The 70,118-nt window shown below is 42.9% G+C and overlaps 6 protein-coding genes across 7 annotated transcripts; all 6 read left to right on the forward strand.

The window, feature by feature from the left end:
* The first annotated feature begins 838 nt into the window (after positions 1-838).
* LOC118588275 (C-C motif chemokine 4-like) lies at positions 839-2,138 on the forward strand. Of its 2 annotated transcripts, none has more exons than XM_036194510.1 (3): positions 839-914; positions 1,414-1,528; positions 2,051-2,138. In XM_036194510.1, exons 1-3 carry the CDS (start codon positions 839-841, stop codon positions 2,136-2,138), a joined length of 279 nt encoding a protein of 92 aa, XP_036050403.1. The 2 variants fall into 2 exon arrangements, with proteins under 2 accessions (XP_036050403.1, XP_036050404.1); XM_036194511.1 differs by having other exon boundaries at positions 2,063-2,138.
* Positions 2,139-15,361: 13,223 nt separating this feature from the next.
* LOC118588724 (WAP four-disulfide core domain protein 18-like) lies at positions 15,362-17,715 on the forward strand. Its single transcript, XM_036195278.1, has 3 exons — positions 15,362-15,443; positions 16,041-16,189; positions 17,653-17,715. The coding sequence occupies exons 1-3, from the start codon at positions 15,362-15,364 to the stop codon at positions 17,713-17,715; spliced, it is 294 nt and encodes a 97-aa protein (XP_036051171.1).
* Positions 17,716-20,309: 2,594 nt separating this feature from the next.
* On the forward strand, positions 20,310-22,658 carry LOC118588725 (WAP four-disulfide core domain protein 18-like). The gene is made up of 3 exons (XM_036195279.1): positions 20,310-20,391; positions 21,037-21,185; positions 22,608-22,658. Exons 1-3 carry the CDS (start codon positions 20,310-20,312, stop codon positions 22,656-22,658), a joined length of 282 nt encoding a protein of 93 aa, XP_036051172.1.
* Positions 22,659-40,870: 18,212 nt separating this feature from the next.
* On the forward strand, positions 40,871-41,769 carry LOC118588726 (WAP four-disulfide core domain protein 18-like). Its single transcript, XM_036195280.1, has 3 exons — positions 40,871-40,956; positions 41,568-41,706; positions 41,749-41,769. The coding sequence occupies exons 1-3, from the start codon at positions 40,871-40,873 to the stop codon at positions 41,767-41,769; spliced, it is 246 nt and encodes an 81-aa protein (XP_036051173.1).
* A 12,001-nt stretch (positions 41,770-53,770) lies between these two features.
* On the forward strand, positions 53,771-54,461 carry LOC118588317 (C-C motif chemokine 4-like). The gene is made up of 2 exons (XM_036194572.1): positions 53,771-53,846; positions 54,343-54,461. The coding sequence occupies exons 1-2, from the start codon at positions 53,771-53,773 to the stop codon at positions 54,459-54,461; spliced, it is 195 nt and encodes a 64-aa protein (XP_036050465.1).
* Positions 54,462-62,168: 7,707 nt separating this feature from the next.
* On the forward strand, positions 62,169-63,106 carry LOC118588727 (WAP four-disulfide core domain protein 18-like). The gene is made up of 3 exons (XM_036195281.1): positions 62,169-62,254; positions 62,863-63,001; positions 63,044-63,106. The coding sequence occupies exons 1-3, from the start codon at positions 62,169-62,171 to the stop codon at positions 63,104-63,106; spliced, it is 288 nt and encodes a 95-aa protein (XP_036051174.1).
* The last annotated feature ends 7,012 nt before the right edge of the window (positions 63,107-70,118 follow it).

The raw sequence follows: 70,118 nt of genomic DNA on the forward strand, positions 1-70,118 counted from the left end.
GAAAAGATGCATCTCCTTACGAGGGCTACACATTCAGTCTGCAGCACATACTCATCACTAGGTATCAAGATTTATTTGTTTACTAGAACATCCTTTGTCTTGGTCTCCCAAACTTGATTTCATTTTCTGTCTCTCTTATTATTCCAATAAAATCTCTCTCTCTCTCTCTCTCTCTCTCTCTCTCTCTCTCTCTCTCTCCCCACCCTGTCCCTCCCTCCATCCCTCCCTATCTCTTCCTTGTTCTACATAGGCTAAACCAACCCTTCTCAATGCTGCTGATCAGATGGTATTTTGTGTGTGGAAGAATCTGGAGTGGTCAGGGTCTTCTGTCTATGCTCACACCCCCATGATTGTTCCAGAGATTCCGGACAATCTGGAAAGACTGACGTGAAGGCTCCACTGTCTGACATGCCCACCACCAAGTGCAGCGAGTTCCTATCCACAGACCCTGCTAGCAGGTGTGAACACTGCATCCTTCCTCTGGGGTTCACAATCACACACACCCCATCTCAGTCACTGTGTTTGATGTACCACTTCCCCCTCTAGCATGCACCCCACTTCTCCCCTCCAACTCCCTACTTTCTCTCCTGTGATGTCACGGACTGTGAGGACTCCTCACTTTCAGCCAACTTCAGTTTCCTTCTTGATGCCATGACATCATCTTTACTCAGGATATTCCGTTTTCTTCCCAGTACCCCCACATCTCCCAGACCCCAGAGTCCCTATAAAGAGGGGTTCCCAGCTCAGAGCAGCACAACACTCAGCCAGCTTCTGCAGCTTCTGAAGCTTCTGAGCTCTGCAGTCTCAGCTCTGTACCAACCTCTCCCCCAGCAACACCATGAAGCTGTGTGTGTCTACTCTCTCTCTCCTGCTGGTCATGGCTGCCTTCTGGGCTCCAGCGCTCTCAGCACCAAGTAAGTGTACTCTGACATTGCTGCTTCCTTGGAGACCCAGTGGGTTCAGTTTTCCAGCTGGGGTCAGCCCAACAGTGGGGTTTGGTTAGAGGAGAAAGGGAGACGGGAAGATTGCCCACTCTGCTGTTAACAGTAGAGACTACCAGACAGACACTAATACTTAAGCTCCTGTTTCCTTAAGAATTAACAACCAATAGAGGGAAATGGTGGACTGGAAGACAGATATTGAATTGGCTTTCTTTCTGACTTAAGCTTGTGTGCCTCTATGACTTGATCTCTACCACCTGAAACATGAAGGAAGTGAGAGGTGTTCTGACTCAGTCCAGTTTTAGTCTTCTAGAATTTTTTTTCCTTCTTTGAATACTATCTTTCTAGAATAAAAGTCTCATTCTGGGTGGAGGACCATGCATTCAAGGGACCATGTTTTGGATCCTAGTAGTCCATAGGGAAGATCTAGAATGAATAGCAGGTTTGACCTTACCCTGCCTTTTTCTTCCAGTGGGCTCTGACCCTCCCACATCCTGCTGCTTTTCTTACACTGCTTGGAAGCTTCCTCGAAACTTTGTGACAGATTACTATGAGACCAGCAGCCTTTGCTCCAAGCCAGCTGTGGTGTAAGTAAACACTGGGGTGAGGGCAAGACTCAGAAAGGGCCAGGTTCGGGTGAAAAGACTAACAGAAGGGATTCAGTTATAAGAGTTGAAGCTGTGTCTAAGAACAGTGAGGTCATGAGATCACTTTCTGAGTTCTGATAGTGACTGAATGTCATTAAAATGGGTGGAAGTTCTTGGAGAGGAAGATATCCAGAGACCATGAAATCAGAAACAGTCAAAACAATGCATACTTACACAGAAAGACCATTTCACAGAGCCATGAAAAGTGGGGAGACATCATCATATTGATCATAAAACCCACCATTTCCTAATATGGAAAACCCCTGGGGCCACAACTATCCACCCAGAGTACAGAGTTCCAGGAAGTCTAGTGTCAGGGTTATCCAGGAAGGATCCCATCTGTCATGGTTGCCCAGAGAAGCAATGCTCAACAGAGTGAGATGCCTACCACAGGCAAAGGACAGTGCTAGATGTCCCCTAAGGTCCCATGGGATTCTCATCTGTCCTCTCCTTCTTCTATAGATTCCTCACCAGAAAAGGCAAGCAAGTCTGTGCTGACCCCAGCCTGCCCTGGGTCAATGAGTATGTGAATGACTTGGAGTTGAACTGAGCTGCAGGAGGAACCACTTCAGGAAGGCCTCGTGAGCCCTGACAATCCTCATTGAGAAGTGCCTTGCTCCTTACATTCAGAATTCCTCTCCACCTTCTTAATCGAGTCTTTATATATACTTTGTGATTTTATTCAGTGTTATTTCTACTATTTATATTTAGTTAAAGGACATGTGTCTCCCATGGGGATGGTCCACCATTACCGTTCCTCAGCTATTGTAGATATGCCCATGTATTTTATTTTAAGCAATTTCATAATAAAAATCTTACTTTAAAATATAGTTTGTGATTGTCGATTGATTTTCATTTGGGTTGAAACTGTTTGGTGCTATTATGGATAAACCACAATTTGTAAAAGCGGTAAGAATGAATAAATACTGAGATCTTAACCTGTCCTCCTGTATACATGGATTCAAGACATTTCCTCAATGCTTCTAATGAGAATGCTAACACCTGTATGAGGGTGGGGATCGATGCCCACAGTGTTATAGATTAAGAAACAGGGGGCTGGAGAGATGGCTCAGAGGTTAAGAACACTGACTGTTCTTCCAGAGGTCCTGAGTTCAATTCCCAGCACCCACATGGTGGCTCCCAACCATTTGCAATGAGATCTGGCACCCTCTTCTGACCTGCAGACATACATGCAGGCAGAACACTGTATACATAATGAATAAATAAATCTATTTTAGATAAAGAAAGAAACAGACACAGGGACAAGGGGTTCTCTAAGGCTTGTAGATTTGCTTGGGAAGCATCAGGAAAGAAGGATCCAACAGAACAATGACCCTTGATCCTAAGGGTCATTAGACTGACATTCCAGAGGGAAACTGGGACTGGGATAACAAGACCGAGAGAAGGGCTGTGGATCAGTCAAGAGGCGACTTCACTGTCTTACTATTACTGTGACATTAGAAGAGTCACTTTACCTTACTATAGCTCAAGGTTCTGACCTGTAAATGGGGTAATAGTGCTCACTGTATTGGAATGTATACAGCACCCCAGATGGTTTATCTCCCTCTCTGAACCCCAGCTTGTGTTTTGAAGTTCCTATTAGCTCATGGGTCAGCAACCTAAACCACACAGCAAATGGGATGACAGAGCCTAAGTGTCTGGTTTGGCTGTAAAACATCGTGGACCCAAGCCATGACTACTTAATAATTCTCAGCCACACTTACTCCACCTAGGACAGAGAGAAACATAGAACTGAATGAACAGTAGTTCTGGTTAATGGTTCATAGACTGGCAGCATGTTGGAACTGGGAAGGGACCCTTTAGACCATCCAGTCTAACTCTCTTTTGTGGGAACTGAGGTTAAAGACTGAGAAATAACTTAAGGAAGGCCACTCAGTGTGTGACAGTGGTACTGCAGCTGGTGTCAACCCCCAGGTCAGGACCCTGTACTGCTATCTTTCTTAGTGACACTTCTGTAGTCCCCATACAGATAATCCCCTGAGAAACATAGCCAAGGTGAAGATGGCCTTGAAAGACATATCATCATTGCCTACTGCATAAAAGTGTAACCGGACCCTCTTTTCTGAGCCAACAAGCACAATTCATTCCTTGTCCCACCCCCAGCCACTCCTAGCATCGAGGCTATTCCATAGAATGGGACCTAGAGCAGGTCTGAGAGGATGGGGATTTAGAACGGTTGGCTTCTGGTTTCCTTTGTCTAGATTTGAGCTGTCCAAATTGTTAGCCCTGGCCAGAGCGCCTACTTACATTTCAATGAAATGCAACTAGAATAAAATTGAATTCAGCTTCTCAGTCACACCATTCTATGTTAGAAAGGACTAGTGTAGAACCTGCCCAGAACCGCCAGTGAGTACAGAAAGCTTTGTTCAATTGCACTTTCCCAGCAACGCTGGCTTAAGGCAGAGTGGTTGTCAGGAAAGTCACAGCATCCTAGAAGGTTATAGTAGAGACTCAGAGATGCACAACTTCCATTCTGAGTGGATGGGACAGCAGAGAGAATGGATGGTCCTCAGAACTGAGGTACAGGTCACTGTAGAAGACTGAACAATGGCTTCCCAATATTACCACATTCTAAGCCCTAGAACCTGTCATCATTATCACACACAAGACGGGATTTTGCGGATAGGATTAAGTAAGAATCCTGGGGCACAGACACAGTCAGACCCCCTGGGTAGCCGTGCACCCTGCTAAGGGAGGCAGAAGGAAAGTGGAAGAAGAGGACTACAGAGCCATGTGACAACTGAAGGAGACGCCATGCTGCTGCCTCTGCAGAGGGCAATGGAGGCCTAGGGACAATGAATGGTACAATGGCTAGGGAGATGGCCCCGAGGTTAAGAGAGCTTGCTGCTCTTGCAGAAGACCTGACTTTATTCCCAGCACCCACATGACAGCTCACCATCATCTCTGACATCTTTTTTGGGGGTGGAGGGTATTCCAATGCCTTCTTCTCTTCAGGCCTCCACAGGTAGCATATACATTATATATGGTGCATATACATACATTCAGGCAAACACAGAATTTTTTTTAATCTTAAAAAATGTAGATTTAGAAGCTGGAAAGGGTAACGAAATAGATTCTTCCCCCAGGCTGGTGAAACTAACTTTGGACTTCTGATCTCTGCCCACTGAAGTTTAAGAGACTAAATGTGTTTTGTTTTAAGACATCAAGATTTCATGACTTGTGATAGCAGTAATAGGAAACTGGTACAATTGACAGCTGAAGAGTCACTCACTGACAGTGGCGACCCCACAGGTGCAGAAGAGAATGGAACATTCTAGAAAATAAGGCACCAACCCTAAACAGTACTGCAAGGTGAGGTAGACATACTCCAAAGAGTGGGACTGCAGTGAGACAAGGCTCTGTTTCAACAGTTGACAATGAGGGCTGATGCTTCCCCAAAGGTTCCTGACCCTCAGAGGGAACATCTCTTAAGGTTCCCATGGCATGTTGGGAATCTTGAATTCTGAGCTGGAGATGAATCCATCCTCTCACTTCTCAGATAAGGCCTAGAGTAGAGTCATGGCCTATTTGTGTTGGCATTATTGCTGAGAGAGCAGGGTTAGGCCAGAATCAGGATCTCCTCCTTCATAATTAGTTCTTGTTCCCATATGGCCCCACCCTGGACAAACAGGAATAGAGGAAATCAGTACCACAGGGGCGGGAACCCAAAAATTCTGGAACAGTTCCATGAAGAAAGGCTTTGCCCAGGAACAACAAAGGATGGGGCAATGTGGGACTCCACCTGTTGTATCATGTAAAACTCTGCTCTCTCCCTTCTCCTCTTGGCCTGTGACCTCCATTGTTAGTCTACTATGAAATACCTTATGTGCTTGCTTGGTATTACCTATTATACTTTCTCCAGGTTTCTGGGTATACAGTAGAGCCTGAAGAGAGGAGGCAGAGCAAGGGAAGGGACCTGTGGCTTCTACAGCAATGTCTACATGTTAGTCAGTACTGCTCTCCTCCCATAAGACCTTCCTCCCACACTCTCTTTCTACTTAGCATGGGGGAGTGCATATGTCCCTATGATATGGTGTGGAATTCTCTGGGTATATGCTTGTGGCAAAATAGCTTAGTCACTTATTAGATTTAGTTTGCTTTTTTTTTGAGAAATTTCAACTTGATTCTACAAATCTCTATTAATTTACAATCCTACTAACAATGTATAAGGATTCCTTTCCATATCCTTTCTATACACACACACACACACACACACACACACACACACACACACACACACACCTCTCTCTCTCTCTCTCTCTCTCTCTCTCATGTGTGTGTATACATACATATATACATACATACATATATACATATACATTGATATATTCCAACTGTACTGTGTTTTCAGCTCCAGGAGTTTCCTAGACTCAGGACATATTCAATAGGGACAGTGGACTTCTTCTGCTCCTATTGTTGTCTCTTTAAAATATTTTTGAAATTTATTTTTCCCATTAAGCCTTTTTTTAAATGTTATAATTAATTTAATTTCACATATCAGCCATGGATTCCTCTGTCCTCCCACCACACCTCTCCCTCTCCCCCCAATCTACCCCCTATTTCCAACTCCTCCAAGGCAAGGACTCCCCTGGGGATTCAGCTTGGCCTGGTAGATTCAGTTGAGGCAGGTCCAGTCCCCTCCTGCCTTCACCCAGGCTGAGCAATGTGTCCCAGCATAGGCCCCAGGTTCCAAAATGCCAGCTCATGCACTAAGGACAGGTCCAGTCCTACTGCCTGGGGGCCTCCTAAAGAGTTCAAGCTAATCGACTGTCTCACTTATCCAGAGGGCCTGATCCAGTTCCATGGGGGTGCCTCAGCCATTGGTTCACAGTTCATGTGTTTCCACTAGTTTGGCTATTTGTCCCTTTGCTTTTTCCAATCATGGTCTCAATATCTCTTGCTCATACAATCCCTCATCTCTCTTGATGATTGGACTCCTGGATCTTTCCTGGGTCTTGACTGTGGATCTCTGCATCTGCTTCCATCAGTCACTGGATAAGAGTTCTATCACAACAGTTAGGGTGTTCGGCCATCCGATCACCAGAGTAGGTCAGTTCAGGATTTCTCTCGACCATTGCCAGTAGTCTATTGTAGAGGTATCGTTGTGGATTTCTGGGCATTTAGCTACAGGAGCAAACTGTACATGAGGATGGGTAATGAAGGGCAAGGGTCAGGGGAAAGAGAGCTTAGGGGAGCTGGAGCTCCCAGCTGGATCAAGAACAGAGAGGGAGAACAAGGAAAGAGATACCATGATAAATGAAGACCCCACTGGAATACAAATTTATATTTTTTATTACTAAGAAATTTTCTGTTCATTTTGCATACCAACCACAGAGCATCCTCCCCTTCTTCCTCTCATCCCCCAGCTTTCTGTCCCCAACTCCCTACCCATTCCCACTTCCTCCAAGGCAAGGTGTCTCATATGGAGTCAGCAGAGCCTGCTACACTCAGCTGAGGCAGGCCCAAGCCCTTCCCCCTACACCAAGGATGTGTAAGGTGTCCCACCATAGGCACTGTGCTCCAAAAAGCCCTCTCATGCACCAGGGATGGATCCTGATCACACTGTCAGTGGGCCTCTTAAGCAGATCAAGCTACACAATTCTCTCACCTGTGCAGAGGGCCTACCCAGTCCCGAGGAAGCTCCACAGCTAATGGTTCATAGTTCATGAGTTTCCACTAGTTTGGTTTGGTTGTCTCTGTAGGTTTCTCCATCATGATCTTGATATCCCTCACTCAGAATCTGTCTTCACTCTCTTCAACTGGACTTGTGAAGTTCAGCTTGGTGCTAGGCTGCAGATCTCTGCATCTGCTTCCATCAGTTACTGGATGGAGGCTGTGTGATAACAGTTAGGGTATTCACCAATCTGATTACCAGGGTAGGCTAATTCAAACACCCTCTCCCACTATTGCTAGTAGTCTAAGGTGGGGTCATCCTTGTGGATTCCTGGGAACTTCCCTAGGTCCCAATTTCTCACTGTCACCATTGATGTCTCCCTCTATCATGGTTTCTTTTTCATTGCTCTCCTACTCAGTCCCTGTTCCAGCTTGACCATCCCATTCCCTTACATATTCATCTCCCATCCCCTACCCTCCATTGCCCTCCTCACCCAAAATTTACTCAAGGAGATTTCATCTATTTCCTTCCCATTGCAATCCATGTGTCCCTCTTAGGGTTCTTCTTGTTAGCCAGCTTCTCTGGAGCTGTGGGTTGCAGTCTAGTATCCACTTATGAGTGAGTACATACCATGTTTGTCCTCAAGAGTCTTGGTTACCTCACTCAGGATGATATTTTCTAGTTCCCATATGTTTGCTTGCAAATTTCATGATGTCATTTTGTTTTTTACTACTGAGTAGTGTTCCATTGTGTTTATGTGCCACATTTTCTTTATTCATTCTTTGGTTGAGGGGCATCTAAGTTGTTTCCACTTTCTGGCTACTACAAATAATGCTGTTATGAAAATAGTTGAGCATGTATCCTTGTGGTATAACCGAGCATTCCTTGGGTATATGCCCAACAGTGGTATTGCTGGGTCTTGAGGTCAATTGATTCTCAATTTTCTGAGAAACCGCCATATGGATTTCAAAAGTGGCTGTACAAGTTTGCACTCCCACCAACAGTGGAGGAGTGTTCCCATTGCTCCACATCCTCTCCAAAAACAGTTGTTATCAGTGTTTTTGATCATAGCCATTCTGACAGGTGTAAGATGGTATCTCAGTGGCATTTTGATTTGCATTTCCCTGATGACTAAGGATGTTGAACAATTCGTTAAATGTCTTTCAGTCATATGAGATTCTTCTTTTGAGAATTCTCTGTGTAGCTCTGTAGCCCATTTTTAATTGGATTGTTCAGCATTTTGATGTCTAGTTTCTTGAATTCTTTATATATTTTTGGAGATCAGCCCTCTGTCAGATGTGGGGTTGATGAAGATCTTTTCCCATTCTGTAGGCTGTTGCTTTGTCTTATTGACCATATCCTTTGCCTTACAAAAGCTTCTCAGTTTTAGGAGGTCCCATTTATTAATTTTTGCTCTTACTGTCTATGCTACTGGTGTTATGTTTAGGAAGTGGTCTCCTGTGCCAATGCTTTCAAGACTACTCCCTAGTTTCTATTCTATAGGTTCAGTGTAACTGGATTTATGTTGAGGTCTTTGATCCACTAAGACTTCAGTTTTTTGCATGATGATAGATATGCATCTATTTGTAATCTTCTACATGTTAACATCCAGTTATGCCAACACCATTTATTAAAGTTACTTTCTTTTTCCTATTGTACAGTTTGGCTACTTTGTCAAAAATCAGGTGTTCATAGGTGTGTAGAATAATGTTCATAGGTGTTTTGATTCCATTGGTCCACTTGTTGGTTTTTATGCCAATACCAATCTGTTTTTTATTATTATAGCTCTATAGTAGAGCTTGAGGTCAGAGGTGGTGATGCCTACAGAGATGGCTTTATTGTACAGGATTGTTTTAGCTATCCTGAGTTTTTTGCTTTTTCCATATGAAGTTGAGTACTGTTTTTTCCAGATCTGTGAATAATTGTGTTTGGATATTGATGGGGATTACATTGCATCAGAAGATTGCTTTTGGTATGTTTGCCATTTTTACTATGTTAAATCCTACCTATCCATGAGCATGGGATATCTTTCCATTTAGTGATATCTTCTTCAATTTCTTTCTCAGAGACTTAAAGTTCTTGTCATATAGGACTTTTACTTGCTTAGTTAGAGTTACCCCAAGGTATTTTATATTATTTGTGGCTCTGTTTTCTTTCTCATCCCATTTATTGTTTGTATATATGAGGGCTGTTGATTTTGGGGGGGTTAATTTTTTATTAACCCAAACACATTAGTGAAGGTGTTTATGGGCAGTACGAGTTCCCTGGTAGAATTTTGGGGTCACTTACATATACTATCATATCATCTGCAAATAGGGAAAGTTTGACTTCTTCCTTTCTGATTTGTTTCTACTTGATCTCCTTTTGTTGTCTTATTGCTCTTGCTAGAACTTCAAGTATTATATTGAATAGATACGGGGAGAGGGGACAGCCTTGTCTTGTTCCTGATTTTAGTGAAATTTCTTTGAATTTCTCTCCATTTAATTTGATGTTGGCTGTCAGCTTGCTGTAAATTGCCTTTATTTTGTTTAGGTATGTTCTTGTATTCCTGATCTCTTCAAAATCTTTATCATGAAGGGGTGTTGGATTTTTGCCAAAGGCTTTTTCAGCATCAAATGAGATAATCTTTTTTCTTTCAGTTTGTTTATGTGGTGTATTACAGAGACAGATTTTCAAATGTTGAACCATCCTTGCATCATTTGGATGAAGCCTACTTGGTCATGGGGGGGTTATGTTTTTTAATTGTTCTTAGATTCAATATGCCAGTATTTTATAGAGTAATTTTGCATTGATGTTCATAAGGGAGACTGGTCTGTAATTCTCTTTCCTTGTTGCATCTTTGTGTGGTTTGGGTATCACGGTGACTGTAGCCTCATAAAAAGAATTTAGTTATTTTCCTTCTATTTCTATTGTGTGGAACAACTTAAAGAGTATTAGTATTAGCTCTTCTTTCAAATTCTGGGAGAATTCTGTGCTGAAGCCATTTGGTCCTGGAATTTTTTCCTTCAGGTCTATTGATCTATTTAAATTGTTTATCTGGTCTTGATTTAACTTTGCTATGTGATACCTATCCAGAGAATTGTCCATTTCTTTTAGATTTTCCAATTTTGTGGAGTACTGGTGATTCTCTGTATTCCCTCACTGTCTGTTGTTACATTCCCTTGTTAATTTGGATTCTCTCTCTCTCTCTCTCTCTCTCTCTCTCTCTCTCTCTCTCTCTGCCTTTTGGTTAGTTTGGATAAGGGCTTGTCTATTTTGTAAGTTTTCTCAAAGCACCAACTCTTTTTTTCATTGACTCTTTGTATTGTTCTCTTTGCTTCTATTTTATTGATTTTAGCCCTCAATTTGATTATTTCCTGGCATCTATTTCTCCTGGGAGAGTTTGCTTCTTTTTGTTCTAGAGCTTTCAGGTGTGCTGTTAAGTCACTAGTGTGAGATTTCTCCAATTTCTTCATGTGGGCATTTAGTACATAATTTTCCTCTTAGCACTGTTTTCATAGTGTCCCAAAAGTTTGGGTATGTTTCTTCCTTGACCCAGTGGTGATTCAGTTGATTATTATTCAGTTCCCATGAGATTGTAGGCTTCCTGAATTTTTGTTGCTGCTGTTGTTGTTGTTGTTGAAATCTAACTTTAAGCCATGGTAGTCCTATAAAATACAGGAGGTTATTCCAATTTTTTTGTATCTGTTGAGGTTTACTTTGTGACAGAGTATGTGGTTGATTTTGGAGAAGGTTCCATGCAGTACTGAGAAAAAGGTATATTCTTTTGTGTTAGGGTGGAATGTTCTATAGATATCTATTAATTCCATTTGAATCATAACATCTGTTATTTCCCTTCTTTCTCTGTTAAGTTTGTCTGGCAGACCTGTCTGTTGGTGAGAGTGGGTTATTGCAATCTCCCACTACTACTATGTATAATGATTCCTTTTAGGATGACCTTGGTTCCATCCCAGAGGTACTTATAGAGTATATTTTCATCTCCAGTTGTCTCTGGGAAGTTTTTTTAAAATTTCTTCTTTGATGTCTTAGATCACCTACTATTTGTTCAAAATGTGTTATTTAGTCTCTAAGTATTTTTATGGATTTTGTAGTTACTCTTATTGTTGATTTCTAGTTGTATTGCATTACAATCTGACCAGAAACAAAGATTTATCTCAATTTTTTGTATTTGTGAGACTTTATTTCTGTCTTGTGATATAGTCGATGTTAGAAAAGATTTCATGTGCTGCTAAGAAAAATCTTATTCCCTCTCTGCTGGGGGCAAATATATAAGATAAAAGATAAATCCAGTTCACTCATAGTATATTTTAGCTCTGAAGTTTCTTTGTTTTTAGTTTAGAAAACCTATGTAAGTATAAAACTGAAATACTGAAACCCCCCACCATTACTCTGTCAGGACTTATGTGCTTCTTTGTGTCTTTTACTGTGTGTTTTATGAAATCCAAGACCCCAATATTGGGTGCATAGACATTACAAATATTATACCTTCTTGATGAATTTCCTTTTTATTAATATTTATTGCCCATTTTTATCTTTTCTAATCATAGTTTGGTTTGAAGTTTACTTTGATATAAGGATAGTTATGCCTGCTAATTATGTTTTCCATTGGCCTGGAAGTTTGTTTTTCAGCCTTTAATAATAAGTTTCTGGTATCATCTTTATTTTTATGCACGTGCTTCTTGGAGACCACACATAGCTGGTTCTTGGCTTTTCAGGCAACCCATTGTTCTGTACCTTTAGTGGTAAGTTGGAGTCATTTACTGTTATTTACAGAAAGGGGTTTCCTGTTTACTGGAAATGTGTTAGGTGATATTGCTTTGTTTTGTGGCTTATTGCTGTTTCTATTCCTTCTCCTGTGTTACTTTTGAAGGTTTGCTGAGTCCTTGTGTTGGACATCATTGTTTCTTTACAAGGTCCAGTCTGTTTGTCTGCAGTTCTGAGGGAGTAGACATTTTGATGTGTTTCCATGAAGAAGGGCAAGCTTTCTTCCTCCCTGGAAAGTATCACACTAGGAACATTCTACACTGCTGGGGTAGTTGTTTCAGATTGCCTTAATTTGTATTTGTCTCAATGTTTTTACTTCTTAAAAAAACTTGAAAGATAGATTGAGAAAGAACCAATAATAATGGACCTTATATAAAATGTAAAAGGAATTAAAACATATCCAACCAAAAGTAAGTGTTCTGTCAGCTCTACCACCCACGCATCCAATACACTTCTGTAGAATGACAGCTGTCACTCTTAGTGCATTCAGACATTTGCAAACCTTCACAAATGTCAGGAACCAGGACGATGTAAGCAACAAGAAGTGACCCTTTTCTTTCCTTTATTCAGTTAACTAAATAAGAGTTACTAGAGGCATCCTTGGTAAATTTCACAAGACTGTCTTACTTCATGAGAAGCTCATGCATTTTGTACTCACCAACTTTGATACATAAAAATCTCACTTTATTCTTTCCATAATTGAATCCAACTCCCCTAGCTCCATTTCGTCAGGTGGCAGACAATTTCATCTGGCTAATAAGATAAACATGGCTGCTTCCTGGTGCTTTTCCCTATTGAGAACAAACTCTTTTCTGTCTTTCTTTCCTTCTACTTCTCCCACACAAGCCTAGATCCTGCTGGCATTTGATGAGATGCCTCTCAGCACTTTGGGACACTGGATCTTAGCCCTGCTGTTCTGTCAGTTATTTTACATGTCCTCATAGGTCATGTCTGTTCTGTCCCTCTTGTCCCACTCAAGCCCCTCTGAACAAGCATGGTCCCAGCTATGACAACAAGGGACAAAGAAAGGGCTCAAGAAGCCACCACCAGTGATGTGAAGTAATAAGCAAGGGCTATAATAATAATAATAAGATTGAGAACTCTGGAGGGCTACCTGGAAACTCACTTTTTAGAAGGTGTTGAGATCAGGCTGTAATCTATCCTAAATTCTCCATATTGTGTAAAACAATTTTTTTTAAAAAAAAAAAATACTTTGCACTGCTCTGAGAGACTCTGTTATTAGGGAAAGTGGCTTGTGACTCTGTTTTGAGATGAAGAATGAATGTGCACCTGGGTGGGCACATGAACACTGCCACCTGTCTGGCACCACCCGTGCCACACAGGAAGAAAAATAATTAAATTTAAGAGTAGAAATGGTGACACTCTACCATTTATAGATTTCACTGAGACTCTATGGGACACATGGAAGGACACGATATCAGAATGCCCAGCCCAAGAACTTACTGGACACATTAGACCAATGAAAGAGTGTAATTCCTCATTGGAGACCTTAAAAGGAGGACACATTGCCCTGTGAAAGCCCCACCTACCTCTTGGTTTGGGTGTCAAGGGTCAAGAGGCAGAGAATTCAACTGTCCCAGAGTTTCAGGATGGCTCCTTCTCTGCTATTGATACAGTTGACACTACTGTCATTGGTCTATCTTCTTGTTCCCCCACCTGGACCTGCCATCCATCATCTGTCCTCCATCTTTCATTCTGGCCTGGTCCTGCTCTGTGCTTCTGCAGCTAAACTCAACTCTGCAGCCTTGCTTTCAAGCAGGTGAACTGAAGTGGCCAGACTTACAGTCACCTCAGCTTCTCCAGCTTCTCCCCACACCCTGGTTCATTATCTTATCAATACAGAATCTACTTACATTCTTCAGTTTCTCTGCTCCTCAGGACTTAAGAAACCTCTCAAATTCTTCTGTGGGCTATTTACTGTTCCATTTCTGTAACACATGTACATATGTATGTATGAGTGTATAGATAGAGAGATGGATTTACTGTGTGTTTTAAATTGTCTGATTTGGGAGTTAATATTTGTAATTAAGGTTGGAATAAAAGAACCTGTGTCTGCCTTGGCTGGGGTAACAAAAAAAAAAGAAAAAAAGAGAGAGAGAGAACTGCCCGAGCAGATGCTTCCATTAACACTGGTGTGTCCTCAATCAAGTGCTGGTGGCACGTGCTTTCAATCCCAGTGTTTGGGATTCAGAGACTGAGTATCTCTGAGTTTGTTACTAGCTTGGACTATAGAGCAAGTTGTAGCACAGCCAGGGATACAAGGGTAAATTATATCTAGACAAAAAAAAAAAAAAACCCAAAAGCAATGTTCTATCTTGTGAATATGAATATTCCTAAATCTATGATATTATAAACAAACACAAATGAGTTTGCCTATGTTTCTGACACAGCATGTATACCTCAGAATGGGGAGAGTTACAGGCTCTCAGGCATGTCTCCTCAATCTGAAGGAAGGACTGGAAACAAATGGAGCAAAGCATGTGACCAAAGAAACCACTTTCAATCCCTGAGAAGTAACCGTACAAAATGAGATAACTCCAAAGTCAGCCACAGGATGACTGGGGCTTTCCTGCAGCTGCTGGTGTTTTACCATATAGCTCCTTCTCTGAGAGTCTATAATTGGGGCACCAAATAGGGTAGGTCCTCTAATCAGGAACTAGAGACACTGCTTGTTCTCCTATGGTTCCAAACCCTTCTCTGCTCACCTGTGCAGCTTTTCTTCAAGACTAGACTTACAAAAAAGCATTGGTCAAAGAAACTCAACCTTCATAGTGCAGCTTGTCTCTTTACTTTAAAGTGGCTCTAGCCGTTTGGAAATCTTTGAGTATCCACCTCTCTTTCAGGAGAGATTTCATTGACTACTTCTGTAGATAAGAGGGGCCATATTCCACACCTGTGTAGGGAATCTCATCCTTAGAGGTACAAAGGACACAGCCACTATTTGTCCCAGAATCATGCCACATCCTTACACAACTGGATGTCCAGGAAGCTCCAGATGGCCCTGACACTCCACAGTGGCTGTCTCAACATCAGATCTCACTCTGAGCTCCTGAACTACACAGAAATAATTACATACTTAGCTCACCATTCATAAAGGATTAAGCTGTGCTGTAAGGAGGAACAGGGTGCCATAATGTATTCTTGACTTTTCCTGGTAATCATTTGCATCAACCAGGAAAAAATGGAGAGAAACCAGTTATGAAATAGAAAAAGGAGGCAAGCTATTGGCAGGCAGTTTCTGGAAAGCTCTTGTTATTATAGACTTCTCCATACACTGAAACCTGTCACACCCATGATTCCTGCATTACAGAGGCTATAAATTGATTTGTGCATTCAGCCTGGCGAAAGCCAACATGAAGGCAGCCATAGTCTTGATTCTGGTGGCTTTGATTGCCATAGAAATGGACAAAGCCTGTGCTCTGTCTTCTCATGGAAGTAAGTGTGTTATGGGGATCCAAGCTGAAAGCAAAGAGAGCTCATAGGGGCTCAGTTGCAACAAGGGAATGTCAAGTGCCTACTGCTTCAATCGATTTCACTTCCTTTGGTCTGTAAGAGTGATCACTCTTCATTTCTTAACTTTCTTAACATAGAGAGAGAGATGCATCTGACAGAAGCTATGGTATAGATCAGAGCAGGTTATGTGGTTTGCAGATGGGCCTTGGATGTGGCCATCATTGGAACTATTGCTGAGAGATGAACCTTGGCTACTGGGGTATGAGATAGGTCTGGCTGTCATTAGAGGGTTTATAGTATCTTCTTGGATGTAAAGAAGAGGCTTTGATGGTGGAAGCTTCTTTCTACTGAGTCTATATAAGCTTGAGAAGGGAGCACACTCCCCCAATAGCCAAGTAACACTCAGGCTTAAGAGAGAAACTGGAGCTGGTGAAGCTGAGGGAAGAGCCCTGGGTTCCAAGTTGGATATAGAATAAGCTAGTTTCCTGCAGGTGACCAGGCTTTCAGACCTCTAACATCAATTCTCAGCCTTGTCTTTCTGACTGCTTCAGGCTCCATAAACACAATTGTGTATTTCAGGATTACAAAAACCTGGAGCTTGTCCCAAGATGCCCCCAAATACTGGTGGAACTTGTGGTGAGAGATGCTCCGGAGATGAATCATGTCCTGGTAAAATGAAGTGCTGCAGCAATGGATGTGGTCATGCCTGCATGAGGCCTGTCTTCAAAGTGAGTATAGTCCTGTATCTTACTTTCCTATTGTTGTGGCAACTTCATAAAGGCAACTTAATAGATAAATAGTTTCTTAGGGTCTTACAGGTTCAGACATGGAGTCTATGACCATCATGGTAGTGGTCATGGCTGCAGGCTAACAGGCATGGTGCTGGAACAGTAGCCTAAGGCTTACATCATGACACACAATCTTGAAGCAGAGAAGAGACTAAGAGGGAATAGTGTGGACCATTGAAATCTTTAACCTGTCCCAATGATACATCTCAACCAACAATCCATACCTCCTAATCCTTCCCCAAAACTCCAAAACTAGGGACCAAATATTCAAATATATAAGCTGGAGGATGCCATTATCATTCAAACCACCACATCCTTTCAAGGTATTCCAAGAGAGTAAGTGAATTTACAGGAGAAATTCCTGGGACAGTCTCATGTTGCTATGTCCACTGACTGCACACAAGAGTCTGGATGTGTCCAAGAGAAAGGAGCCAAAGTACATGGCAGCAGGACACTGGATTACAGGATCTGTGGCCCTCTCCTCTGCAAAGCAGTCCCTCAGAGACTAAAGTGACACAAGTCACCAGGACTTAGGTCCACAAGGTCATAAAATGGGATGTCTCACTCTTCTTCCCCTCCCCAGCCTCAGAGGTCTGTCTCTCCCAGGAGAGCAGGGGTTCCTGGGAGGGAGAGAGATAATGAAGTGAGTGGGATCATTCATTTATTTTGATACCTTATGTATCAGACAGGCAAGTGTTAGAACAGAGATTAAAATGTAAATGTAGCTAGACCAGAGATACAGGCCTGTGTGTCAGCATGAGCTCTGCACCAGCTTCTACTGAGTTCTAGTAATTGTGACTAGTTTTGCCTGGGAGAAGGCAGAGAGATGTCAGAATGGAGATCAATGAAGAGAAATCTTTAGTTGGGAAACACAAAGCCTACCAGACAAGGAACGCAAATTCAGATGGTGGGAGGTAAGCATGCCACCCCTTAAAAGGTGGAAAAATGATGGCCCTGGGTAGCTGTGGTATCTGGGATGCAAGGCGGGACATACTACAAGGCCAAAGGTCCAAAGAGCCATGAGCTGCTAGACATACAGTGGGGGTGAACAGCTAGACCTTTCTAAAGAGATAAAAATCATGATCAAATTTGTATTGTAGAAGGTTGACAGCCGAGTGGAAGATGGATTCGATACTCATAAGTATGGCAGATGACCAGCCCCAGAAGAATTCTTCTGAATCCAAGGAACCCATGCTTTCCTAGAATTGCATCCATAGAAGATGAAACTCTATAATATGGTCATTGCTTCCTAGTGTCTCTCTGTCTAAAATAAATGATCCTTAGCATTCTCTTTTTGAAGAATTCTTCCCATTTGTACATCCTCTTAACTATTCTGACTACCAGATCCATCCTTGTAACCTCCAGAAAGTCCCATGGACAGCGAACCCTCTGGATCCCCGCAGATCAAGGACAAGTTGCTTCAGAGCAGCTCCTCTTCACATGCCATCACTGTGCCTTCAAACTAAGGCAGAAATAAGAATTTTACTGGGGGTGCACTCTGTGACCATAAATTTGGTCAAGCAAACAAAGTGACCTGAGCATGTCCCACAGAGCAGGCCTACTACAGCTGCATTTACTGGGTCCAATTTCAGAAGGAGCAGGAAGGGCTCATACTCCCCATTTAACACAACATCCTTCAGGACTGGATCTATACCTCCAGGAGCACAATTATGACCTCTGGGGTGGGGGTTCTGTTTAGCATGTGTTAAGAGGCTGGGAAGGTGGTTCAGTGGTTAATAGCACATGCTCCTCTTCCAGAGGACCTGAAGTCAGTTCTCAGCATCTGTAACAGGTGGCTCACAACTTCCTAAAACTCCTGCTCAAGGGGTATCTGACACTTCTGACCCCCTCAGATATCAGACCTCAGGTCACCTACATCCCACCCTCACACCAGTATCATACACATAATTGAAAATAATTTTTAAATCATTAAGAAGCATGGATTAGAAGCACCAGTTCCTGTGTGCCTTAGGAGTAAGAACTCAATTGAAATACCTCTAGGGATCTAGAGCTATCCACATCCTTCAAGCTCAGCACTGGTGTCTGGGAAGTGCTTCTGCTCATCCTCTGGCCTGAGCTGGATGGCCTACAAGCCATGTCCAGATTAGATTGTCAGGTTCCCTCAGCATTGTTGGGGTTTATAAAGGATCAGTGTTGAAAAGGAAAACCCTTTCTTTTGGGAGTAAAAGCTATTTGGTAAACGTTTAGTTTCAGTTATCTTTCCTAGACCCTCCAACTTTGTCTCCCAAGTTTGGTGTCTCCTGTATGTCTCCATCACATCACTGTTCCTGCCTCTCACACAGTTTGCCTTAGAACTCGATGGCCTATGTCTCCTTCTATGTAGTTCCTCCTCTGTCTATCTTCATGTTCACCTACTTCAACTTGCCGTCCTTCTGTCCTTCAGTTCCTGCATCTAAGCCTAGTCTTGCTATGTCTTCTGCAGCCAAACTAAACTCCACAGGTTAGCTTTCAAGCAGGTGACTGGAAGTGGCCTGACTTACAGTCACCAGAGTTTCTGCAGCTTCTCCCATCTACCCTGGTTCATTATCCTATCAATGTAGGTTCTATTTACATTCGTCTGTTTCTCTGCTCCTCGGGACTTCTGAAACCTCTTCAATTCTGCTGTGGCCTATTAAATCTTACAGCCATTTCTTTCACACATGTATATAAGTATATAAGTGTATATAGATAGAGAGATGGGTTTACTGTGTGGTGTGATAAGTGATATTAGAATTAATATCATTGTATAAGATAGGGGGAAAAAACTTCTTTTTGCTTTGGCCAGGGATACCATGAAAAGCTGAACTGCCTGACCACTTGCTTCCATGAAAACTGGTGTGTCTTAAGCCAAGTGCTGGTGGTTCATGTTTTTAATCCCAGAACTGAGAATGCAAAGGCAGGTGTATCACTGACTATGTGACCAGTCTGATCTGCAGAGCAAGTTCCAGTACAGCCAGGGTTACAGAGACAAATCCTGTCACATAAGGAAAAACAAAAAACACGAAACCAAACTAAACAAATAAGCAAAACACAATAAAAAAAAAACCATTGCTGTATCATGTTCATTTGTGGTTATTCCATAAATGATGGCATTATACACAAACACAAATGAATTAGCCTGTGTTTCTGACACAGCATGCATACAACAGAGGGGGAAGAGTTACAGGCTCAAAGGCATGTCTCCTCAATCTGAAGGAGGGACTGGAAACACATGGAGCAAAGTATGTGATTAAACAAACCTCCTGAATCCCCCAGATGTAAGCCTGCAAAGATAACTCCAACACGAGCCACAGGATGACTGGACATTCCCACAGCTGTTGCTGTTTTACCCCTGCAGCTCCTTCTCTGAAAGTCTATAATTTGGACAGCAAAAGAGTCAGGGAATCTACTCAGAGACTAGGGACACTGCTCTTTCTCCTATGGCTCTTATCCCTTCTCTGCTCATCTATACAGTCTTCTTCAGAAAGTTTTGGTCAAAGATGACCATCATAATGGAGCTTGTCTCTTTACCTTCATCTTGACCTAGCCACTTTGAAATCTGAGTATCCATCTCTTGCGGGAGAGATTTCATTGCCTACTTCTGCAGTGAAGAGGGGTCCAGATGCCACACCTGTCTAGGGAATCTCATCCTTAGAGCTACAAAGGACACAGTCACTATTTGTCCCAGAATCATGCCACATCCTTACACAACTGGATGTCCAGGAAGCTCCAGATGGCCCTGACACTCCACAGTGACTGTCTCAGCACTCTGAGCTGCTGAGCTACACAGAAATAATTACATCCTTTGCTCACCATTCATAAAGGGTTAAGCTGTGCTGTAAGGAGGAACAAGGTAGTAAAATGTGTTTTTGACTCTTTCTGGTTATCATTTGCATCTACCAAGAAAAAGTTGGAGAGAAACCAGTTATGAAATAGTAAACATAGCCAGGCTATTGGCAGGCAGCTTCTGGAAAGCTCTTGTTATTATAGACTTCCCACGGACTGTCTCCACTCACACCCAAGCAACTAGCATTACAGAGGCTATAAATTGATTTGTGCATTCAGCCCAGCCAGAGCCAACATGAAGGTAGGCACATTCTTGGTTCTGGTGGCTTTGATCACCATGGAGATGGACAAGGCCTGTGCTCTGTCTTCTCATGGAGGTACGTTTACTAAGGGGATCCAAACTAAAAGAAGAAAGGAATCATAGCACACTAGGTCCTAAGGCTCATTTGCAACAGGGGAAAGCCTTATATCCACTTCTTGGATTGAATTCACTTCTTTGGCCTATAACAGTGATCCCTGCATTTCTTATCTTTCTTAAGGGAGAGAGAGAGAGAGAGAGAGAGAGAGAGAGAGAGAGAGAGAGAGAGAGTTGCTTTTCACAGAGGCCTGGATAGATCAGGGCAGCTCATCTGGTTTGGAGATGTGCCCTGAATGTGGGGCTCACTGGAGTTGCTGCTCAGAGGTGAACCTGGGTATGTTGGGATGAGAGAGGTCTGGCTGTCATTAGAGGGTTATAGCATCTTCTCAGATGTAAAGAAGAGGCTGTGACAGCACAAAGTTCTTTCTACAGAGACTGTACAGGCTTGAGAAGGGAGCACACTCCCCCAATGGCCAGGGAACACTCAGGCCTATGGGAGAAACTGGACCTGGTGAGGCTGAGGGAAGAGCTCCAGGTGCAAAGCTGGATACAGAATAAGCTAGTTTCCTGCAGGTGACCAGGCTTTCAGACCTCTAGCATCAGTTCTCAGCCTTGTCCTTCTGACTGCTTCAGGCTGTATAAACACCTTTTTTTTTTTTTTCAGAATTACAAAAACCAGGAGCTTGTCCCAAGATGCCTCCAGATACTGTTGGAACTTGCAATGAGAGATGCTCAGGAGATGAATCATGTCCTGGTAAAATGAAGTGCTGCAGCAATGGGTGTGGTCATGTCTGCAAATCTCCTGTCTTCAAAGTGAGTATAGTCCTGTGTCTTACTTTCCTATTGTTGTGACACCTTGACCAAGGCAACCTATAGAAGAAAGAGTTTATTGTGGGCTTACATTTTCAGACAGTCAGTCCATGACCATCATGGTAGGCAACATAGCAACAGGCTGACTGGCATGGTGTTGGAGCAGTAGCTGAAGGCCTCCATCTTGAAACATGATCATGAAGCACAGAACAGTCTAATTGGGAATAGTGTGTATAAGGATTATGTCCTTAATTATGTCACCAGGCTGCAATGGAGTCCCAGCCTAAAAAGTGGGTGTGCCCTCTCTTTCCTCACTCTCCTTCCATATTCTCTCTCCTCTGCACAGTTTCTCTCTCTCTCTCTCTCTCTCTCTCTCTCTCTCTCTCTCTCTCTCTCTCCCTCCCCCCTCTCTCCCTCTCTCTCTGTTTCTTCCAATAAAGCTCTAGAAAGTTAACCATGTCTCGTGATTCTTCCGCCACCGCAACATCCAGTGCTCTCTTCTGTAGGCATGGCACCACGGGCAGCAGCCAGCAATGAGTGCCACAGTGTAAACAACAGTGTGGGCCTTTGAAACTAGTTTGCCTGTCCCCAGTGATACATATCCTCTTACAATGCCACACTTTCTGAGCCTTCCCCAAATGCTCCAACAACTAGAGACCAAGTATTCAAGTATAAAGGGGGTGGGGGGGCATTATCATTCAAACAACCACATTCTTTCAAGGTATGTCCAAGAGAGTAAGTGAGTTTCCAGGGGATTTTGCTGGGACTGTCTCATGTGGCTTTGTCCACTGACTGCACACAAGAGTCTGGATGTGTCCAAGAGAAAGGAGCCAAAGTACATGGTTGCAGGACACTGGGTTCCAGGATCTGTGGCCCTCTCTTCTGCAAAGCAGTCCCTCAGAGACTAAAGTGACACAAGTCACCAAGACTTAGGTCCACAAGGTCATAAAATGGGGTATCTCACTCTTCTTCCCCTCCCCAGCCTCAGAGGTCTGTCTCTCCCAGGAGAGCAGGGGTTCCTGGGAGGGAGAGAGATAATGAAGTGAGTGGGATCATTCATTCATTTTGATACCTTATGTATCAGACAGGCAAGTGTTAGAATAGAGATTAAAATGTAAATGTAACTAGACTAGAGAAGCAGACCTGTGTGTCAGCATTAGCTCTGCACCAGTGTCCACTGAGTTCTAACAATGGTGACTAGCATTGCCTAGGGGAGGGCAGAGAGATGACAGAGTGGAAATGAATGAGGAGAAAGCTTTAGTTAGGATACACAAAGCCCACTAGACCAGGAAGGCAAGTTCAGATGGTGGGAGATATGCTGGCCCTCCTTGGGAGATGGGGAAATGATTGCCCTGGATAGCTGTGGTGTCAGTTGGGGTGCGGGTTTCTAAACAGATGAAAGTCATGATCAAATTTGTATTGTAGACAGCTGACAGCCCTGTGAAAGATGGATTCAATACTTTCAAGCATGACTGAAGACCAGTCCCAGAAGATTTCTTCTGCATCCACAGAGCCCATGCTTGCCTACTCCCTAGCCCTAGAATTACAACCTTAGAAAATAAATCTATAATGTGGTAATTACTTCCTAGTGTCTCTGTGTCCAAAATAAATGAAGAGTTCTTCCCATCTGTGCATCCTGTTGACTATTCTGACTAGCAGAGCCATCCCTGTAGCCTCTAGAGAGTCCCATGGTCATGAAACCACCAGGATCCTGGCATATTGGGAAATTTTCCTTCTCAATTCTCCCTCTTCCCATGCTATCACTGTACTTCCATACAAGTCAGAGGACATAAGAATATTTTCTGGGTGCATTCTGTGACCATCAGTCTGGCCAAGCAAACAAAATGACCTGAGCATGTCCCACAGAGCAGGCCTGCTGGAGCTGTATTTACTGGAACAGATTTCAGGAGGAGCAGGAAAGGCTCAGGAATTCCCCATTTAAGGTAATACAACATCCCGCAGGTCTGAATCTCTACCGCCAGGAGCACCAACATGACCTCTGGGGTCCTGTGGGATAATGCTTTTGTACACTGGTTTAATAAAACACTGATTGACCAGTAGCCAGGCAGAACATATAGGTGGGCGAAGCAGATAAGGAGAATTCTGGGAAGAAGAAGGGTGAGTCAGGAGATGCCAGCCCACTGTCCAGAGAGCAGCATGTAATGGCACACAGGTAAAGCCATGGAAAACATGGTGTTTTATAGATGAACAGAAATGGGCTGAGTTTAAGTACAGGAGTTAGTCAGTGGTAGGCCTGAGCTCATGGCCACGTAGTTTTAATTAATATAAGCCTCTGTGTGTTTACTTGGGTCTGAGCAGTTACAGGACCAGGAGGACACAGGAATTTTATAAGTGGCAGTGGGATCTTGGTGCCTGGCAAGCACAGGAAAACTTCAACTACACTGGGGTGTGGCTTCTGCTCAGCATGAGTTAAGAGGCTGGGGAGCAGGTTCAGTGGTTAATAGCTCATTCTCCTCTTCCAGAGGACCTCAGGTTGGTTCTCAGCATCTGTTAACAGGTGCCTCACAATATCCTAAAGCTCTAGCCAAAGGGGTATAAGACACCTCTGACCCCATCAGACACCTGACCACAGGTCACCTATATCCCATTCCCACAACAATTACAATATACATAATTGAAAATAATTTTTAAGTCATTAAGAAGCACGGATGATGAAGCACATGAATTATGAACCAAAGGCTGTGGAGCCCCCAGCTGGATCAGGCCCTCTGGATAAGTGAGACAGTTGAATAGCTTGAACTGTTTGGGAGGCACCCAGGCTGTGGGACCTGGACCTGTCCTTAGTGCATGAGCTGGCTGTTTGGAACCTGGGGCTTACAGAGGGACACTTTGCTCAGCCTGGAAGGAGGGGACTGGACCTGCCTGTACTGAATCCACCAGGTTTAAATGAATCCCCAGGGGAGTCTTGGCCCTGGAGGAGATGGGAATAGAGGGGAGGGAATGGGGGGAAGGTGGGAGTGGGGGCGGGAGGGGGGAGGACAGGGGAACCCATGGCTGATGTGTAAAATTAAAACAAATATAATAATAAAAAAATGCCAAAAAAAAAAAAAAAAAGAAGCATGGATGAGAAGCGCCAGTTCCTGTCTACATGAGGAGTTAGAACTCAATTGAAATACCTCTAGGGATCTGGACCTATCCACATCCTTCAAGCTCATCACTGGTGTCTGGGAAGTGCTTCTGCTCCTCCCCTGGCCTGAGCTGGATGGCCTACAAGCCATGTCCTGGTGGGATTGGCTGGTTCCCTCAGCATTGTTGGGGTTTATAAAGGATCAGTGATGAAAAGGAAAACCCTTCCTTTTGGGAGTAGAATCTAATCTGGAAACCTTTAATCTCTGTTATCTTTCCTAGAACACCCTATTTAGAACTGCTGGTAGCAAAAGACCATGGGAGTATACAGCAAGTGACAACTAGAGTTTAGAAGGCCAACCTATCAGAACTAAGAGTTCTGTTAGAGGAAACTATCACACAAGGTGTTGTGGAATTACTGCCTTTTGAATTAATTGGCTGTTTCCTGTTGTAAACTTCTTGTGCAATAACAGTTATGATTCTTCCCATTTACCATGCATTTCCATGTTATGTGTACATGTAATCTCATGATTGCATCTCAATATTGAACATAACTCTCCTTATACATTTGGGGTAATTGGGTAACTGTCCCCAGCTGTGTTTATTTTTTCATTAGCATAAATTTTGCCAGAGTCGGATTGGGGATTTAGTTCAGTGGGAGGGCATTTGCCTGGCAAGCACAAGGCCCTGGGTTCGATCCTCAGCTCCAAAAACAAAAACAAAAACAAAAAAATTGCCAGAGTCATTCTCAGGACAAAAGTATTTCAGCTAAGATACATTTTTGTTTTTTATTTTGTTTTATTTTGCAAGAAAAAATGCAGAAGAATAAACAATAGCTCATCTCACTCACAGATAGAGAAAATCACCACTAACAATTAAATCCCCAACTTCTTACCTTCACCCTGAGTTATTTACACAAGACCCTAGCTTAAGAGATGATTCCTGGGATGATGTTTAAACCTCTTGCTAGTCACTGAGATAAGGTAGTTATTTCCCACAGGCCTAAGATTTCCTACAAGGCCAGGCAGGTGATAGGTGACAAGCTTAGATTCTTTTGCAAATTAACATTTTTATCTCCCCCCACCTTTTTATGTCAGCCAGGTACTATGCCAAGATTTCCTTGACAATTACTCATATCTAAAGTGCTTTCACTAACCAAATGCTACATGCTAATATGCAGGTTGGCTAGCAACTGAGCATAGGTCCCCCTGCCTACCAGAAAGCAGCTACAGACTGGACCAATGGGGGATTAGTGGCATGAAAGACAGTTTTGCTTTTCTAGTGACTTATTGACACCTCACATTCTCCCTAGCCATTTCTAGAGTGTAGTTTGAGAACATAAATTACTTTTTAGAACTCCCTAATTGATCTGTAGTTGATCCTACCAGAGAACTCTTTAGTCACTCTCCTTTTGGGTTGTAATTGGAAACTAACAATTATTGCTTTATGTGTGGATCCTTATCACCTCTCTCTGTGACTCTGGAAACTCCAAACCTTGCATTGCTTTGCCTAAGAATTATTGCCTGTGTATATATATATATATTGGTTCCCCCACAGCACTCGGAGAATTCATTTTGAAGAACAAGGATAAGGACAAAGATGGAAAGAACAAGATAGAGATGAGAGAACAGCAGGAGGGACTAAGAGGAGCTAAGTGTGAGAACAGAAACAGAACTGTGTAGATAGAATTGACTTAGAAGAATAAAATGAATGGACTAAAGAACTCAGTGGGCTTAGATTTGCTTGATTTCCCTCAGATTAGAATCCTTAGCCCCTTGGAGCTTCCATTCTGGACCCTGGTAGAAATCTCCTCCTGGGGAGAATTCAGTACCTGGCACCCTTGGGTAACCATGGAATCTGAATATAAACCATCCAAGTACAGCGAGGGAAGCAGGTGTCACTTGATGGAAGTGGTCCACAGAGAGATTTGCTTCCTGGGAGGACAGGAAGGTGACTTCTGAAGGCTGCAAGTTGGACCTCACTGGAGCATATGCAGACCCCGGGAATTCTGTACCTTCCCATGGAGCAGGGAGTAGTGAATAGCCCTTTCCCTTGGCACCCCTTCCCATAAGAATATATCAAGCACCATGAGTCAGAAGGAGTCTAAAGAGAAACAGGTTTTGGTAAAAATTACAAGACACAGGCTTGAGATGAGAGGCATTTCAGTCAGCTCCAATCAGTTTACAGACTTAAATAAGGAAGCAATAGATTATCTTTACCCCAAATGGCCCCCAGAGAAACGTAAAGAAAAATTAAGGGACCCCTGAGAGACACCAACCTTATGGAACAGTTTCACAGGCAGATCAAGATAGGTGGCAGAGACTCCACTTTCTTCCTCCTAGGGAGAACTTGCTGCTATTTCATTTGGGGCCTGATACAGAGGTAAAACAATATTATCATGCTACAAGACCTCCTGATAACATGAACTAGGGCTGATGAAGTTTGCTATGCTCTCTCCCAGTTTTTCAGCTACTGCTGCAGGTACCTTTGCAAACAACCTACTTTGCTGTAATCCACGGAAACTAAAGAGTTAACTTTCACCTTAAAACTTCAGAGCTCCAATTTTGCTCCAGCAGCCCTCCTTGAAGTAACAATGTAAGCTTCACAGCCCAACCAAAGCCAGTTTATAAACTTATGGCAATTCCCCAACATTCATAAACCATTCCTTCAGCTCTTCTCCTATAGCTGCATTTAAAAAACTGTCTTTTTCTCTCCATAGCTGTATTTTAAAACTGTCTTTTTCTTTCCCCGTCTCTTTGTGGGTTGACTGTTACTAAGAAGTTCTTGGTTATTTACAGAATCTTGGCCAAGTCCAAGAACTTCCAGTTAACTCATTCAGAGCCTCCTCATAGGGGGAGGCTGTTCTTCCCATGACCTGTAATTCTATATGGGTTTTTAGGGAACCCAGAGACATTTGGGGATGAAAAACCCAGCCAAAATAAATGCCTACCTTTTTTTCTGAACATTTTCTTTTGTTCTCTCTGAGCCTGTAATCCAACTCATTACTGCTTTGCTGTCTGTCTCGGCTTTTACTTCGGCCTGAGTCTTTACCCCTCCTCACCTTGCAATTCCTCACAGCTGGCTGGCCTTCCACAGACAGGCTGATATAGCTTAAATATAAACCCTTCTCACTTTTAACTTATGAAACGATTAATTTAGGCCTTTTACTGTGCTTATCGTATTTCATGATACACCACTAAGGATTTATTAAACTGTCACTCTCCTTATATAGGATATTTCTGATTAAGAGCTTTTGTTTCTATATTAAAATAACTTCAATACAAACATTATTTTTGAGGTTAAACATAACAAGGATAAAACTTAAAGTTCTAAGTTTATAAAGACAACTAACTTATAAATTGTTAATAACAAGTTTACTTTAATTAAAGATAACTTAAAAATACAACATATTAGGCAACTTGCACTATAAACTATTAAGGATAAGTTTTACTTAAATTATGAGATAATAAAAAGAATTATTAGAAAACAAGTTAAAGCTTGATCATCTTATAAATGATCAAATTCCCTAATATATACAAAACTATATTTACATATATGCTAAATATACTAAATATTATCAATTCCTTACTTAGCCCCATGGTTTTAAAATGTTTAAGCCTATCACCATAGACAAAACTATACCATGCTTCCTACTTATTGCCAGGATTTTGTCCAAAGTACACTTTGGGATCATTTGGATCATATTTCCATTTACAGGTCTAAAGATAATTTGCCTAGCTATCCAATTTCAAATGGAAGATAGCTCACCAAACAGATTTCAAAATAACCTTTTACTGTTCCTTTTTCAGAAGGAATTTATTCTATGTTGGCTGCTCTCAATAATCAATCACCTATGTCTCCTGATGATTTAAGTACATAGATGTTTTATGTCTTAAGTCTTAAATCTTAAGAATATTAAGATTCATGTCTTCCTTTCCCCTTTCCTTTCTAAAATTTTTTGAGCAACCAGGCATACTTTGGTAAAATACAAACAACCTAATGTAATTTTCTATTAAATATTCACACTTAGGGCTGGAAAAATGGCTCAGAGGTTAAGAGCACTGCCTGCTTGTCCAGAAGTCCTGAGCTCAATTCCTAGCAACATGGTGGCTCACAAATATGTATAACGAGATCTGGTGCCCTCTTCTGGCCGGCAAGCATACATGCAAGCAGAACATTATATACATAATAAATTTTTTAAAAAAATTTTTTAAAGATTTTACACTTCTCATTCTTATCTTTTATTTATTGACAACTTGGCACATGTCAAATTGGACACATGGCTCCTATCCACACATAATCCCCCACCCCTGTGACAATGCCTCAGAATGCCCCTCCCCAAATTCTCATATCTATCCCCTCCCCTGTCCTCACCTCTCCTCTTCCCTACCCAATCCTTTCACCCCTCTCCCCAGACATCCTCCCCCTCCCTCTGGTAACCCCCTAAGTCCATGAGTGCCTACCTGACAACATTTTGTTGGCTGGAACCTAAGCAGATCCTGTGGAGTCAGGCATATTTGCAGTGAGTTCATGAGTACAAGAGCCAAGACATCATCCACCACATTCCTCCCCACGCTCTGGCTGTTATACTCTGGCTGTCCCTCTTCTCAGGCCTCACTTTTTTTTTTTTTTTTGAGACAGGGTTTCTCTATGTAGCTTTGCACCTTTCCTGGGTCTCGCTCTGTAGACCAGACTGGCCTCAAGCTTACAGAGATCCACCTGGCTCTGCCTCCCAAGTGGTGGGATTAAAGGCATGTGCCACCACCGCCCAGTGGCCTCATATTTTTGAAAGCCTCTCTCAACACATTTAGAATAGGAAACTCCAACACTGACACAGTGCTTGTCACATAGTAGGCACTAAGTAAAGCTTTACTGGACCTCCAACCCTAATACAGCACCTGTCACATAGTATGCGCTCAGTAAAGCTTTACAGGACCTCCAACACTGACAGTCACTGTCAAATAGTAGAAGGTCAGTAAAGCTTTATTGGATTGTAGTCTTGTCTCAGGGGAACAGGAAGAGGCAGAAACACATGTACAAGCATTAAAGGAAGAGACTTCTAAGAAATGCAGAAAGTTTCCTGAATCCACCAAATCCTGGTGAGACAGGTGCTTCTCTCAGGAATGTAACACATTCTGAAGTCACTGTCCTCTACCCCAGACAGCCTGACAGCAGAGGAGCAGCCTGTGGTGGTGACTCAGGCCTGGTGGCCAGGGTCTGGAAGCTGCTGATGAGCCCTCTGCTACAGACACCATTCTGTAGCCATCCACTTGTCTTTTACGTCCACAATCCATTGTCTGCTCCCATTTCCCTAGAATGACTTAGATCCCACACTGGCAATATCACTTCTTTGCTTATTGTCTTTGCAAAATGACTCTGTGTCTCAATCACATTGGTTCTCACATCTTAGCATTTGCTCATTTGTAACACTCTAGTTCCAAGCATGCTCCTACTCTTGGGCCCCAATGCTCAGTGGTCTCACTAACAGTCCTAACCCTCACACTGTCCAGAGGAGAGGCTAGGCTACCCACATGGACATATCTTCTGTTTCCTCCAGGAATCTTTAATCTCTCCCAAGAGTCTACTGTCCTCTAGTACCCTGTAGACAGTCATAATACTCAAGTTCCCACTTTCCAAGAGTTGACAACCACTGGAAGGAAGGACCAGCATGAAGTCAGACCACTGACAGGCTCTGCCCCACACTACTGGTTTAAGAGAGTCCTCTGCTACCACCTTACACCTGTCAGAATGGCTAAGATCAAAAACACAGAAGACAGCTTATGCTGGAGAGGATGTGGAGCAAGGGGAACTCTCCTCCACTGCTGGTGGGAATGCAAGCTTGTACAGCCACTTTGGAAATCAATATGGCACTTCCTTAGAAAATTGGGAATCCATCTCCCCCAAGACCCAGCTGTAGCACTCTTGGGCATATTCCCAAGGAATGCTCACTCATACCACAAGGGCATTTGCTCAGCTATGTTCATATCAGCATTGTTTATAATAGCCAGAACCTGGAAACAACCTAGATGCCCTTCAACTGAAGAATGGATAAAGAAAATATGGTACATATACACAATGGAGTATTACTCAGCAGAGAAAAACAATGACATCATGAGGTTTGCAGGCAAATGGATAGTTCTAGAAAAAAATCATCCTGAGTGAGGTAACCCAGACTCAGAAAGACAAACATGGTATGTACTCACTCATAGGAGGATACTAGATATAAAACAAAGATGACTAGACTGCTACACAACTCCAGGGAGGCTACCTAGAAAAATGGGACCCTAGGAAAGACACAGGGATCGCCCAATGACAGAGAAATTGGTGAGATCTACATGAACAACCTGGACGACAGTGGGAGTACTGAAGGGCAAGGTTTGAGGGAAAGAAAGCTTAGGGGAGCAAGAGATCCCAGCTGGATCAAGAACAGAAAGGGAGAACAAGGAATAACAGATCATGACAAATGATGACCACATGAAAATAGGAATAGGCAGAGTACTGGAGAGGTCCCCAGAAATCTACAATGATACATCCTCTGTAGACTGCTGGCAATGGTCGAGAGAAAGCCTGATCTGACCTAGTCTGGTGATCAGATGGCCAAACATCCTAACTGTCATGCTGGAACTCTCATTCAATAACTGATGGAAATGGATGCAGAGATCCTTGGGCAGGCCCCAGGTGGACCTCCAGGAGTCCAATTGTCAAGAAAGAGGAGGGACTGTAAGAGTTTGAATTGTTGAGACCAAGATTGGAGAGGCACAGGGACAAATAGCCAAACGAATGGAAGCACATGAATTATGAACTAAAGGCTGTGGAGCCCCCAACTGGATCAGGATCTGGATAAGTGAGACAATTGAATAGCTTGAACTGTTTGGGAGGCATCCAGGCTGTGGGACCGGGACCTGTCCTTAGTGCATGAGCTGGCTGTTTGGAATCTTGGGCTTACATAGGGACACTTTGCTCAGCCTGGAAGGAGGGGACTGGACCTGCCTGTACTGAATCCACCAGGTTTAAATGAATCCCCAGGGGAGTCTTGGCCCTGGAGGAGATTTGAGAATGGAGGGGAGGGGATTGGGGGAAGGTAGGTGTGGGTCAGGAGTGGGGAGGACAGGGGAACCCATGGCTGATGTGTAAAATTAAAACACAAATATAATAAAAAAAAAGAGAGAGTCCTCTGCATACCCCAATTTTTCTATCTATAACATGAAAGCAATGTGATGTAGTCTGAGACTCACTCCAATTCTAGCCTTCTAGAATAGTCTTCTCCTTCTCTGAGGATGCTCTGCTTACAGTAAGACTCAAACTCACAGACCAACCATCCCTTCACATCTGCCATCCACACATGCTCCAGAGCAGGTGGCTCTGCAGTCCCTCAATCAAATGGAGATGCTCACTCTCGCTGATGTAGGCAGAGGCTTCTCTTTAGCACAATGAGTTTCAGCCTTCTTTGGAACTCTCTACCTACACAAGAGAGACACCCTTCATCCTCAGACTCTGATGCCCATTACTATCTCTCATGTGCCACCTTATTCCACCTCAAGGAACAGTTGTTTCTATCACTGTCCCTGCATCAAGAGGCTAAGATCTCCTTGAGGAAATGAGGAGGCTTTACTACACCATCTCTGCCCTGATAAACAGCACATGAGCAGGAATTGACTGAATTGTAATGCCCTAGAAAATGAGGTGACCAAGAGACAAGACACAGGCCTTTGATGTGTGACCATGAAGCTGCATCAACCCTGAAAGGTCATGAGAAAGACTAGCTTGTGTGCTGTCAGTGAACACAGAACACAAGACCCAGGGAGCTAGGTGAGGAGGCTGAGGGCAGAAAGAACAGCAGAGATGAGGGAGTGTGGTCTGGGCTTTGGGAGAAGAGGAAGAATGAGGAAGGACAAACTTGCACTTTGTGAAATGATCATGAAGTACCGCAGGATGCTGCCCTGCCCCTCCCAGCTTTTAATATGGAAGCATTGAAGAGGCCTGGCCTCCTCTTCATTCCTTTTTTATTTTTTTTTCTGTCTCTGACAAGAGCATGCTGCAGTGTGAGATCTAGGAAAGCAGACCTTGTGAGGCAGGGTAATTGAGGTAAAAGTGAGCAAGACTGGGTCAATTATCCACTTTCCCTCACTTGCTCAACTTTTAGTCTGACTGTACCCATGTCCTTGATAGGCTGCATCTCCTACATAGGTCCCCAGAGCTAGAAACATGAGGCATTTCCTAGGAACTTGCAGGAAAACACCAATATACTTAAGTGGGCTACAAATTCTGTCTGCAGCACACACTCATCACTAGGTATCAAGCCTTATTTGCGTACTAGAACATTCTTTGTCTGAATCTCCCAAACTTGGTTTCTTTTTCTGCCTCTCTTATTATTCCAATAAAATAACCTGAAACATGTCTCTCTCTCTCTGTCTCTCTCTGTCTCTCTCTCTGTCTCTCTCTCTCTGTCTCTCTCTCTCTCTCTCTCTCTCTCTCTCTCTCTCTCTCTCTCCCTTCCTTGTTCTACATAATTAAAACCAACCATTCTGAATGCTGCTGATCAGATGGTATTTAGTGTGTGGAAGAGTCTGCAGTGGCCAGTATCTTCTGACTGTGGTCACATGCCAGGTTTGTCCCAGAGGTTCCACACAACCTGAAAAGCCTGACATAAAGGCTCCACTGTCTGTAGGTGTCCACTACAAGGTATAATGTTTTCCAGTCCACAGATCTTGCTAGCAGGTGTGAACATTTCATCCTTTTCTCATGTTCATAAACACCCACAGGTTCATGTGAAAAAGCTCACAGGAAGGAATTCATTTCTAAGGTTCAAAGCTGTTTCAAAGAAGACTGAGGTCATGAGGTCACATTTTGAGCTCTGATAGTGGCTGGATGGTCATTAAAATGGGTGGTGGCTCTTGAAGAGGAAGATATCTAGAGGCCATTAAATCAGAAATAGTCAAAATGATGCATACTTACATAGAAAGGCCTATTCAAGGAGCAATGAAAAATTGGGAGACATCATCATACTGATCATAAAACCCACCATTTCCTAATATAGGGAACCCCTGGGTCACAGCTACACACCCAGGGGACAGAGTTCCAGGAAGTCTAGTGTCAGGGTTTTCCAGGAAGGATCCCATCTACCATGGTTGCCCAGAGAAGCAATGCTCAACAGAGTGAGATGCCTACCACAGGCAAAGGACAGTGCTAGATGTCCCCTAAGGTCCCATGGGATTCTCATCTGTCCTCTCCTTCTTCTATAGATTCCTCACCAGAAAAGGCAAGCAAGTCTGTGCTGACCCCAGCCAGCCCTGGGGCAATGAGTATGTGAATGACTTGGACCTGAAATGAGTTGCAGGAGGAACTACTTCAGGAAGGCCTCCTGAGCCCTGACACTCTTCTTTGTGAAGTGCCTTGCTTTTCATGCCTTCCATTCAGAATTCCTCTCCCACTTAACAAGCAAGTCTTTATATAGACTTTGTTATTTTATTTGGTGTTATTTCTATTATTTATATTTAGTTAAAGGACATGTGTCTCCCATAGGGATTGCCCACCATTACCGTTCCTCAGCTATTCTGGATGTGATCATGTAAGTGATTTCATGCATTTTCATAATAATCTTTCCTTAAAATATAGTTTGGTTGCAAATTGATCTTCATCTTCATTTGGGTTGAAACTGCCTGGTGCTATTATGGATAAACTACAGTAAAAGCAGTGAGAATGAGTAAATTCGGAGAAGTTAACCTGTCCTCTTGTCTACGTGGACTCAAGTTATTTCCTCAATGCTTCTAATGAGAATCCTAACATCTGTATGAAGGTGGGGACGGGTGCCTACAGTTTTATAGACTAAGAAACAGACACAGGGAGGAGGGTTTTATGAGGGTTGTAGATTTGCATGGGAAGCATCAGGAAAGAGTGATCCAGAGAGACAATGTTGATCCTAAGGGTCGTTAGATTGACATTCCAGAGAGAAACTGTAACTGGGACAACAACGCAAGACCGAGGGAAGAAATGTGGTTCAGTCACATGGGGACTTCATTGTCTTATTATCACCGTGACATTAGAACTTCAGTTTACCTTACTAGAACTCAAGGTTCTGAGCTGTAATGGGGTAATAGTGCCCACTGTATTGGAATGAATAAAGCACCCAGAAGGTTTATCTCGTCTATGATCCCCAGCTTGTGTCCTTGGGGAAAACAAGGATTTATGAAGCCCATATTAGCTCATGGGTCAGCAATCTAAACCACAGAGCAAATAGGATGACAGAGCCTAAGTGTCTGGTTTGGCTGTAAAACATCATGGCCCTAATCCATGACTACTTAATAATTATCAGCCACACTTACTCCACCTAGGACAGAGAGAAACGTAGAATTGAATGAACAGTAGTTCTGATCAATGGTTCATAGACTGGCAGTGTGTTGCAGCTGGGAAAGGACCTCTTAGGCCATCCAGTCTAACTCTTACTTTGTGGAAACTGAGGTTAAAGACTGAAAAGTAACTTGCCAAAAGCTGCTCAGTGTGTGGCAGAGCGACATTGCAGCAGATGTGAGCCCCCGTGTACTGTTATCTTTCCTAGTGACACACTTCTGTGGTCCCCAAAGGGATGACACCCTGAGTATCAGAGATAAGGTGAAGTCGGCCTTGAAAGACATTTCAGCATTGTATGAAAGTGAAATCAGACCCCCTTCTCTGAGACAACAAGCATATTTCCCTTCCTAGTCCCACACCCAGCCACTCCTGGCATCCAGGCCACTCCATAGAAAGGGACCTAGAGCAGGTCTGACAGGATGGGGATTTAGAACTGTTGGCTTCTGATTTCCTTTGTCTAGATTTAAGCTGTCGAATACATTAGCCACTGGCCACAGTGCCTACTTAAATTTCAATGAAATGCAACTAAAATAAAATTGAATTCAGTCTCTCAGTTACATCATTCACAAGTCCTAATGGCTAGCATGTTAGAAAGAACTAGTGTAGAACCTAGAACCTCGCAGTCATTACAGAAAGCTCTGTTGCATCCCACCTTTCTAGCCATCCTGGCCTAAAGGAGTGATGGCCAGGAGAATCAGGACAGCCTAGAATGTTATTGTATAGATTGAGAGATACACAACTCCATTCTGAGATGAGACAAGAGAGAGAATAGATGGTCCTCAGAAGTGAGACAAGGTACAGATCACTGTACAAGACTGAACAATGGCTTCCCAATAGAACCACATCCTAAGCCCTAGAAAAATGTCATTGTTGCAACACATGGAAGATGGGATTCGGCAGATAGGATTAAGTTAAGGATCCTGGGGTGAAGACCCAGTCAGGCCCCCAATGTAGCCATACACCCTGCAAGGGAGGCAGAGGAAAATTGGAAGAAGGGGACTAGAGAGCCATATGACAACTGAAGAAGATGCCATGCTGCTGCCTCTGCAGAGGACAATGGAGGTCATGGGACAATGGTTGGAGAGATGGCCCCAATGTAAAGTGGGCTTGCTGCTCTTGAAGAAGACCTGACTTTATTCCTAGCACCCACATGACAGCTCACTGTCATCTCTGACTTCTTTTTTGAGGAAATTCAATGCCTTCTTCTTTTCAGGCCTCCACAGGTAGCAGGCACTTATATGGTGCATAGATATACATGCATGCAAACATATAATGTAGATCTAGCAGCTGGAGAGGGTAAGGTAATGTTTTCTCCTCCAGGCTGGTGAAACTAATTTTGGATTTCTGATCCCCAGATATTCAAGGAATCAGTGTATTTAGTTTCAAGACACCAAAATTACCATGACTTGTGATAGCAGTAATTGGAAATTGGTACAATTGATAGCTGAAGATTCACTCACTGACAGTGGTGACCCCACAGGTACAGAAGAGAATGGAATATTCTAGAATTAAGCCATACATCCCTAAAGGGTACTTCATAAGAAAGGCATTTTATATTCATGTGTGAATTATTTGGGAGCTGGGTGGTAGGCCCCCAAAGATTAAAAAGTAAGAATAAAGAGTAAAGAGTAAAAACAAAAAACCAACAACATTCTCCCTCTTTCTTTTTGTCAAACTAGCTAAGGACTTGTCAACTTTCTTAACCTTTCCAAAGAACCAACTCTATTTAATTGGTATTGTGTAGTGTTCTTTTAATTTCTGCTTCATTACCTTCTCTATTAATCGTTATTATTTCTTGCAGTCTAGTGTGGTTTGGACTGAATGTTTATTGATTTCAAGAGTAATGGCATGTATTGTTAGATTATTTAGTTGATATCTCCCAGATTTTTAAGTACAGGCACTTCCTACTCTAACCTTTTCTCTTAGGACAACCTTGGCTGCATCTGAGGTTCTAACAGAATGTGTTTTTGTCTCCATTTGCCTATAGGCATTTTTTCATTTCTTCTCTGATGTCTTGGATAGCCCACTATTTGATCAAAATGTATTATTTAGTCTCCAATTATTTCTATGGCTTTTGTAGTTCCTCTTATTGTTGATTTCTAGTTGTGTTGCATTACGGTCTGATCAGAGACAAATATTTATCTTAAATATTTTTGTATTTGTGAGACTTAATTTCTGTCTTAGGATGTAGTCTATGTGAGAAAAAAAGTTTCATGTGCTGCTAAGAAAAATCCTATTCTTTCTCTGTTGGGGGCAAATATATACAAGATAAATGTTAAGTCCAGTTCATTGATAATATATTTTAGCTCTGAATTTTTTTTGTTTTTAGTCTAGAAGACCTATGTAAGTGTAAGAGTGGAATAATAAAGCCCCTGCCATTATTCCATCAGAACTTAATGTGACTCTTGTCTCTGTTTCTGTGTGTTTTATGAAATCCAAGATTCCAAAAATTGGTGCATAGAAGTTACAAATGTTATACATTTCTGATGAATTATCCTTTTAATTAATGTGTACTGTCCATTTTTATCTCTTCTTATTAGTTTTGAAGTTTTCTTTGACATAAGACTATCTATCACCTGCTTTTTATGTTTTCCGTTTGCTTGGCAGTTAATTTTCCATCCTTTGCTAATAAGTTTTTGTATCTATTTCTTCTTTATAAACATGTTTCTTAGAGACAACACATGGTCTTGGCTTTTCATGCAGCCCATTAGCCTGTGTCTTCTGTAATAAGTTTAGGGCATTTACTGTTATTTACAGAAGGGGGTTTCCTGTTTCCTAGAACTGTGTTAGGTGATTTTTGTTTTCTTTTGTTGGCTTATTGCTGTTTCTATTCCTTCTTCTGTGTTAATTTTCAGGGTTCGCTGAGTTTCTGTATTGGGCATGGTTGTTTCTTTTCAAGGTCTAGTGTGTTTGCATGAAGAAGGGCCCTCTTTCTTCCTCCCTAGGAAGTATCCTTCTAGGAAGTTTCCACAGTGTGGGGGGGGTAGCTTTTACAGATTGTCTTAATTTGTATTTGTCTCAAAATGTTTTTAATTCTCCATAAATGTTGAAAGATAACTTTGGAAAGAACATGAAATAATGGACATATATAAAATTAAAAAGAAATTAAAATATATCCAACAAAAGGTAAGTGTCGTCTCCCCCACCCCACCCCATCCCCCCCCCACCCCCTGCTCCACACCCCACACAAGCAATGCACTTCTGTAGAATGACAGCTGTCACTCTTAGGACTGCATTCAGACATTTGCAAACCTTCACAATGTCAGGAACCAGGATAATGAAAGCAACAAGAAGTGGCCACTTACCCGGGCCTTAGCTTTGCTTTCTTGAATTTGTCCTAAAGGGGATCAGCCCTCTCCCCACAGCCCTCTGTGATAAAATTTAATTAAGACATAGCTTTGAAAATATTACCTTTTCTTCCCTTTATTCAGTTCACTAAGTAAGAGTTACTAGAAACATCCTTGGTAAATTTCACAAGACCATCTTACTTCATGATATGCTCAAGCATTTTGTACTCACCAACTTTGATATATAAAAATCTTACTTTATTCTTTCCATAATTGAATCCAGCTCCCCATCTCCATTTCTTCGTGTGGCAGACAATTTCATCTGGTTGACAAGATAAACATGGCTGCTTCCTGGTGCTTTTCCCTGTTGAGAACGCTCTCTTGCCTGTCTTCTTTCCTTCTCCTACTCCTCCCACACAAGCCTGGACTCTACCAGCATCTGATGAGATGCCTCTCAGCACTTTGGGACACTGGATCTTAGCCCTGCTCCTCTGTCAGTTATTTTACATGTCCTCTTAGGTCATGTCATGTTGCCACCCTGTCCATCTTGTCCCACTCAAGCCCCTCTGAACAAGCATGGTCCTAGCTATGACAACAAGGGACAAGGAAAGGGCTAAACAAGCCATCATCAGCGATGCAAAGTAATAAGCAAGGGCTATAATAATAATAAGATTGAGGACTCTGGAGGGCTACCTGGAAACTCACTCTTTAGAAGGTATTGAGATCAGACTATAATCTGTACTAAATTCTCCACACTGTGTAAAACAATTGTTTTTGAGACTGGGCACTGCCCAGAGACTGCATTTAAAAAAAAAAACAACTGGCTTTTGACTCAATTTTGAGATGAAGAATGAATGTGCACCTGGGTGGGCACATGAACACTGCCACTTGTCTGGCACCACCCGTGCCACACAGGAGAACAAATAATTTGTCTTTAGGAATAGAAATTGTGACACTTTATAAATTTATAATTTAATTGAGACTCTATGGGGCACATGAAGTACACCATATCAGAATGCCCAGCCCAAGAACTTACAGGACACATTAGACCAATGAAAGAGTGTAATTCCTCATTGGAGACCATAAAATGGGGGACATATAGCACTGTGAAATCTCTACCAGCTTGTTGTCTGAGCTCTTGGAGTGTGTGTGTCAAGGATCAAGAGGCAGAGAACTCAGGACTGTCCCTCAGTTTCAGGATGGCTCCTTCTCTGCTATTGATATATATAGTTGACTCTACTGTCATTGGTCTATCTTCTTGTTCCCCCACCTGGACTTGCCATCCATCTGTCCTCCATCCTTTATCCCAGCCTGGTCCTGCTCTGTGCTTCTGCAGGTAAACTCAACTCTGCAACCTTGCTTTCAAGCAGGTGACCTGAAGTGGCCTGATTTACAGTCACCTCAAGTTCTCCAGCGTCTCCCCACGCCCTGGTTCATTATCTTATCAATATAGAATCTACTTACATTCCTCTGTGTTTCTGCTCCTCTGGACTTCTGAAACCTCTTGAATTCTGCTGTGGCCTATTAACTCTTTACAGCCATTTCTGTAACACATGATATATGTATGTATATGTTTATAGATAGAGAAATGGATATACTGTGTTTTGTGTATTATGTGATTTGAGAGTTAATATTAGTGATTGAGATTGGAATAAAAAAAACAAACAAAAGAAAAAAAAAACAGTGTTTGCCTTGGCCAGGGTTACCAAGGAAAGCAAAACTGCCTGGACAGTTGCTTCCATTAACACTGGTGTGTCCTGAACCAAGTGCTGGTGGCACATGCTTTCTATCCCAGTGTTTGGGATTCAGAGGCTGAGGATCTCTGAGTTTGAGGCCAGCCTGTTCTACACAGCAAGTTCTAGGAAAACCAGGTCTACTAGGAACCATGTCCGGGGGAGGGGGAAACAAACCCAAACAATGCTATGTCTTGTCAAATATGGTTATTCCATAAATTATGACACTATTAACAAACACAAATGAATTTGCCTGTTTCTGACACAGCATGCATACCTCAGAGGAGGAGAGTTACAGGCTCTCAGGAGCGTCTCTTCAATCTGAAGGAAGGACTGGAAACACATGGAGCAAAGCATGTGACCAAAGAAACCACTTTCAATCCCTGAGAAGTAACCGTACAAAGTGAGATAACTCCAAAGTCAGCCACAGGATGCCTAGGGCATTCCTGTGTCTGCTGGTGTATTCCCACTACAGCTCCTTCTCTGAGAGTCTATAATTGGGGCACCAAATAGGGCAGGAACTCTAGTCAGGAACTAGAGACACTGCTTGTTCTCCTGTGGCTCCCATCCCTTCTCTGCTCATCTGTGCAGCCTTCTTTAAAACCTGACTTACAGAAAAGCCTTGGTCAAGGACAAGCAACTTTCATAGCAGAGCTTTACTCTCAACTGGCCCTCGTGTCTTTGAAATCTTTGAGTGTCCACCTCTTCCAGGAGACACTTCATTGCCTACTTCTGCAGGTCAGAGGGGCCCAGATGCCACACCTGTGTAGGGAATCTCATCCTTAGATCTACAAAGGACAGAGCCACCACCTGTCCCAGAAGCATGCCACATCCTTACACAACTGGGTGTCCACGAAGCCCCAGATGGCCCTCACTCTCCACAGTGGCTGTCTTGGTGTCAGCTCTCACTCTGAGATGCTGAGCTACATGGAAATAATTACGTCCTTTGCTCACCACTCATAAAGGTTAAGGTGTACTGTAAGCAGGAACACAGTGCTAAAACGTGTTCTTGACTTTTCCTGGTTCTCTATCCTACCTACCAAAGAACAATACTCCAATTGTATTCAGAGAGAAGCCAGTTACAAAACAGAAAAAGAAGCCAGGTTATGGGCAGGCATTTTCTGGAAAGGTCTCTTTTCTATAATTGCCGATTGACTGTCCTCTGTCACTCCTGTGCTTCTAGCGTTACTGAGTGGATAAACTGATTTTTGCATTCAGCCCAGTGACAGCCAACATGAAGACAGCCACAGTCTTGGTTCTAGTGGCTTTCTTTGCCATAATGATGGACACAGCCTGTGCTCTGTCTTCTCCTGGAGGTAAGTGTGCTAGGGGGATCCAAGCTGAGAGCAGAGAGGGCTCAAAGGCCACTAGGGCTTGAGGCTCAGATGCCACAAGAGAAATCCATGTGCCCAGTGCTTGGATTGAACTCACTTTCTATGGTCTGGAAGAGTGGTCACTCTGCATTTTCTATCTTTCTTAAGAGAGAGAATCACATCTGACAGAATCTGGGATAGAGACCAGGACAGGTCCTCTAGTTTAGACATGGGCCTTGATGTGGGGGTCACTGAAACAGTTGCTTCAGATGAACCTGCCATATGGTGGGATGAGATAGGTCTGGCTGTCATTAGAGGTTTTATAGCATCTTCTCAGAGGTAAAGAAGGGGCTGTGATAGTAAAAGGTTCTTTCTACTGAGACTGTACAGACTTGGGGAGGGAGCACACTCCCCCAATGGCCAGGGAACACTCAGGCCTATGGGAGAAACTGGAGCTGGTGAGGCTGAGGGAAGAGCCCTGGGTGCAAAGGTGGATATAGAATAAGCTAGTTTTCTGCAGGTAACCAGGCTTTCAGACTTCTAGCATCAATTCTCAGTCTTGTCTTTCTGACTGCTTCATGCTCCATAAACACAATTGTGTATTTCAGGATTACAAAGACCTGGAGCTTGTCCCAAGCTGCCCCCAAATACTTTTGGAACTTGTGATGAGAAATGCTCCAGAGATGATTCATGCCCTGAGAAAATGAAGTGCTGCAGCAATGGGTGTGGTCATGTCTGCCAACCTGCTGTCTTCAAAGTGAGTGTAGTCCTGTGTCTTACTTTCCTATTGTTGTGACAGCTTCATCAAGGCAACCTATAAAAGAAAGAGTTCATTGGGGTCTTACAGTTTCAGATAGTGAGTCTATGACCATCATGGTAGGGAGCATGGCAGCAGGCAGACAGACAGGCATGGCGCTGGAGCAGCAGCCTAAGGCTTACATCTTGACCCACAATAATGAAGCAGAGAACAGGCTAACTGGAAATTATGTGGGCATTTGCAACCTCCAAGGCTGTCCTCAGTGATACGTCTCCCCCAAGAAGGCCACACCTCCTAACCTCTCCCCAAAATGCTCCAACAACTAGGGACCAAGTACTCAACTATATAAGCCCATGAAGGACATTATCATGCAAACCACCACATCCTTTCAAGGTATGTCCAAGGGAGTAAGTGAGTTTCCAGGGGCTTTGTTGGAACTGTCTCATGTTGCTATGTCCACTGAATGTACACTAGAGTCTGGATGTGTCCAAGAGAACGGAGCCAAAAGTACAGTGTCAGTTATTTAGGTGGCGCTCTTACCTTGCGAGGAAGGCGTGCCAAACACGACAAATCCACAGAAGAGCTGTTTATTAATATAGGATAGAGGATAGAGGTGACAGGCCTGTGTGAAGCACACACGTGAGTGAGGACAGAAGAGAAGAAGAGGAGAAAGACCTATGCAAAATGGCGCCCAGCTTTTTAAAGAGTGAGCTGCACATGCGTACAGGACCGCATGTGGCTACTCCACGCATGCGTGTAGATTACATGGCCGCACGCACTTTACGCAACCATGTAAAGCCACAGAGTCCTAGCCACGCGAGATGTTCTGAACTGGAAATAGCTATTTTGAACTGGAAATAATTAGGCGGTCTGCCGGGCAAGCCCAACCATGTGGACATGTTGTAATTTTCTATCATACATGGCAGCAGGACACTGGGTTACATTGATCTGTGGCCCTCTCCTCTGCAAAGCAGTCCCTCAGAGACTAAAGTGACACAAGTCACCATGACTTAGGTCCACATGGTCATAAACTGGGTTATCTTACTCTTCTCCCCCTCCACAACTTAAGAGGTCTGGCTCTCCCAGGAGAACATGGGTTCTTGGGAGGGAGAGAGATAGTGAAGTAGTGGGATCACTCATTCATTTGAATAACTTACACATCGAGCAGGCAAGTGTTAGAATGGAAATTAAAATGTAAACATAACTAGCTGAGAGAAGCAGGCCTGTATGTCAGCATGAGCTCTGTACCAACGTCTACTTAGTTCTAACAATGGTGACTAGCATTGCCTGGGGGAAGGCGGAGAGATGTCAGAGTGGAGATCAATGAGGAGAAAGCTTAAGTTAGGATACACAAAACCCACCAGACGAGGAAGGCAAGTTCAGATGGTGGGAGATATGCAAGCCCTCCTTGGGAGATAGGGAAATGATTTCCCTGGATAACTGTGGTATCTAGGGTGTGGTTGGAGATTGGGAATACTACAACAAAGCCACATCCAAACAGCAATGCTCTGTCAAACATACAGTGAGGGCTGAACAGTTAGACCTTTCTAAACAAAGGGAATTCATGATCAAATTTGTATTGTAGACAGCTGACAGCCCTGTGAAAGGTGGATTCAATACTTATAAGCATGACTGATGACCAGTCCCAGAGGATTTCTTCTGAATCTACGGAATCCATGCCTGCCGACTCCCTAGCCCTAGAACTGCATCCTTAGAAGATCTATAATGTGATGACTGCTTCCTAGTGTCTCTTTGTCCAAAATAAATGATTCTTAGCATTCTCTTGTTGAAGAGTTCTTCCATCTGTGCATCCTGTTGACTATTCTGACTAACAGATCCATCCCTCTAGCCTCAGGAGTCCCATAAAGACGGAACTCCTAGAACCCCAGCAAATCAGGAAAAAAATTGCTTCTCAATAATCTCTCTTCCCATGTCATCATTGTACCTCCAAAAAGGTAGAGGAAATAAGAATATGTCCTCTGGGTGCATTCTGTGACCATAAGTTTGGCCACGCAAACAAAATGACCTGAGCATGTCCCACAGAGCAGGCCTGCTGGAGCTGCATTTACTGGGACAGATTTCAGGAGGAGCAGGAAGGGCTCATACTCCCCATTTAAGGTAATACAACATCCTGTAGGACTGAATCTCTACCGCCAGGAGCACCAACATGACCTCTGAGGTGTGGGTTCTGCTTAGCATGTGTTAAGAGGCTGGGAAGCTGGTTCAGTGGTTAATAGCACATGCTCCTCTTCCAGAGGACCTGAGGTCAGTTCTCAGCATCTGTAACAGGTGGCTCACAACTTTCTATAACTCCTTCTTTAGGGGTATCTGACACCTCTGACATCCTCAGACACCTGCCCTCATGTGCACATGTATTCCCTACACATACACACACATAATAAACACAATTTATAATATTTTTATATCATTAAGAAGCCTGAGTTCCTGTCTACATAAGGAGTTAGAGCTGAATTGAAATACCTCTAGGAATCTGGGGCTATTCTTATACATGAGGCTCAGCACTGGTTTCTGGGAAGTGCTTCTGCTCCTCCCCTGGCCTGAGCTGGATGGCCTATAAGCCATGTCCAGCTGTGGTTGCGTGGTTCCATCAAGATTGTTAGGGTTTGTTAGGGTTTACAGAGGATTGCTGCAAAGGATAAATTATAAAAAGGTAAATCATGTGATTACAAAGCCTCCAGCAAGTACTGAAGTTAAACCACACATTGGCAAACTACTGTTTCCAATAGGCTTAGTACAGGAGCTTGATCCAAATTAACGGCTTCATCCAAATTGCACCCATTGGTGCCTGTGTCTCCCAACTTGCACTGAAGATGCAATGGCCCCTCCTCCAAAGGAAGCAGAGTCTGGCATTTGGATCAAGAGCAAAGGTAGGAATGCTGGTGGTGGTGGTGGTGGTGGTGGTGGTGGTGGTGGTGGTGGTGGTGGTGGTGGCGGCGGCGGCGGCGGCCGTGGCAATGGTGATGTGTTGGTGCGGTCCATTGCGCCATCTGCTGGCTGTTACTGTACAGTGCAGAACACGGAATACATGTAAACCTCATCTTTCTTTCCTTAATCTTCACACATTTCTAAATAAATACTATCTGTATTTCAAGCGCAGAGAAATTGGGCGCAGAGATATGGCACATGGTTCTCAATCAAAAAGCTTGTGGATGACCTACCTGATGTCTTTGCTTCCAAATCAAAACGTGTTCCTGCAAACCATGCCACCTCCCCAAATGCAATAAGCATGGGAAGTCAGGGTCTTCCTCTTTCTACACTTTCCTCTAAGCTGTACAGAACAGAGTAAAAGCACCCGGCATCTCAGAGCTGTGACCACAAGTGTGAGTGGAAGTGGCCGTCCTTCCTGACTCCCTCACAGCAAAGTTCTGCACTTGTGACTGTTTCTTCTGTTCACATTCACTTTCTTTAGGTCTGAGAAAAGGCTAGCTAGGGCAGAGAAATTCTTCTCAGTGTGTCATCTTTCTTGATAGTTGGGCTTTCTCTGCAGCTCCCTCCCCTTCCCCTAATCAGGACCCAAAAGTTACTATATCCATGAGCCCCTGACTTGGGCAGTGGGCACATCTATTCCTGGTCATTGTTCTGGTATGTGAGCAAACATAGCCACTAGCCCCACAGGCTTGGCAGGTGTGAAGAGGTTTCTTCTTAAATCTCCCTTTGAAGTTTTAGTTCGAAAGCTCTGCCCATTCGTTCTTAGCTCTTTGCTGTCATGTAAGTTGTTTATGCTCTCCAAGCCTAGTTCTCTATACTTTGGGGTTAAGAATACCTATTTGGGTGCTGGAGAGAGGAACTTTTTCTCCAGAACAGGAATTGAATTTTCAGGGAACCCAAATTCAGTTCCCAGAACCCACCTAGGGCAGTTCATAATCACCTGTAACTCCAGGTGCAGGGTATCTGATGCCCCCTACTGGTCTCTGTGAGTTCCTGTACTCACATGCACAGACCTGTAGTGGGTAGCCATCCCAGCCTTGGCCTGGAAGTTCCAACCCCCATTGAGGCTTCGGTAATGGTTATGCCCACAAGGTGGGTCTGAGGGAGGAAGCTGAAGACCCAGGATGGAGAGGAGAGGCCTCTCTTGGTTCCAGGACCCTGGACTCTGGAGGTAGACCGAGCAGAGTTCTCCAGAGAACACCGCAGGACCTTTGCCAGACCCTGCAACCTATCCCTTCATTTGTAAGTTACCCCACAAAATAAACCTCCCTTTTAACTACGTGGAGTGGCCTTAATAATTTCACCAATACATACCCACACACAGACACATGCACAATTTAAAATGTTGAAAAACAATAAATCTTTTTTTTAAAAGGGTACTCATTTCATAGGGATCTCATGACAAGTGGATGAACCTCAGTGTGAACCATTTATCTGGAAATGGCACAATAATGTTTTGGAAAATGGTAGGGAAACCCCACAGGAAAAGGGAAGTGAGAGTTGCTGTCTCTGCAGACATCCTTCATCAAGAGGGAGTATTACTCATATATGAAGAGAACCCACCACGTTTAGTGTGCTGTAAATCTCATATGGAATCCCAGACAGCCTGCAGCCCTCTTCTCTTGCTACAGGTTTGGATACCATCTGTTCCCACAAAGATTTGTGTGCTTCTATCTTGGTTCCCAGTGTGATGGTGTTGGCATGGGACAGGGAACTCATGGACTTTAGCTAGGTCCTTAGAGGACCACCCTTATAATGCCTGTTTCATGGGTGGGTTGAAACTTGCAGGGGTGGGTTAAAATCATCTAGAATGGGTTTTTATAAATGTGTGTGCCTGGGTTTTCCTGAGCTCTCCCTTCCTGAGTCAGCATGTGATCTCTCACTTCTACATGCCACCAGGATGCCATCCACTGTTTTGATGTAATGAGAAGGTGCTTACCAGTAGCTGATTAGATAAGACCACAACTGATCTTAGACCTTTTGCTTCTAAAACTATAAGCCAAACAAACCTTCTAAAAAAGAGTCGCCCAGCTTCAGGTATTTTGCAACAGAAAACAGACTAACATAAGGTTCATTGACAATCCTCCATGCAAATCCACCACGTAGTGACCCTGCACACATTTATGAGTTTTAAGATCTTCTAAAACTGCCTCAAAGAACCTTTTATAATGTAAGAAATGTTAGGGAACCCACACAGTACACTATCCCAATGATCCAGTGATATTGTTCAAAGGCAAATATGTTCAAATATGTTCAAATGTCTACAACAGGTTTGAGAAACAGTAGTGTGAAGTTGCTCTGTCCTATTTGGTGTTTATGAGGGATACACAACCTCATGCAATAAACTATTTTCCCTAAAACACAGGGGTCATCGTAGGAAGACTCAGCAAGATGGTTTATTTGTTTGTTTGAGACAGCATCTCATTCTGTAGCTTAGGCAGGACCAGAACTCACTAACCAATCCAAACTTGTCTCAAAGTCAAAACAATCCTTCCTTCGCCTGCCAGGTGCTGAGATTATAGCATGAGCCACCACACTTGGCTCACCATTGAGTTCAAAAATTACATTTCTGCTAGGCATTTTCTGATTATTGCTTTTAAATCTCAGAACTTCCCTGCAATGCCGCCAATGCATTTATTTGTTTATTTAATTTTTTGTTTTTTGTTTATTTTTTGCTTTGTTTGGGTTGTTGTTTTTTGTTTGTTTGTTTTCATTTCTTTTGATTTCAAGACAGGGTCTATATAACAGCCTTGGCTGTTCTGGAACTTGCTTTGTTCCAGACCACACTGGCCTCAAACTCTCAGAAATCTGACTGCTTCTGCCTCCTGAGTGCTGGCATTAAAGGTGTGTACCACCACCCTACACTAATGCCGTTATTTTACAAGTGAAGAAACAGAGGCAATAGATAATGAGTAAGAAAGACAAGCCCTCCACTATTGAATCCACTCACATCAACTAATGTGTACTCTACAATCTGACATATCCTATCATCTGTAACACTTTATATTGTTTCCATTTAAAATTATTGCCAAGCATATTTCTGGGCCAACATTAAATAATGTTCTGTTGAGACAGGGTTTTTCTGTATAGCCCTGGCTCTCTTGAAACTCACTCTATAGACCAGGCTTGCCTTGAACTCAGAGATGAGCCTGCCTCTGCCTCCCAAGTGCTGGGATTAAAGGAGTGTACCACCATACCCAGACTATGAATAAATCTTATTCTTTGGGGATTATATCAATTTAGTGAGTGGATCTACTGAAATTCACTTAACCAATGGCCTTCTATGACCATTTCTTTTGCTTGGCATTATTGTGCTGATTGCTGTAGTGAACATGATGTAAAGCTAATATTTTGTATGTCTGGGAAGATGATTCCTGTACATTCCTAAGAATGAAATTGTAAGGCTAAAGATTATAAATATTCATTTCATAAATATTATCAAACCAGGAAACAAATGTTTTGGTCACAGATGGTTTCCAGTCATTGTATTTAATGAGTAAAAACTTTTATACTTTTATAAAGGAAAGACTTATTTTCCAGGTACTGGTCTAAGTGCTTTGTAAAGTTTATTTCTTTGTCCTTTAATGTCTTTAACGTAGAAAAATCATGTGTTTCTATCGATGTTGATAAAACTCTGATACATAAAGAGTAGAGCTTTCCCATAGTACTTTGGGCATGAGAATATATGTCTCCTGTAGTGTGAAATCAGGTCAGATTCCTGTGGGGAACAGGGACGCTCCTTTGAGTGAGCTCCAGAATTATTGTAACCCTCATAGATAAACATTTCTTTCGAGGAGAGGAGTGTCAAATTAAGCCTTTCAACAGAGAACTATTTCATCAGTTGGATGTTGTGGTTACAGGCCACTCACTATTTTTTCTGATGCCCACAAAATAATTTATTAAGAATATCATTTTCTTTTATGCATAGAGTACTCTATCTGCATGTATACCTGCACACCAGAGGAGGGCACCTGATCTCACTACAGATGGTTGTGAGCCACCATATAGTTGCTGGGAATTGAACCCAGGTCCTCTGGAAGAGTAGTCAGTGCTCTTAACCTCTAAGCAGGCCCTGGAGGAGATGGGAATGGAGGGGAGGGGATAGGGGGAAGGTGGGGCTGGAGGCGGGAGTGGGGAGGACAGGGGAACCCATGGCTGATGTGTAAAATTAAAACACAAATATAATAATAATTTTTAAAAAAAGGGAAAAAAAAACAGAGACAAGAAACAGCTGGTCATACCCAGCAGAATGCCGAATGCTGTTTATTGAAGGAGGGAGGAAACCTTAAATACAGGCTTACAGCACAATGGGAAAACCCTGGAGGGCATGAGTTCCCTACCCAGTGTTCTACATTCTTGCATCTAAGCTGTTTACACCAAATGCAGGATACACAAAGAACCTCCAGTGAGCCTTCAGGAAGAAGGAAACCCGCAGGGAATCAGCATAGGGAGGACATCTGATTGGCAAGCAGGCAACAGCTACCCAAATTGCTTGAACTGCTTCAATAAACCTTGCTTTTGCATTTTGGTGGAAAAAAAAAAAAAAAAAGAATATCATTTTCTTTCTTTTGGGAGTTTGGGGAGGGTGAGGCATAGTTTTACACAGCCCAAGCTGACCTCAAACCTATAAACCTTACTATGTAGCTGAGGATGACTTTGAACTTTTGATCCACCTGCTTCGACCTCCCATGTGACTGGTCATATGCCACATCTACTTATATCATCTATTTAGAACAATGTATCTAAATTCAAGACTTAAGGAAGGATTCTGATTACTGTATCCTGTAGACAACTGCCTCCTTCTTATACCTTTTATTTTTCCCAGAAGAATAATTTAATCATAATACAGTAAGTGTACACTAAAAAGTATAATGATAACATCTAGAACAAAGACATTATAATGTAGACTAGATTTCTATTAAGCTACATACATTGGATATAGTAAACAAACTATGTCCCATTTAAACATTATAAAACTACTAGCTGGGGGTTGGCTGTGAACCACAAGACTGTTGTTCCCCTATCATGTGGTTACTAAAAATGCAGCAGTAATCTCGCTGAATCCCTGTGAATCCCCCTGCCCTTCTCAAAGGAAAAAATCTGTCTCAGAGTCATCATTTTCAAATATGAGAACCTTTGGGGATGGTTAGCATTTTAATTTCTCAGTGAATACATATTTATTCATACTCATTAGAAATCAGTCAGAATCTACAGGGGAAAAGCTATGATGCCACATGAAAAGAGAGCCATCCTTACCTTGTTGGGCCATGTGCTTCTTATGTTCTTTCCTGTTGCACAGAATAAATAACCACATGTGAGCGGTGGCGGCGGCGGCGGCGGCGGCGGCGGCGGCGGCGGCGGCGGCGGGGGCGGCGGCGGCGGCGGCGGCGGCGGCGGCGGCGGCGGCGCACGCCTTTAATCCCAGTCAGTACTCGGGAGGCAGAGGCAGGCGGATCTCTGTGAGTTCGAGGCCAGCCTGGTCTACAGAGTGAGTTCCAGGAAAGGTGCAAAACTACACAGAGAAACCCTGTCTCAAAAAAACAAAAACAAAAAACAAAAAACAAACAAAAAAACAAACAAAAAAATAATAATAATAAATAAATAAATAACCACATGTGGTTACAGGTTGTGATTTTCCTAGATTTTTTAACTAGTATATATTGAGCCATTTTCTCATACCTGCAACATACACTGACATTACTTCCAAACAATATATTTGTAAATGTAGGTACACAGAGAGAGAGAGAGAGAGAAACACAAAGAGTTATATTAATGTGTTTTACTTTCCACCATTGAACGTTTAAGTTTTTCTAATATTTTCTCTTTATTTACACCCAGACTAGTGAATGTTTCCATGAAGAGTCAGAGGGTTAGGACATTAAGTTGTGTAAGCCATAGGTTTCCTTTGCAGCCATTCAGCCCTGCCACTACAGGCGGTGTCAGAGGATTTATAAATGAACCACTCAGAGGACATTGTTCCAGGACCTCAGCCCTCTTCCTTTCTAGCAGGAAGCACTTCCGCTTTCCCTGGGATGAAAGCTGGATCACATCCTGCATCCTCTCTACGCCTTGACTCACCTAACTCTTGTGCTTCTGAAGTTTTAAAAACCCTTTCATTCTTAATAAGGTGTGGTGATATACATTTTTTAAACTTTTGTCATGATATTATGGTCATATAGAGTACTAACTAATTCTAGAAAAAAAGCTTCATCTAGTTTCCTGTACATGATTTCAGGTTTGAGTCTCAGTTTTCTGCAGTGAACAATAACCATGCCTAACAGTGACTTTGAAGTCTCCAAAAAGATGATGGGACCCCACAACAACAATCCCATCAGGACTATGATAATGCCACCAAGCTGACAAACACCACCCAAAGATTGGCTTTGGACTACAAACTGCCCAGGACAATATTCAGATGGCTAGCTGAGATGATACAGCCTAACAGATTACTGTAGTCAGGACCTGAAACAGGCCCGAAACTTTTGCACTATGCAGAGACCAGACAACAAATGATAGAGCTACCTCTCCCAGGACTTCAAATTAACCCCAATTTTTTCTTTTCAAGATCCTCTAAAGATGCCTTGCCCACCTCCCCCCCACACAGCAGGAAGCAATTTTAAGAACACAACACCATTGGGGGCGGAAAAAAAATAACAAAAAAAGAACACAACACCCACATTCCCAAGAGGGGGTAGCTTTTGGCCTTTCAATGGGTTATGGATAATTGTCATTATTTAGAATGGTTGGTTACAAGTTGTTAATTGTTAATAGTCAGGAAAAGACAAAAACAAAACAAAGGAGATTAGATCCTGGGTTCTTGTTTGAAAAAAAAAAAGGAAAGAGATAAAAAGAAGATATATATATATAGAGAGAAATTTAGATATAGATACAGATATACATAGATATAAGATAAAAGGTAGATTATTGAAACTACTCTGAAAAAAAAGATATAGGAATGATAGGATAAAAGGATAGATTATTGAATCTACTCTGAAAAGAAAAATTACTAATTGTTAGAACATACTGTACATATGTTCCTAATCTTGTTCAAAGTATTGTACCGATACAACTATTTAACAATGCAATTTTCTAGTCCTTGAAAGTTATTACCAACTAATTAGGATATAAAGAAATGCAAATTAGTATTTGGTCACCTATTACAATCAAACTTGTAGTCATATTAGGTATATTAGCTGCATCAACCCTGAAAGGTCATGAGAAAGACTAGCTCATGAGCTGTCAGTGAACCCAGAACACAAGACCTGGAAAGCTAGGTGAGCAGGCTGAGAGCAGAAAGAGCAGCAGAGATGAGTGAGTGCGGTCTGGTCTTTGGGAGAAGAGGAAGACTAGGCTGGGACAAACTTGTACTTTGTGAAATGACCAAAAGTACCAGTAGCAGGAATCTTAACAGGTCTTATTAATAAAATTCAAACCTGAGGCCAGTTATTGGGGTGAATGCTGGAAGATCAGAGAAGCAGAACAAGCCACAACTACCTCACCTTGCTAGTTCCTCAGCTGATCCTGTTTCCTCAGACAGGAAGCTTTTGAGTCCTCATCCAGAATGAGTCTCAGCTGAACTGCTGCTAGAATCCTGAAAGCCTAACCAGCCAAATGCTGCTATTTTCTAGTCTCCACGCCTTATATATCTTTCTGCTTGTGCCAACACTCCCTGAGATTAAAGGCGTGAGTCACGGTGCTTGGCTGTATCCTTGAACACACGGAGCCTAGCTCTGCCTCCCAAGTGCTGGGATTAAAGGCGTGCACCACCACCGCCCAGCTTCTGCTATGGCTTGCTCTGACCCATTTTCTAGCCACCATTTTTGGCTCTGTATCTAGTGGCTGTTCTGTTCTCTGACCTCAGATAAATTTATTAGGGTGCACAATATTTTGGGGAACACAATTCCACCAAAAGTACCCTAGGATGCTGCCCTGACCCTCCCAGCTTTTCACTTGGAAGCTTGAAGAGGCCTGGCCTCGTCTTCACTCCTTTATCTTCTGTCTGTGAGAAAAGCATCCTGCAGTGTGAGGTCTGGGGCAAGTCAGCCTTGTGAGTCAGGGTAATTGAGCTAAAGATGAGTGAGACTGGGTCAATTATCCACTTTCCTTCATTTGCCCTACTTTTAGTCTAACTGAACACACACACACACACACACACACACACACACACACTGCCCCCCCCCCCCCCCCCCGGGGCCTTGGTAGGCTGCATCTCCTACACAGGTCGCCAGAGGCTAGGAATATGAGGCATTTCCTAGGGACTACTAGAAAACACCCATCTGCTTACATATTCTGTCTGCAGCATATAATCATCACTAGATATCAAGCCTTATTTGTGTACTAGAACATTCTTTGTCTTGGTCTCTCAAACTTGGGTTTTTTTTCTGCTTCTCTCTCTTCTCTCTCTCTCTCTCCTCTCTCTCTCTCTCTCTCTCTCTCTCTCTCTCTCTCTCTCTCTCTCTCTCTCTCTCTCTCCTCCCTCCCTCCCTCCCTCCCTATCCCTTCCTTGTTCTACACAGGCTAAACCAACCCTTCTCAATGCTGTTGATCAGATGGTATTTTGTGTGTGGAAGAGCCTGGAGTGGTCAGTGTCTTCTGTCTGTGCTCAAACCCCATGTTTGTTCCAGAGATTCCAGACAATCTAGAAAGACTGACATGAAGGCTCCACTGTCTGAAGTACCCACCACCAGGTGCAGTGAGTTCCTATCCATAGACCTTGATAGCAGATGTAAACACTGCATCCTTCCTGTGGGGTTCACAATCACACACACCACATCTCAGTCACTATGCTTGATGTATCACTTCCCCCCCAGCATGTACCCCACTTCTCCCTCCAACTCCCTCCTTTCTCTTCCGTGATGTCACTGCTTGGAAAGAGTCTATGAGGAACTCCTCACTTTCGGCCAATTTCAGTTTCCTTCTTGATGCCATGACATCATCTTTACTCAGGATATTCCGTTTTCTTCCCAGCACCCCCACCTCTGTCCCAGGCCCCAGAGTCCCTATAAAGAGGGGTTCCCAGCTCAGAGCAGCACAACACTCAGCCAGCTTCTGCAGCTTCTGAAGCTTCTGAGCTCTGCAGTCTCAGCTCTGTGCCAACCTCTCCCCCAGCAACACCATGAAGCTGTGTGTGTCTACTCTCTCTCTTCTGCTGGTCATGGCTGCCTTCTGGGCTCCAGTGCTCTCAGCACCAAGTAAGTGGACTCTGACATTGCTGCTTCCTTGGAGACCCAGTGGGTTCAGTTTTCCAGCTGGGGCCAGCCCAACAGTGGGGTTTGGTCAGAGGAGAAAGGGAGCTGGAAGATTGCCCACTCTGCTGTTAACAGTAGAGACTACCAGACAGACACTAATACTTAAGCTCCTGTTTCCTTAAGAATTAACAGCCAATAGAGGGAAATGGTGGACTGGAAGACAGATATTAAATTGGCCTTCTCTCTGGTTTAAGCTTGTCTGTCTCTCTGCCTTGATTTCCCCACTTGAAACATGAAGGAATAGAGAGGTGTTCTGACTCACTCCAGTTTCAGTCTTGCAGAATTTTTCCCCTTCTTCGAGGACTGTCTTTCTAGAGTAAAAGCTCATTCTGGGTGGAGAACCATGCATTCAAGGGATCATGTTTAGGGTTCTAGTAGTCCATAAGGAAGATCTGGAATGAATAGCAGGTTTGACCTTATCCTGGCTTTTTTTTTCCAGTAGACTCTGACGGTCCAATTTCCTGCTGCTTTTCTTATGCTGCTTGGAAGCTTCCTCGAAACTTTGTGACAGATTACTATGAGACCAGCAGCCTTTGCTCCAAGCCAGCTGTGGTGTGAGTACACACTGGGGTGAGGGCAAGACTCAGAAAGGGCCAGGTTCAGGTGAAAAGGCTAACAGAAGGGATTCAGTTATAAGAGTTGAAGCTGTGCCTAAGAACAGTGAGGTCATGAGGTCACATTTTGAGCTCTGATAGTGGCGGGATTGTCATTAAAATGGGTGGAAGCTCTTGGAGAGGAAGATATCCAGAGGCCATGAAACCAGAAACAGTCAAAACACTGCATACTTATGTAGAAAGGCCATTTCAAAGAGCAATGAAAACTGGGATCATATTGATCACAAAACCCACCATTTCCTAATATGGAAAACCCCTGGGGCCACAACTATCCACCCAGAGTACAGAGTTCCAGGAAGTCTAGTGTCAGGGTTTTCCAGGAAGGATCCCATCTACCATGGTTGCCCAGAGAAGCAATGCTCAACAGAGTGAGATGCCTACCACAGGCAAAGGACAGTGCTAGATGTCCTCTAAGGTCCCATGGGATTCTCATCTGTCCTCTCCTTCTTCTATAGATTCCTCACCAGAAAAGGCAAGCAAGTCTGTGCTGACCCCAGCCAGCCCTGGGTCAATGAGTATGTGAATGACTTGGAGTTGAACTCAGCTGCAGGAGGAACCACTTCAGGAAGGCCTCGTGAGCCCTGACAATCCTCATTGAGAAGTGCCTTGCTCCTTCCATTCAGAATTCCTCTCCCCCTTCTTAATCGAGTCTTTATATAGACTTTGTGATTTTATTTGGTGTTATTTCTACTACTTATATTTAGTTAAAGGACATGTGTTTCCTTAGGGATGGTCCACCATTTCTCTGCTATTGTGAATATGACCATGCAATTGGTTTCAGGCATTTTCATAATAAATCTTTCTTTAAAATATAGTTTGTGATTTTAGATTGATTTTCATTTGGGTTGAAACTGCTTGGTGCTATTATGGATAAACCACAGTTTGTAAAAGCAGTGAGAATGAATAAATACTGACATCTTAACATGACTGCTTGGTTACATGGACTCAATACATTATCTCAAAGTTTCTAATGAGAATGGAAACACCTGCAAGAGGGTGGGGAACCAGGGCCTACAGTTTTACAAATTAAGAAATAGACACAGGGATTTTCTGAGGCTTGTAGATTTGTTTGAGAAGCATCCTGAAAGCATGACCCAGAGGGACAATGTTGATCCAAAGGTTTATTAGATTGACATTACAGAGCGAAACTGTTAATGGGATAACACAAGACAAAGGAAGGGGGCTGTGGATCAGTCAAGAGGGGACTTCATTGTCTTATTATCACTGTGACATTAGAAGAGTCACTTTATCTTACTAGAACTCAAGTTTTCTGACCTGTAAATGGGGTAATAGTGTCCACTGAATTGGAATGTATACAGCACCCCAGAAGGTTTGTCTCCCTCTCTGAACCCCAGCATGTGTCCTTGTGGGAAACAAGGATTTATGAAGTTCATATTAGCTCATGAGTCAGCAATCTAAACCACAGAGCAAATGGGATGACAGAGCCTAAGTGTCTGGTTTGGCTGTAAAACATCATGGACCCAAGCCATAACTACTTAATAATTCTCAGCCACACTTACTCCACCTAGGACAGAGAGAAACGTAGAACTGAATGAACAGTGGGGACAACTGAAGAAGACGCCGTGCTGCTGCCTCTACAGAGGGCAATGGAGGCTATGGGCAAATGTTTGGAGAGGTGTCCCTAAGGTGAAGAGGGTTGGCTGCTCTTGCAGAGGACCTGACTTATTCCCAGCCCACACATGACAGCTCACAGTCATCTCTGACTCCTGTGTTTGGGGAATCAAATGCCTTCTCTTCAGGCCTCCACAGGTAGCAGGCACTTGTGTAGTGAATATACACACATGCAGGCAAACACGTAATTTTTTTAATCTTAAAATAAAAAATGTAGATCTAGAAGCTGAAAAGGATAACGAAATGGTTTCTCCCCCAGTATGGTGAAACTAATTTTGAACTTCTGACTCCCCCAAAGTTTAAGGGATTAAATGTGTTTTGTTTTAAGACATCAAGATTTCATGACTTGTGATAGCAGTAATAGGAAACTGGTACAATTGACAACTGAAGAGTCACTCACTGACAGTGGCGACCCCACAGGTGCAGAAGAGAATGGAACATTCTAGAAAATAAGGCACCAACCCTAAACAGTACTGCAAGGTGAGGTAGACATACTCCAAAGAGTTGGACTGCAGTGAGACAAGGCCGTTTCAACAGTTGACAACGAGGGCTGACGCTTCCTTGAAGATTACTGAACCTCAGAGGGAACATCTCTTAACGTTCCCATGGCATGTTGGGAATCTTGAATTCTTAGCTGGAGATGAATCCATCCTCTCACTTCTCAGATGAGGCCTAGAGTAGAGTCATGGCCTATTTGTGTTGGCATTACTGCTGAGAGAACAGGGTTAGGCCAGAATCAGGATCTCCTCCTTCATAATTAGTTCTTGTTCCCATATGGCCCCACCCTGGGCAAACAGGGAGGGAGGAAGTCAGTTCCACAGAGGCAGGATCCCAAAAATTCTGGGACAGATCTATGAAGAAAGGCTTCACCCAGGAACAACAAAGGATGGGGCAATGTGGGACTCCACCTGTTGTATCATGTAAAACTCTGCTCTCTCCCTTCTCCTCTTGGCCTGTGACCTCCTTTGTTAGTCTACTATGAGATATCTTATGTGCTTGCTTGGTTTTACATATATACTTTCTCCAGGTTTCTGGATCTGCAGTAGAACCTGGAGAGAGAAGGCAGAGCAAGGGAAGGGACCTGTGGCTTCTACATCAATGTCTACATGCTAGTCAGTACTGCTTTCCTCCCTTAAGACCTTCCTCCCACACTCTCTTTCCAATAAGCATGGAGGGGTCAGGTGTCCCTATGATATGGTACGAAATTCTCTGGGTATACGCCTAGAGGCAAAATAGCTTGGTCACATAGTAGTTTTCTTTTTCTTTTTTCTTTTTGAGAAATTTCAAATTGATTTCTACAATATCTGTATTAACTTACAACCCTACCAACAGTTAATAAGGGTTCCTTTCTATACACATTCTGTGTGGGGAGGAGTATATATGTACACACACATGTATATACATACATACATACATACATACATACATACATACACACACAACACATATGTACATACTGCAACTTTATTGTGTTTTTCACATCCATGAGTTTTGTAGGCTCAGTACATCTGCAAACAGGGACAGCTGACTTCTTCCCTTCCCATTATCTCTTTGAAGTATTTTTCTAATTGCTATGGGAAGACTTAAGAGATATACTGAGCAAGAGAGAAGTGTCCTTGTCTTGTTCTTAGTTTTAGAGGACGTGCTCTCAGTTGACCTCCCCTTAATATAATGTTGGCTATAGGTTTCTTGTGTATAGCTTTATTCTTCTAAGGTGTCTTCAATCTATTCCTAAAATCTCTGGGACTTTTATCATGAAGACATATTCAACTTTGCCAAATGCCTTTTCAAGTCCATTGAAATAATTGTGTACTTGACTTTACTTATATTTTCATGAGAGAAATTGGTTTGTACTTTTTTGGTAGTATCTTGACCTAATTTGAGTATCAGGATAACACTGGCTTTGCAGAATGAATTTGGTGGTGTTCCTTCACTAATATCTAGTGGAAAAATTAAAGAGAATTTGTGTGAGACCTTCTGTGAAAATTTGCTAGAATTCAGCATGAATCTGTCTGGTACTACAGCCTTTCTTTAAATGGACATTTTCAATAACAGCTTCAATCTCATTTCTTATAATGGGTCTGTTTAAGTTATTTATATCTTCAGGGCTTAATTTTGGTATATGATATGTATTTAGAAATTCTTCTACTTTTGGCCATTAGGACCGGACAGAAAGGAGACTAACATGCCTGCATAGGGCAGCTTGCCATGGGTGGGTACTAGAAAGCAGACCCCTGCCGGGCACCTTGTGGCACCATGCAGACAGGCACCATAATGTGACAATACTTTATGGCCTGGACACTGTGATGTGAAAATGCATCATCATACTATGGAATGATTACTTTTTATGAAGATTTGAAAGTCTATTGAAGAGCCTTCCCTAGAATTCTGTGTAAGGAGTATTTGTAAGGATTCCCTCTACTGATGTGCTATAATGTTCACTAAACAGAAGTCTATGATAAACAAGTTTCATGTAATATGAAAGAAAGAAATTCTTGTATTTCTTCTGGACTATCCAGCTTTTCAGAGTACAAGTTTTCATAGTAATTTCTAATAATATTCGGAATTTAATTGAAGTCACTTGCAGTGACAGCTTTTGATCTCTACTTATTGATTTGTATCTTCTCCCTCTTCTTTTTATCAGACTAGCTAAGGGCTTTCAATATTATTAACCTTTCAAAGATCCAACTCTTTATTTAATTGGTGTTGTTTATTGTCATTTTATCTCTGCTTCATTAACTTCTTCATTAATCTTTATTATTTCTTGAAGTCTAGTGTGGTTTGGACTGTTTATTGATTTCAATAGTCTTGGGATGTATTGTTAGGTTATATATTTGTTATCTCTAAGGTTTTTATAGAAGAACTATCTACAATAATCTTTCCTCTTAGGACAACCTTGGCTTCATCTCAGAGGTTCTAATAGAATATGTTTTCATCTCCCTTTGTCCCTAGGAATTTTTTTAAATTTCTTCTTTGATGTCTTAGATCACCCACTGCTTGTTCATAATGCATTGTTTAGTCTAAAGAATATTTATGGTTTCTGTAATTCCTCATATTGTTGATTTCGAGTTTTATTGCATTATGGTCTGACCAGAAAGAAAGATTTATCTCGTTTTTTTTTTTTTATTTGTTGAGTCTTAATTTCTCTCTTATAATGTAGTTGATGTTAGAAAAAGTTTCATGTGCTGTTAAGAAAAATCCTATTCCCTCTCTGTTGGAAGCAAATATATATAAGATAAATGTGTCTAGTTTACTCATAATATATTTTAGCTCTGAAGTTTCTTTTTTTTTTTTTAGTTTAGAAGACCTATTTAAGTATAATACTGGAATACTGAAGCCCCCACCATTACTCTGTCAGGACTTATGTACCTCTTTGTGTCTTTTACTCTGTGTTTTATGAAATCCAAGATCCCAATATTTGGTGCATAGATGTTACAAATGCTATACCTTCTTGATGAATTCTCCTTTTTATTAATGTGTATTGTCTCTTTTTATATCGTTTAATTAGTTTTGAAGTTTTCTTTGATATGAGTCTAGCTACCCCTGAATTTTGTTTTCCATTTGCTTGGTAGTTTATTTTCCATCCTTTGATAATTAGTTTTTGGTATCTTTTTTGCTTTTATGAACGTGTTTCTTGGAGATGACACATAGTTGATTCTTGAATTATCATACATGCCATTAGACTGTACCTTTTTTGATAGGTTGAGGGCATTTACTGTTATTTAGAGAAAGGAGTTTCCTGTTTCATAGAACTGTGGTAAGTGATGATTTTATTTTGTTGGCTTATTACTGTTTCTATTCCTTCTCCTGTGTTAATTTTGAAGGTTTGCTGAGTTCCTGTACTGGGCATGGTTGTTTCTTTTCAAGGTCTACTGTGTTTGTTTGTAGTTCTGATGGAGTGGACATTTTGGTGTATTTGCATGAAGAGGGGCCATCTTTCTTCCTCCCTGGAAACTATCCCACTAGGAAGGTTCTACAGTGCTGGGGTAGCTGTTACAGATTGCCTTAATTTGTATTTGTCTCAGAATGTCTTTACTTCTCCATAAATCTTGACCAATAGCTTTGGAAAGAACCTGTAATAATGGACATTATCTAAAATTTAAAGGAATTAAATATATCCAAACAAGGTAAGTGTTCCCACACCTCCATCCCCCCACACATCCAACTCCCTTCCAGAGAATGACAGCTGTCACTCTTAGTGCATTCAGACATTTGCAAACCTTCACAAATGTCAGGAACCAGGACAATGTAAGCAACAAGAAGTGACCACTCACCCAGGCCTTAGCTTTGCTTTCTCGAATTTGTCCTGAAGGGGATGGACTCTACTGTCATTGGTCTATCTTCTTAGTCACCTACCCGGACCTGCCTTCCATCTGTACTCCATCTGGGCCCGGGCCTGCTCTTTGCTTCTGTGGCTAAACTCAACTCTTTAGTTTTGCTTTCAAGTGGGTGACCTAAAGAGGCCAGACTTACAGTGACCATAGTTTCTTCAGCTTCTCCCCTCCATCCTGGTTCATTATCTTATCAATGTAGATTCTACTTACATTTCTCTGTTTCTCTGCTCCTCAAGACTTCTGGAACCTCTTGAATTCTGCTGTGGCCTATTAACTCTTACAGCCATTTCTATAACACATGTATATATGTATGTATGTGTATATAGAGAGATGGATTTATTGTGTGTTGTATATTATATGATTTGAGAGTTGATATTAGTGATTAAGTTTGGAATAAAAGATTCAGTGTTTAATTTGCCAGAGTTGCCAAGGAAAGCAGAACTGCCTGGGCACTTGCTTCCATTAAAACTGGTGTGTATTAAGCCAAGTGCTAGTGGCACATACTTTCAATTTCAGACCCTGGAAGATCTCTGAGCTCCACGCCAGTCTGGTCTACAGAGCAAGTTCCAGGACAGCCAGAGTTACACAGATAAACCTTGTCACAAAAACAAAAAACAAAACAGAAACAAACAAACAAACAAAAAACAACAACAAACAACTACCGCTATACCTTGTGAATTTTTGGTTATTCCATAAATTATGACATTATAAAAGCACACATAAATTTGTCTGTGTTTCTGACACAGCATGCATATAACAGTGGGGAGAAAGTAATAGGCACCCAGGAATGTCTCCTCAGTCTCAAGGAAGGACTGGAAACACGTGGAGCAATCCCTCAATCCCTGAGAAGTAACCCTGCAAAGATAAGATAAAAGTCAGTCACCTGATGACGGGGCATTACCACAGCTGTTGGAGTTTTAGCACTACAGCTCTTTCTCTAAGAGTCTATAATAGGGACAACAAAAGCGGCAGGCACTCCACTTGGGGACTAGGACACTGCATGTTCTCCTATGGTTCCCCTCCCTTCTTGCTCATCTATGCAGCCTTCTTTCTAAAGACCTGTTTTAAGCATTGGTCTAAGACAAACAACCATGCTAGGGAAGCCTGCCTCCTTACTTCAACTGAATCTAGCCACTTTGAAATCTGTGGGTATCCATCTCTTCCAGGAGAGACTTCATTGCCTCCTTCTGTAGGTAAGAGGGATCCAGATTCCACACCTGTTTTTTAGGGAATCTCATCCATAGAGCTACAAAGGACATAGCCACCATCTCTCCCCAGAGCATGCCACATCCTTACACAACTGAATGTCTAGGGAGCCAGAGATGGTCCTGTACTCCACTCTGGCCATCTCTGTGTCAACTCTCAATCGGAGCTGCTAAGCTACACAGAAACAATTAGTTCTTTGCTCACCATCCATAAAGGGCTAAGCTGTGCTATAAGGAGGAACACAATGTTGTAATGTACTTGAGTTTTTCCTGGTTCCCTATCCTACCTACCAAGAAACAATACTCTAATTGTATTTAGAGAAAAGCCAGTTAAGAAATAGAAGGAGCCAGGTTATCAGCAGGCACTTTCTAGAAAGCTCTCTTTTCTATATTGCCAATTGACCGCATCCTATCACACCTGTGCTTCTAGTATTACTGAGGCTATAAACTGATTTGTGCATTCAGCTCAGCAGTGCCAACATGAAGACAGCCACAGCCTCGGTTCTGGTGGCTTTCATCTCCATAGTGATGGGCACAGCCTGGGCTCTGTCTTCTCCTGGAGGTAAGTGTGCTGAAAGCTGAAAGCAGAGAGGGATCATAGTACACTAGGGCCTGGGGCTCAGCTGCAACAGAGGAAAGCCATGTGGCCACTGCTTGGATCAAACTCACTTCCTTTAGACTATAGGAGTGACCACTCTGCATTTCTTATCTTTTATAAGAGAGAGAGAGAGTTACGTCTGACAGAAGATGGCATAAAAATCAGGACAGGTTATCTGGTTTGTAGATGTGCCTTGAATGTAGCGGTCACTGGAACTATTGCTCAGAGATGAACCTAGGGTATGGTGGGATGAGAGAGGTCTGGCTCTCATTTGGAGGGTTATAGCATCTTCTCAGATGTAAAAAAGAGGCTGTGGCAGCGGACGGTTCTTTCTACTAAGACTGTACAGGCTTGGGGAGGGCGCACACTCCACCAATGGCCAGGGAACTCTCAGGCCTAAGAGAGAAACTGGAGCTGGTGAAGCTGAGGGAAGAGCCCTGAGTGCAAAAGAGAATAAAGAATAAGCTAGTTTCCTGCAGGTGACCAGACATTCAGACCTCTAGCATCAATTCTCAGCCTTGTCTTCTGACTGCTTCAGGCTCCATAAACACCATTGTGTATTTCAGGATTACAAAGACCTGGAGCTTGTCCTCTTCTGCCCCCAAATACTGTTGGAACTTGTGATAAGAAATGCTCAGGAGATAAATCATGCCCTGGTGAAATGAAGTGCTGCAGCAATGGGTGTGGTCATGTCTGCATGAGGCCTGTCTTCAAAGTGAGTGTAGTCCTGTGTCTAACTTTCCTATTGTTGTGACAGCTTCACCAAGGCAACTACAGAAGAAAGAGTTTATTGGGGGCTTACAGTTTCAGTGAGTCTTGACCATTACGGTGGGGAGCATGGCAACAGGCAGACAGGCATGGCGCTGGAGCAGTAGCTGAAGGCTTACATCTTGACACACGATCATGAAGAAGAAAACAGGCTAACTGGGAATAGTGTGGTCCTTTGAAACCTCCAAGCCTGTCCCCAGAAATACATCTCCTCCAACAAGGCCACACTTCCTGATCCTTCCCCAAATGCTACTATAATTTGGAACTAAATTTTTTAGTATATAAGTCCATGGGGGCCATTATCATCCAAATCCCCACATCCTTCAAGGTATGTCCAAGGGAGTGAGCGAGTTCCCAGGGAACTTAGCTGGGACAGTCTCATGTGGCTTTGTCCATGAACTGCACACAAGAGTCTGGATGTGTCCAAGAGAAAAAAACTGGAAGTACATGGCAGCAGGACACTGGGTTATACAATCTGTGGCCCTCTCCTCTGCAAAGCAGTCCCTCCGAGACTAAAGTGACACAAGTCACCAGGACTTAGGTCCACAAGGTCTTAAACTGGGATGTCTCACTCTTCTTCCCCACCCCCCATCCCCAGCCTAAGAGGTCTGACTGTCTCAGGAAAGGAGGGGTTGTGGGGAGGAAGAGAGATAGAGAATTGAGTGGGAACATCTATTCATTTGAACACCTAATGCATCAGGCAAACAAGTAGAAGAATGGGGATTAAAAGGTAAACGAAACTAGACTAGAGAAACAGGCCTGTGTGTCAGCATTAGCTCTGCACCAGTGTCCACTGAGTTCTAACAGTGGCGACTAGCATTGCCTGGGGGAAGGCGGAGAGATGTCAGAATGGAGATCAATGAGGAGAAAGCTTAAGTTAGGATACACAAAGCCCACCAGACAAGAAAGGCAAGTTCAGATGGTGGGAGATATGCTGCCCCTCCTTGGGAGATGGGGAAATGATTTCCCTGGACAGCTGTGGTGTCCAGGGTTAGGGGTGGGGACACTATGAGAAGCCCACATCCAAACAGCAATGAGCTGCCCAACATAGAGTGAGAGCTGAACAGCTAAACCTTTCTAAAGAGAAGAAACTCATGACAAAATTTATATTATAGATGGCTATAATCCCTGTGAAAAAAGGATTCAAAACTTAGAAGCATGACTGATGACCAGCCCCAGAAGGTTTCTTCTGAATCTACGGAACCCATGCATGCCAACTCCCTAGCCCTTGAACTGCATCCTTAGAAGATGAAAATCTATAATGTGGTGATTGCTTCCTGGTATCTCTGTGTCCAAAATAAACCATCCTTAGCATTCTCTTGCTGAAGAGTTCTTCCAATTTGTGCATCCTGTTGACTGTTCTGACTAGCAGAGCCATCCCTCTAGCCTCCAGAGAGTCATGAACACAAAACCCCCAGGATCCAGACAGAAAAAAAGTTGCTCCTCAATCCCTCTTCCCATGCCATGACTGTACCTCAAAACAAGGTAGAGGACATAAGAATATGTCCTCTGGGTGCATTCTGTGACCATCAGTCTGGTCAAGCAAATTAAATGACCTGAGCATGTCCCACAGAGCAGGCCTGCTGGAGCTGCATTTACTGGGACAGATTTCAGGAGGAGCAGGAAGGGCTCATACTCCCCATTTAAGGTAACACAACATCCTGCAGGACTGGATCTCTACCTCCAGGAGCACAACCATGACCTCTGAGGTGTGGGTTCTGCTTAGCATGAGTTAAGAGGCTGGGGAGCTGATTCAGTGGTTAATAGCACATACTGCTCTTCTAAAAGACCTGAGGTCAGTTCTGAGCATGCATACACATGGCTCACCACCTTAGGGGTATCTGACACCTCTAACATCCTCAGACACCTGCCCTCATGTGCACATGTACCTCCTACACATACATACACATAATACACACAATTTACAATAATTTTTAAATCATTAAGGAGCCTGAGTTAGAAGTGCCAGTTCCTGTCTACATGAGTTAGAACTCAATTGAAATACCTCTAGGAATCTGGAGCTATCCACATCCTTCAAGCTCAGCACTGGTTTCTGAGAAGTGCTTCTGCTCCTCCCTTGGCCTTAGCTGGATGGAGTTCAAGCCATGTCCAGGTTTGATTGCCTGGTTCTCTCAGAATTGATGGGGTTTATGGAAGATTGCTGCAAAGGGTAAGTTATGAAAAAGTAAACCCTTCCTTTTCAGGGGACAATCTCACCTGGAAACATCTAGACTCTGTTACCTTTCCAACGCCCCCCTCCCCAACTTTGTCTCCCACATTTGGTGTCCTGTGTCCATCTCTATCACAGCACTGCTCCTGCACCTCACATGGCTTGCCTTAGAACTTGATAGCCTATGTCTCCTGCTATGTAGTTCCCTCTAGAATGATAGATCTATGTATTCTCTCTGGTTCCTTAGGTCTGTTTCCTCTAAAGGCCTTTTTAAATGTGCACCTCTCTTTCATGTCAGTTCTGGTTCCTAGGAGAATTGTTTTTCACCCTCCCAGAGTTCACATTTTGCCCTGAGAGCTCCCCTCCTGTGGCTACTCCTATGCTAAACCCCAGCTCCTCACTTGTGCCTTCCTAGTGATATCTGATGGGGTTGGTGGGTCTTCCCACCCAACAGAGTAGGGTGTCTTATCAAAGAGAGGGATATGATCATCCGGGCTCATCTAAACCCAGTTTGACAATCACATTTTGTCCAGTAGGTGACTCTGTGTTAGGAAGCTCTCTCAACATCTTTCATTTAGGCTCAACCAGATAAATAAGTATTATATATTAAGAAAGGATGGCCTTGCTGCACGTTTGGGGGCTTCCCTTGCCAGCTGCAAACCTGGACAGACAGTCTTCATGATAGTTCAGAATCCCTTGGCTAGAACGCCTTCACCAGGGAAGCCTCGGCTCTGCTCTAAAAGCATATCCACAGACTCAAGTCTCCCCATCGCAGCTTGTCTATGCTGATTGCTCTTAAGGTTATTTTTGATTGAACAGCTGTTACAAGATCTGGTTCCAGCCACATCTAGAAAAGCATTTGAATGCTAGACTGTAACGTGACTAAGTTGGCACACAAAACTAACCACCACAGTGCCCCTGACTGAGGGCATCCCTTCTTTAATAGCTGTCTCCCTTGGTGCTATATTAGCTAAACTTCAGTGTTAGGGAATAGGGAGGTGGGAAATGGAAGGAGACACTCCTTAGAGATGGTAGATCAGCCTCCATCTACTGCATGTCTCTCCTCTATGTCTCTCCAACTATAATATTTTGTCACTCTGACCCCACACAGGACTGATTTTGTTGGAACCTTCCTTCCAGCAACAATCTTCCTGGAACAAGGTGGAGCAGGAGAGCGCAGAAAGTAACCCACAGGCCTTCCTCCAGGCTAGCTTCTCTCTGTGGTCCCCCTCCCTTTCTGAACCACGCTGAACACCTACCCCTTGCCAACACAAAATGCCAGAGTTTCTCCTCAAGGGTTTCACAGTCTTTCTGTTCATTGCAAAAATATTTTAGACATACCTAAAGAAGCTAAGAGTCACCTCATGGCTCACGTGCAGGGGGTGGAGGGGTGGGGGGTGGGGGGTTAGTGTTTCCTTGGTAACTGGTGACTGTCTAAATGCTCATTTATTTGTGAATACACATGTCTGTATAGGCACATGCTACAGTATACATGTGGAGGTCAAAAGACAACTCAACCAAGTCTGTTCTCTCCTTCCACCATGTTGGTCTCAGGGATGATGGAACTGAGGTCATCAACGTTGGCCTTTATCTTCTGAGTCATTTACCAGCCCTGACTACTGACTTTCTAAAGCCCAGGAGGTCCTAACAAAGTGACTAATTATAATAATGATAATATTTAATATAAAAATAATTTAATAATATTTAATGATAAATATAATAATAATTGTTATTATTATATTTACCCTGAACTTATTTGTTACTTTGAGTCTTTTATTGCTATAAGAGACTATAAATGAGAAAGTTTTTGTTTTATGATTCAGAAATTCCTTACATTTCTATATTGCAATTTTTGCTTGAAAATGGACCAGATCTTTCTTCTGTCATCTCTTTCTGCCTTGGTCCATTCAGGATTCTGTGGTAGAATACCACAGATTGAGCAGCTTACAAGCAGTTTCCAACTGCATGCCATGTGTCTTAGACTGCACTGTGATGGTACAGTACTTCCAGTACCTGTTTAGGTTCGAGTGAGCTTTGACCATAACAAACTACTCCAAACCTTGAGGATTTAAAAACAAAACAAAAACAACATAATAATCAATCATTTATTAGCTCAAAATTCTGTAGGTTGTTTGGGCAGTCTAGTTGGGCCCATCTCAGTGGCATCTGCAGGCACCTGGCTTTCTTGATGGTAAATGGAAGATCAAAGTAGACCTCATTTACATGTCTTGGGCTTGAGAAGCTGGACATTGTCAGGATGCCTGTGTCACATGGGTTTTGATGTCTGTGGCAGGATTCCAGGATTATAAGAAAAAAAGCACAGACCTTCCCACATGTCTCACTTGCTCTGAACATCTCACTGCTCATTAGCCAAATTAAATTGTCTTCAAACCATGCTTAAAACAATGGCTGACTGTGTAATTCAGTCTTTAGATGATATCAAAGGGATATTAAGAGTCTGGTAAAGAAGTGTTATAGAGATACACAGAGTTCCAGAGGGATCTTGTTTTCCCCATTTAGGACAGGAGGATCCTTGTCTACATTTGCTTGACAGATAATCACAGTGTGGAAGTGTGATGGGGTTGTGACTACTGACATTTTGGAAATTACCGCATTTCATCTACTACCCATATTCCTTCAAATTTAAACATCTTTAGAAATCCATGCCAGGCGGTGGTGGGGCACACCTTTAATCCCAGCACTCGGGAGGCAGAGCCAGGCACATCTCTGTGAGTTCGAGGCCAGCCTGGGCTACAGAAAGAGTTCCAGGAAAAGGCACAAAGCTACAGAGAAACCCTGTCTTGAAAAAAAAAAAAAAATCCAGATAAATCTTGCAATAGATAGCAGGTCACGGTTTAATTCTCACAGTTTCTTCGTAATTGCATAGGAAATAGTGTTACTTCCTAAAAATGGATTGTTTCTTAGATTCAGTGAAGTCCAGTAAATGTGACTGACTAGTCAACTGTAAGGCAGGACATTCCAGATTTCTCTCACCTCAGCACCAGCCAAACTTTTGGCTTTTGTATGAGCTTTCCTCTGGTTCACAGGGAAGGGACCTAGCATCCAAAGTCTCTCAAAAGGCCTGAAACTTTTTTTTTTTTTTTTTTTGAGACAGGGTCTTTCTACAAAGTCCAGGCTGGCCTGGAACTCATAGGGCTCTCCCTGCCTCTGCCTCCCAAGTGCTGGCATTACAGACCTGTGCCACCATGCCTGGCTCATAGCTCCTTTTAGAAGAGTTTCTTGGCATTTGTCTAAGGTTTTGAAGGCTGAAGGAAAAGACAACACGCCCATCTCTAGGGCTTTCAAGCAGACCCCAAAATGCTGGATACCAGCTTCTGAGGATGGAAAGAGCAGTTTCATGGTGGCCAGAGAGTTTGTCTGTATTATAGAAACCCTCCTATGTGGGAAGTGTTCACTGTTGGAATGTTTTTAACAGGCTTGACTCGGGAATTGATTGCACAGTAAGTGTTGTTTTCAGGAGTGTTTCTTGCTAAGCTCTGCAATCCTGGCAATTGGAAGGCTGAAACATCACAAGTCTGGGTATGTAGTAGAATTTTATCTCAAAAAAAAATAAAAAGTAGTAAACAGATAGCTTGTAAGTGAACTAAACAAAGAGTATGATTGTTTTACTGTGTTTTCTTTCCTTGCGATTTCTTTTTTCCATTTCTGGTCTCATGTCTGTATGTATAGCTGTTGGGACTTTAACTGAACATTTGTGTGCAGGTCTGTTTGACCTCACTGTCCCTTTGCCCCAGTGGACGAGGGGAAGAACAGGTAGTATTTTATTTTCCCATACTTTCTTTTGCTGTTAGTACTCAGCACCTCACACTGGAGTCCACCCCATGCATATTCTGAGCATCTCCAATGATGGTCCAAGAACAAGGCCAGCTCATGTCATTCCAGCGTGGCCTCTCTGGAGGAATGGCTCACTGTCAGGCCATTTGTGGCTTGAGCCTATTGCTCTCAAACATGCAAGGCTCTCCAAGGATCACAATGCACTCATTCTTATCAAGCCTCTCTCTATTTCTGTTCTGGAAAGAAAGGGCACAAGAGAAACAATATCACTGACTCCAAAGAGTTCAGAAGCCCTGGGAGGCATTGGGCTAGAGAACACAGTGAATTGCTTCCTCAATCTCTTTTGTCTGTCTCTAATCTGGGCACATCTGACTTCTCCCTGACAGCTTCACCTAATTCATGCAAACCTGTCAGGCAGGCAGCTCTGCCACCCACTGTTTGGACTTGAATGATTCCAGAGCAACAGAGACCAGACTCTTCCTGAAAGGAAGAAGTAAGTCTCAAAGATGAGCAGAGCCCAGCAATGGCACTTTGCTGCAATGAGGGGGGGGGGGGGGTGCAGATCACGTGTGGAGTCTGCACTCTTAGTTTATACCCCGGCTCCTTGGGTTAAGTTTGTAAGGCCATGGAATAAAAACAGTCAAACTGAAAATAAGTTTTCTATCAACATTGTGAAATATGGAAAGCTGGAACTCAAGCTGCCACTGAATTCTCTGCCCAGAACCCTGCAAACTCCTGGCGGCTACTGCTCCCAGCACAAGCATTGAGACATACAGTTGGAAATCATGGATGCTCAGCTGTGATTTTTGATTGATTATAAATTTTATATACAATCAAAATTACCTGAGTCACTCTGTACAGACTTGACTTTGTCTAAAATCTGTGAATGGACTTGGGGAAGGAAAAATATAAGAGCCCTCTTTGTATTGTATCCAAATGACTTTTCTATAAATCTAAAAAACCCTTCCAAGTCAAACTTTTCACACAGAAAGCTATGAGAGGTAGGTATTTCCCAGGGGTATTCCTCCATGATAATAAAGCCAAGTCCCATGGGCTATTACATGGATTAGGTAGTTACCAGGTAAGAATTGACTCTTTC

This window comes from Onychomys torridus, chromosome 8 (assembly GCF_903995425.1).
Source record: "Onychomys torridus chromosome 8, mOncTor1.1, whole genome shotgun sequence".
In the NCBI taxonomy this organism is placed as follows: domain Eukaryota; kingdom Metazoa; phylum Chordata; class Mammalia; order Rodentia; family Cricetidae; genus Onychomys; species Onychomys torridus.

What these genes read in the sequence shown, in the direction of transcription:
- LOC118588275 (XM_036194510.1), top strand. Translation starts at nt 839, where the DNA reads ATGAAGCTGTGTGTGTCTACTCTCTCTCTCCTGCTGGTCATGGCTGCC. An exon ending in TCCAGCGCTCTCAGCACCAA is followed by an intron (nt 915 to 1,413) that starts GTAAGTGTACTC and finishes TTTTTCTTCCAG; the next exon opens with TGGGCTCTGACCCTCCCACA. An exon ending in TGCTCCAAGCCAGCTGTGGT is followed by an intron (nt 1,529 to 2,050) that starts GTAAGTAAACAC and finishes CTTCTTCTATAG; the next exon opens with ATTCCTCACCAGAAAAGGCA.
- LOC118588724 (XM_036195278.1), top strand. Translation starts at nt 15,362, where the DNA reads ATGAAGGCAGCCATAGTCTTGATTCTGGTGGCTTTGATTGCCATAGAA. An exon ending in TGCTCTGTCTTCTCATGGAA is followed by an intron (nt 15,444 to 16,040) that starts GTAAGTGTGTTA and finishes TGTGTATTTCAG; the next exon opens with GATTACAAAAACCTGGAGCT. An exon ending in GCATGAGGCCTGTCTTCAAA is followed by an intron (nt 16,190 to 17,652) that starts GTGAGTATAGTC and finishes GGATCCCCGCAG; the next exon opens with ATCAAGGACAAGTTGCTTCA.
- LOC118588725 (XM_036195279.1), top strand. Translation starts at nt 20,310, where the DNA reads ATGAAGGTAGGCACATTCTTGGTTCTGGTGGCTTTGATCACCATGGAG. An exon ending in TGCTCTGTCTTCTCATGGAG is followed by an intron (nt 20,392 to 21,036) that starts GTACGTTTACTA and finishes TTTTTTTTTCAG; the next exon opens with AATTACAAAAACCAGGAGCT. An exon ending in GCAAATCTCCTGTCTTCAAA is followed by an intron (nt 21,186 to 22,607) that starts GTGAGTATAGTC and finishes TTTGTATTGTAG; the next exon opens with ACAGCTGACAGCCCTGTGAA.
- LOC118588726 (XM_036195280.1), top strand. Translation starts at nt 40,871, where the DNA reads ATGAAGACAGCCACAGTCTTGGTTCTAGTGGCTTTCTTTGCCATAATG. An exon ending in CTGTCTTCTCCTGGAGGTAA is followed by an intron (nt 40,957 to 41,567) that starts GTGTGCTAGGGG and finishes AGGATTACAAAG; the next exon opens with ACCTGGAGCTTGTCCCAAGC. An exon ending in GCCAACCTGCTGTCTTCAAA is followed by an intron (nt 41,707 to 41,748) that starts GTGAGTGTAGTC and finishes TTGTTGTGACAG; the next exon opens with CTTCATCAAGGCAACCTATA.
- LOC118588317 (XM_036194572.1), top strand. Translation starts at nt 53,771, where the DNA reads ATGAAGCTGTGTGTGTCTACTCTCTCTCTTCTGCTGGTCATGGCTGCC. An exon ending in TCCAGTGCTCTCAGCACCAA is followed by an intron (nt 53,847 to 54,342) that starts GTAAGTGGACTC and finishes TTTTTTTTCCAG; the next exon opens with TAGACTCTGACGGTCCAATT.
- LOC118588727 (XM_036195281.1), top strand. Translation starts at nt 62,169, where the DNA reads ATGAAGACAGCCACAGCCTCGGTTCTGGTGGCTTTCATCTCCATAGTG. An exon ending in CTGTCTTCTCCTGGAGGTAA is followed by an intron (nt 62,255 to 62,862) that starts GTGTGCTGAAAG and finishes AGGATTACAAAG; the next exon opens with ACCTGGAGCTTGTCCTCTTC. An exon ending in GCATGAGGCCTGTCTTCAAA is followed by an intron (nt 63,002 to 63,043) that starts GTGAGTGTAGTC and finishes TTGTTGTGACAG; the next exon opens with CTTCACCAAGGCAACTACAG.